This window comes from Prionailurus bengalensis, chromosome E2 (genome assembly GCF_016509475.1).
Source record: "Prionailurus bengalensis isolate Pbe53 chromosome E2, Fcat_Pben_1.1_paternal_pri, whole genome shotgun sequence".
In the NCBI taxonomy this organism is placed as follows: domain Eukaryota; kingdom Metazoa; phylum Chordata; class Mammalia; order Carnivora; family Felidae; genus Prionailurus; species Prionailurus bengalensis.
The window spans coordinates 46538085-46610173 of record NC_057352.1 but is presented as its reverse complement, the minus strand read 5'-3'; the positions used below and the strand labels follow the sequence as shown (position 1 = coordinate 46610173).

At 40.8% G+C, this 72089-nt stretch overlaps 2 long non-coding RNA genes across 3 annotated transcripts; both read left to right on the top strand.

Annotated features, from left to right (window-relative positions):
- The first annotated feature begins 19944 nt into the window (after nt 1–19944).
- Nucleotides 19945–32827, top strand: LOC122494407. Of its 2 annotated transcripts, XR_006300155.1 has the most exons (3): nt 19954–20201; nt 22520–22654; nt 32783–32827. It is a non-coding gene; the product is annotated as an uncharacterized LOC122494407 (long non-coding RNA). The 2 variants fall into 2 exon arrangements; XR_006300154.1 differs by lacking the exon at nt 32783–32827 and having other exon boundaries at nt 19945–20201; nt 22520–22868.
- Nucleotides 32828–32862: 35 nt separating this feature from the next.
- LOC122494406 lies at nt 32863–39837 on the top strand. The gene is made up of 2 exons (XR_006300153.1): nt 32863–33882; nt 34140–39837. It is a non-coding gene; the product is annotated as an uncharacterized LOC122494406 (long non-coding RNA).
- The last annotated feature ends 32252 nt before the right edge of the window (nt 39838–72089 follow it).

The following is a 72089-nucleotide window of genomic DNA, read 5'->3' as shown; positions in this document are numbered from 1 at the left end:
CAGAGACCACAGGAAACCCAGGGGTTCCCAGACCACACTTTGAGAACTGCTGCTCTAGAGCAATGACTCATGACCATTTCAGGGTCATGGTTCCTCCAGGAACCATGTGCATGTTCTCCCTTCTCCAAGAAAGGAGCATGCAGACGCACATACATACACACACACTCACACACACACAGCTTTGTAAATAGCTTTGTGAGTTACTAACACCCTGATGTCTATGGACATCCTGGATTAAGAATACTCAGCCTGGAAGGAAGGAAAGAATTGTTCTGGCTACATCTGCTTTTTGAAGTGCCCCAGGTCAAGACCATGCCTGGTTAAGCTGCTTGATAAATACTGGTGCATGAGAAGAAATAAAATTTCCTCAGCAAAATTAGAGAAATATCTAAAATCTCCAAAAGACTAAATGAAATTAAATGGTAAGTAGCTGTTGGATCTGGTTAGCTGTGCTCAAACACTGAATCAGCAAAATGCCTCTCTGTGCAAATGGGAAGGAATAAATGCTAACTCCATCTTTCATGTCTCTCCCAAACTTACCCTTTTCAAAGAACCCAACTGGCTGCAGTTTAAAGGCATGTTGAAAAATATATAAATATATATTTTGGGGGTAAAAAATCCATTAAATTTTTTGATTGCATCGAGTTGCTTATCAAGGGTGTGTGAATAATGCCAGGAAAAGATACTTTTCTAAAAATCAATAAGTTGCAAGTGCTGTTTTAGGGTTGCTGTAGTTGTTGGTTGTGTTTCAGAGTTATTCCTATTGACCTGAATTCAAAAACAAGGTATTGATTTATAAAGTACCTTCAGTAAATAAATGCACATTCTTTCAGCTAACCCTAATAACCTGTAGCATACAGAATAAGATTTCAACTCAGCTCAGTAGAGTTGAACTTATAGTGTCACAATTAATCCTTTCTAAGAGTCACAAGGCTACTCTTACTTACATTGAGGAACAACAGAAACGGCACACAATGAAAACCATGGAAAGAGGAAAGAGATAGGACCATTTGGGCTTCTCTTTGGGAAATATTTTATTTCAAATACTATTTTGATTTCCTAAACACTTGTGAGGCAAGGTTAACCAAACTATAGCTCTCCAATTATTGAATGATAACGGACCCAATTCTTACACATTATGGATCTATTCAACTTTCTTCTTGAGAATGAATAATAAACATAAGCAAAAGTTCTCTCTTTGGTTGACTGTTGGGCCTATTCTAGAGAAACACAAGATGAGGTCATCAGTCCCTGATTTTGATTCAAAGTCTACATCAGGGTAGTGTTGTGGCTCGCTTCTGTTCTGTCGCACCCTGTCATTATTTTCAGCCACAAATATTGGTTGTTGGGAACCATAGTGTATTAAAAAAACAACAGCCTAGTTTTCTTTAAAATAATTTTCCACCAAGTGCAACTGATTTGTCCCTTTAAGAGGCAGGTAAGCATCATGAAAGCAAGCTGTGAGAAAAGAGAGTCTATGCATTTAAATTTAAGTCCCAAAGAATCTTCTTCTTCTTTTTTAAAATTTTTATTTATTTTTGAGAGAGACTGACAGACAGAGTGCAAGAGGGGGAGGGGTAGAGAGAGAGGGAGACACAGAATTCAAAGCAGGCTCCAGGCTATGAGCTGTCAGCACAGAGCCTGATGCGGGGCTCGAACCCATGAACCGAGGGATCGTGACCTGAGCTGAAGTTGGACGCTCAACTGACTGAGCCACTCAGGTGCCCCAAATAATCCAGTTTTCTATTATTTCTATCAGTTATTATTTTGATGATTCATATAGACTTATTTCTTCAAAGCACACTTTTTCAGGCTACCATGATTTTCCTGGAGCGGTCGAGGGCAGCATTTGGTAGACAAGGCTTGACTGGAAATGGGGCAGTGGGGCAGGGGCGGGGGTAAGTGCATGGTGGGCTCTAGGCCTCACACCTGGCTTTGATCAGAGAAGCTCTATTTGGTTTGTCTTTTTATATATTGAGGCTAAGAGTAAGATTTTATTGGGCAAAAAATTCTGCCAAAACGACAATGGAAGGTTTAAAATCACTGATCTGGGAGAAACTATGTTTAGACTGAAATGGAACCTACACACTAGTAATTCTTCTGTAGGACTTAAACAGGTGGCTTCTCTTAAAAAAGAAAAAAAAACCAAAACTTTCCAGTTATTTGTGTTCATTATGGAAAAAGGATAAATAGATATATAGATACAGATATCTATACATACATATCTATATGTATGTATGTCCTTTCTTAAGACATTAAAATGAGGTCAAACTCTATATACTATTTTGTCACCTGATTTTCTTTTTACCATAATGTATTATGAACATCTCCCCAGGCCAGCAAATATACCTCTGTATCAAACTTTACCAAGTCTCCCTAGTACATGAGCACATGGACTTTGCCCATTTTCATCAGGCACCAAGTCTATAGATGGCCTTGTTGGGAGGCATTTGTCTGCTGCTTTAAATAAGACTGCTCTGAACATTCTAGCTAGCTCTGCAGAGCAGAACTTCCTAACTGGTGTGCTGTGGCATATGGGTATAGCGCAAGAGGGTTCCAGTGTGGGATGTGGAACCACTCAGCCCACTCTATATTTGGCCCAACTCTATGCCTGGGGCTGTGAGTGGTCTTCAGTATTTACCTCAATATACTCTATCAAAGGTCTTTTCTATGTGATCCATGACTCCAAAAGTCTTGGAAAGTGCTGATACAGTGTGGGAGTTACAAATATGCCCTCTCCAGCCAAAGTAGCTGGCTCAGTACCACTACTCACCAGCTAGGGGACCTTAGGGAAGTGACTTTCCTTTCGTGTCCTTCAATTTCTTCATTTCTTATGTGGAGGTGATGATAATATCTAGCTCATAGTTAATGTGCCATTTAAGTTAGTGAATGTAAGCACTTAGAACAATGCCAAATCCATGGGAAGCAATAAAAATGTTAATTATTGTTATCCTGGTATATACATCAGCACACTTTCTGACTTTTTCAGATCCGGGGTGGCTTCTGATCTGAAAGACAGAATGCTACACTTGGAAGCTCTAGTGTCTCTGTTTGGTGTAGGGCATAATTTTCCACACTGTGTTGAGAAAGTGATTCATTTTGCCCTCAGGATGGCATGGCAAAGGCCCGAGGGATCAGAGCTCCTGGGCTGATAGGAACCAGCCTTCAGTTAGTCTAGTCTGCTGAGTGGTGAGCAAGGACTTGAGAAAGGTTGGAAAGCGTGGTCATGAGCTTTGTGTTTCATTCAGAATTCTCTCTAGGATACCCCACTGCTGCAAAGTTTGCCTTCCCCGGCTTTCCCCTCTGCTCGAGGCACCAACTATTTGGCAAACAATCACGCTTACCCAGGCTCTTAGCCTGACCTGTGTGTGCAAGGAGAAAGAGATCGGTTTTCAAAGGAGTTTGCTGATATAACTTCACTAGCATATTGCAATATAATATGATAATTACCACACTTTAGGGAAAGAAAAACAAGTTAATAATCCTTTACCTACATATCATGTGACTCTTTTGCTTTCTAATATGTGGCTAGGCCCTGAAGTCTGGGGATATCCAAGGGGTAAATGTGTGACACTGAGAATCTTGTGTTGTTAAAACCTGAAGGTATATTTCAAACATTGGTGACATTTTTGTGAGCAAGAATTTCTCTGTCTTTAATTTTAGTTGCTATTTCTCCTAGTCTTTGGGTTTCAAAGTTGATAGTCTCCTCCTTAATGGGCCTGGGTCCCATTTTTGCTCTAGTTGAGCACAGATACATGTATCAAATTCTGGCTGAAAATCAGCTGTCTTCTCAGTTTTCAGAAGATGGCTCCCCTATTCCTTCCATAAGCTCCTTTAGTCTTTGTTCTTCAGTCCAATCTGCAAGCCATCTGCACCCTTTATTATTAAGAACATATTTACTGAGATTTCACAACTGTTTAATAGATATGTATCTTATTACATGTTTGATACACCTCATTAAACATACGATTCAATTGGTATTTATTTAACATTCAGTAAACACTGAGACCCCGCAGCCTAGATGGGAGCACGGGCAGGGGGAGGACCCCAGCTCAGCATCAATGCCTCCTTTGTCCTGTAGGAGCTGCTCCTGGTGCGTGTCTACTCCTTCATCTTTAACCCTTCAACACTGTAGCCCAAATGGGCTTGGGCAAAGGATCAAAGTCGGGATCGAAGCCTAAACTGTAGCTTATAGCTCAAGCTACTACGGGGGCTACCATTCTGGATATGGTCCATGCTCCCCAGTGCCATCTCAAGCAACCATGCAAAGTGTGAGCTATGGGGTTTCTGGTATTTCCAGATCCATAGTGTGACTGTGATTTTTTTTAAGTGACTTGTGATGTGGCCACCAACACAACTCAAACCTCCCAGGTACTCTCCCAAACCAGATCAGATGTCCTAGGAGCACTATTTAATGAACTCCTGAAGTAGATCAGGATGCTTTCTGAGTCTACCAGGCTGCTCTGTCCCTCACTCACCTAATCTCCGAGACCCTTGGTTCACAGCACAGATTTCTTCTCACAGACCCCAGCTCTTTGTCACTTCTCATAGGCTCAAGGTTCCTTCCTTGTTTCAGAAAAGTAATGATACACCCGAGTACCGCATAGGGCCCACCAAAGACAGACAATGAGACCCAACACAAGAGCTTTTCTTTCAATAGAACTTTTCTGGCATGAGTTTCTCAACCTTGCCAGCTTTACTTTCTCCTAAAGCAGAGCTTTAGCGAAACATTACTCCATTTAAACATTTGAGACTTTTTTTTTAAATTTCAGGGTTTCCAGGACTCAAATATGAAGAAATGCAAAGAAGCCACAGCAACTTCTCTGTGAGAAAAGTTTTCCTTTAAGGAGGCTGCATGTCTTAGCCAAACAACCGATACCAAACTGTGGGACTGAAATGGTTTCTGAGAGGGGGGCAGGAGGCAATTTAGTTCTTAGTTCTTTGCCATAAATAACGGATTAAAAAGCTTAGCTGATGCTATAAATTAAAAATGTGAAACTAATTATACCAGCCCCATAAAAGCAAAACAATCAATTCATAACCCAAGTATGTGATGTGACAGCATCTCCTGGGTATGACAGCTCAAGAGGAGCAGAGGGGACCCAGTAATCCTGCAAGAATCTGTCCTCCAGTCCAGAACCACAGGCCACTTCCATCCTGCAAAGCAAAACAGTAGTAGCTGTTCTGTTCTCTCTACCCATTTTTCATGACAACAGCTTCATCCTTCTCTTCCCTTTCTCCACCCCTTCCATGCAGGCCCATTCCTCAAAAGAAAGGCTCACCCTTACCAACAAGCACAGCTGCAGTTTTGCCAATTCAAACCAGATGGATCTGGAAGGCAGCTGCTGCCAAGACTATAATTCAACCGGGAATTCCTAAATGTTTCAACCAACCATTTAATAATGTTCTAGCTGGAGTTTTCTCCCTGTTCTAAATATATGGGTGAGGCCAACTTGGTTGGACTCTGTAGTTTCAGAAAAGTTCTCTGTGTCACTCAGTGAATTGTTTCCTTCTGTTTTACATGGACCATACTCAACATATCATAAGCTGCCTATGGTTCTCCACCCCTAGCTTGTCCTCTTCCTGGTATGGTGGAAGGAATCACTGTTTGCAAGTCTTCCTGACCTCTGTGTATGAGAACAGTACATCTACACCCTTTGCCTTGTGACTTTGCAGTTCCTCGCGCTAAAAGTGGAGTATGTTTCCTCACTGAATTGCTGTGAGGCTCAACGATGTGATTTGATTTGGCTACTGGAGTGTGTATGTGTATGTGCGTGGGAGCATGCTAGCTCTGGATTGAGACCTCAAGAGACACTGTGCCTGTCTTTCTGCTCCTGCTCTTAGCTCTGTTAATCTGCATGGGAATAAAGTGTCCTGGATAGGAAGTGGTTGGAGAAGAATAACAAAACACTTGGAGCTGACATGAACCCATCTCACACTCTGGAGCTAAACTCAGCTGACCCCAGACAAGCACAGCAGAGCCAAAGCCAGCCTACACAAGAGAAAAATATAAATTTGCTGTTTTAAGATGCCCTGTTTTGGGAAGGTTTGTTACACAGCAGTGTTGTGGCAATAGCTGACTCCTACAATTGCCACCTGAGCCTTTTGCTTCATGGCTCCTTGATGCTTATAGGGCAAGTCCAAATTCTTTACCATGTCCCTCAAGGCCTCTCCCAATCCAGCTCTACCCTGACAGTCAGTCTCTCTGCAAAACCTTCCTGAACTGATTGGCTCCCCTCCTTTGGGCTTCTAGAGCACGTCCATCGTCTGCTACAATAGCACTTGTTCTACTGGATGTCAGTCGTATTATATCTATTTCCCTGGGAAGACTGAACTCCAGAGTCAAGAGTCATCCCATTCATCTTTGTAGTGCCAGCAATAGCTTCTGGTAAACAAATTGAATTTACTTAGTAGTGATTACAACCTGCCTGGTTTTGATAGGAAACATCAATAGACCATTTGCTTACAATAGACTCAGCTGTTGTCTGAACATTTTTAAGAAAGTAACTTAGACTCCTAGTTCAGGAGTCTAGGTTTACACAATGATCTGGGTTTCAGTAGGAGACAGACAATGGTACAAATATCACTGAAGGTCATAAAGATATGTTCTGAAAGCAAGGCCATGGCCCACTTAAGTTCTCTCTTGGGATTTCAGCCTGATCCTTGCTCTAATGTTGACCCATAGCCATTGCCCAAATAGAGGGAGCTGAAAGCAGGCTGGGGTTTGATTTTCCCAGTTGATTTGGTCACAGTTTTGACCATAATAATGTCGCTGTTTTCCCTGGACTGACTGTTGCAGACGAGTCAGATGGAGCAGGGCTGTAGTCCTGGGATAGATCGATGCTATCGATCCTCAAGGCTCTGTGTCATTTCCAGGGGATTTGCTAAAGAAGCTACTTATGTTCCTTTTTCATTTTCACCAACTCATTACCAGCTGCTGCTGCTTTCATACGTCTCAGCAACACCTGGAGGAGTGGAACATGACCGTCCGGTTGGGGTTCAGACATCTTCCTTCAAAATTAAATACAAGACAACGTGCAACCCACCAAAATCTGAACCACATGAGGAAGTCAGGTCACACTGGCCCACAGGGGTTTGGTATTTTTTGTTTTGTTTTAAAAAGGGCAGCCTGGCCCTACACTAAGCAATTGATCCCCTGGCTTAACTTTTAAATTAAGACCATTGTAAATTTGGGAACTTGAGAGGACATAGAGAGGACACCCATAATACTTTGCAAATGTCAAGTGCCTCTCGATGTTGGTTACTTTTCAAAGGTAGCTAGGTTACAATGTACCGTGGTAATGAAAAAACCCCGTCAGGCCCACTCTACAGGGTTTTAGTCAATATACATAATATTATTGGGCTTTGCAAGGATTAAAGGTTGTTTCTCTCACAGCCTCACAATAGGGCTATTTTTTCTACTGAAGGCACAAAAGAAACCCCCCTGTTTACAGAGGAGCCCAGGACATTTTGGGGCCCCAAGGCAATCCTGACATCCCTTTGTATACTTCCCCCTGCTGGTGGCTTTGCAGTTAACCTTAAAAAATTCAATTTCTTTTAATCTATAGATGCCAAGATTAAAAAAAAGATTAATTGGTGATTTATATTTTTATTATGGGGTTTATATTGTCCATGAGCCTTTTCCAGCATACAGGAGTGATGGTTTCCTCCAGTTATATTCTGAGATGGAGAGCGTTTATGTCACTCCATCTTTCCCCCCACACCCCAACTCTAACCCTCCTGTTATGCCATATTTAGTGCAGTTTTGGAATCACTCACTTTGCACAATGGGGTATCCAGAATGGAGTATAATACAGTGTTGTCTGATCTAGATTTATACACATTAGCAGGGCACCTTGGTGCCTCAGTCACTTGAGCATCTAAATTGTGATTTGGCTTAGGTCATGATCCCAGGGTCATGGGATCAAGCCCTGTGTGGGGTTCCATGCTGGGCTTGGAGCCTGCTTGAGATTCTCTCTCTGTCTCTCTCTCTCTCCCCCTGTCCCTCTGCCCCTCTCCCCCATTCATGCTCTCTCTCTCCCTCCAAAAATCTTTATGCACATTAGGAGGCTAGAGATAGCACACTAGAAAATTCTGTAATGTGTCATAACCATGTCATAACCATAAATAAGAAAAAGGAAACTACTCTGTATGCTTTGGTCTTGCACGATTCAAAAGAATTCCAATCTTAAAATCTTACAATAGAGATGCAGTGATTAACCTATCCAATGAAACTTTAAGGGTGAGGATTATGGAGAATAGTCCTGAATTGGCTGCAGGGAATGACCCAACTAATTCCTTTAAGCATCTTCACAGTATTTTACTGTGGGTAAAACACATAACATAAAATCTATCATCTTAACCATTCTAAATCAGACAACAGAGCAGCATTAGGTCATGCACAAGGTTGTGCCACCATCTCCACCATCCAGTTTCAGAACTTTTTCATCATCCCCAAATGGAAGCCCTGAACCTATTAGCAGTCACTTCCCTTTTCCTCATCCCCCTAGCAACCACAAATCCACATTCTGTACGTATGGATTTCCCTTTTCTGGTTATTTAATAAAAAACAGAATCACACATTCTGTGTGACTTGTGTCTGGCTTCTTCTACTTAACATAATAATATCTTCACGTTTCATCCTTGTTGTAGCATATATCAGTATTTCATACCTTTTTATAGTTGAATACGATTCCATTGCATGGATATACCGATTTTGTTTTTGCATTCATCTGTTGATGGACATTTGGATTCTCGGATCTGATTTTAGTTTCTTTTCATGATGACAGAAATTCATATAAACAACACACAGCTCTAAAGTTATTGTTGCTGTAGTTTTTAACAAGTCATGTTATTAACATATTTTACTCTTAGTAGTCTGTCAACATGTACTGTACTCGTGGCACTAAATCAATATTGGTTGATAAGTTCATGTCCTTGCCTCCAAGGGTTCTGGTTGAGTACACCGGAAATGATGAAAGAGTTATGTGAAATAATTAGGGGATAATGTAGGCGGTCTCTGAATGGGTCATACTGTGGAACCAAGAACAAGTTAAGCCTGGGTGAAATCTGCTGACTGGGACAGAACAGGAACCCAAGACATATCCAGTTGACAGCTAAGGCCCTGTTGGATCTGTGAGATCATTTGTCTGAGAGATATTACAATTTTATATCACTGTTTTGACAAATGGTTAGTGATAAGGGAGCCTGAAATAAAGGGAGTGTCCCACAAGACAGAGTAGGAAGTACTGTGATGGCTGCCTCTGGACTGGTCCTATCCAGGAGTCCACGTTGGTGAGAGACTGAAGGCTGCTTTCTCTGGTCAGTAAAGTCTCAGGAAAACGAGTTAAGATTTTCTTTGGAAAATATATTTGGGGGAAAGCTAGGTGAACTGTAAACCATTTGAAAAAAGAGTGGACTTCACTGACAAGTCTGAGAAATGCAGCCAAAGTTTAGGTTAAAAGAAGTTAAATAGGTCTTGGTATACAGATCTTTGAAGAGCCTTTAAATATAACCATGTGCATCCTGAACCTCCAAGAGGCCAGACACACTATATAGTATTTTCTGAAATTTTTTGATTGTGGAATCCCTCAATGCTGCTGTTTATGGTGTAGTGTTTGTGCTACACAAAGGCACCTACCCAAGGGAGCGACTGGGAGCTGAAATGTATGTGCCCTGCACTTTGCTTGCCAAATAAAGGGACTGTGCACCTGTGTTTCCCCAGAGGGGTTTCATTCTTAGTTTTATTTGTCTGTCTTCTAAGAATTGTCTTCATCTTCTAATTTTTGAAAGGATGCTCTGTAGATAGCAAAGTCCCTGTACCCTTTTTGGTGGAACACTGTGAATGGATGTGCTTGTGTGTGTGAAGGAGGGTGTGTGTATGGAACAAGACTGTCCCAGGAAATTGATGAGCATATCCTATATGGAGCAAGGCTTTAGCCCTAGGAAGGAGCGCTGTTCCAACAGCAAGGTAATTGCTATAGACTAAATGTTTATGTCTTCCCCAGATTTATATGCTGAAACTTAATCCCCAGTGTGTTGGTTACTGAGCTTTGGGAAGGTGTTAGGTCATGAGGGTAGAACCCTCATGAGTGGCATTAGTGCCTTTATAAAAGAGATCTCAGAGTGAGGACACAGTGAGAAGAGGGCCATCTATGAACCAGGAAGTAGGCCCCAAGCAGACACTGAATCTGCTAGTACTTTGATCTTAGACTTCCCGGTCTCCAGAACTGTGAAAAACAAGCCACTCAGTCTATGGTATTTTTGTTCTAGCTACCCAAATGAACTAATACAGGAACTCAAGGGTTGATCCCCATGGCCACTGCACCTTGGAATTTGTTAGGGACAAGGAAGCATAGCAGAACACCACTGTTGTAACTGAGCCACTGTGTCAGAGGTCTTGGACTTGACTTAATTCTGACCTCCCTAGAAGAGTGAGCTTGAGGCTATGCTTTACTTCTTGGTCAGGATATGGGGCCTTGGGGAGTCAAGGATGAGGATTTCAGAGACCAGAAGCAGGCAAGGAGCTGACAGAATACCACAGGATGAGGTATACAATAAAAACCCAAGAACTCAGAGAGAGAGAGAGCCATCAGCGTGATGGACAAGCCAGAAAAGTCTTCAGGGAGATGCTGAGTGGGGCACTGAACTGGACACATCTATTAACTCTCACCTCTGTGCTTCCACCGCTCAGAGGTCATTGATGTTTCAAATGAAAAGAATATTGGAGCACTAAGGGATTATGAGATTCCTTCTGAATCAACTCAGAATGATTAAATTATTTTTTATATTGCCTAGTTTCGCCGTATTTATATTTGAATTCTCTGAAAACTGGTACTCCATGTGGGATACTTCTAAGAAGATTTGACTAATCACAACATCCCAACCCATGGCCATGATCATAATGGAAAACAGGGTTTACTAGATAAACATGCTTCTAGGATTACAAAATTTGTGGCATTAAGGCCAAATGCCTCATAAATAAAAGTAATTCTGTATATCAGGTTGCTATCTGGTCTTGCCTAGTAATATATATTTTTATTTATATATCTATATCTCTATCTATGATTTTTTCACATAAAAGATATGTGGCCATCATAGAAAATTTGGAAAATAAAAAAAATATATATAAAATACAAAAAATACAAAAAAATACAAAAAAAATATAATACTTTTTTTCACAGTTACAATCTTGAAGTCTATATTTTATACACCTTTATATATAAGTATTTATTTTCTTTTTATAGATTGCTCACATATGAATATACATTTTATACATTTTCATCTTAAGTTGCATCTTTTAATAGATTGATAAATAAAATTGGGATATCCTATCTACGCTATTTTTTAACTTAGAAATCACATATTAATGTCTTGTATATATGTTCTATGTCTTTAAATATTACTTCACAACACGGCTGTGCAGTGTATCATTGTATGGATAGACTATATTTTATTTAATATAACCCTTATCATTGGATTTTCAGGTTTTTAAAAAATTTTCTTTATTATACAAAACTCAGTGATAAACCTTTTTCTCCCCTACATGTCTCATTGTTTCCCAGAAGCCTCTCACATCTTTTTCTTATACTTCTCTAACCCTGAAGTCATCACTGATGGTTATAATTATTTTCTAAAGATGAACAGATATTTACCAGGTGTTAGAATAATCTCTTCTCATCTGAATGCCATACACTAAGATTGACAATGTAAAAAAGCATGTTGAAAATACATGGCTTTAAAGTATTGCTTTCCCTTACCATGCAAGAAAATGCAAAATAAAAAGTAGATTTAGCAGCACAACATGTATATGAAATACTCAGACATTTGTCTTGTTCAAATCAGCCACATATTGAGTTTCGAGGCCGCTTCTCTGTGGTTGTATCAATTTTCTTGACATGGAAATTTCCAAGGACAGACTTGTGGAGAGCAGGTCGACCTCACCTAAGCAAGACAAGTCAACTCAAACAAGCAGTAGTCCTCAAGTGTTGTTTCTAAGTGTGTTGCATTGTATCTCTAGGTGTGGCTTGTGAAGAAAGAAGAGCTTTTGTAGAACTGCAGCCAACAGTCTTATTTGTAAGGAAAAGGACTCCATGCTACAACAGCCACCGAGAATTTTCCACTGAAAAGAGGTCTCTCAGGCGTCTTTAAAATGCAAGCCTGTGCATGGAAGCCCAAATGTGAGGGGCTGAATTGTAGAATACTTGAACTTAGAGATCTTTCTTAAAGACTAAGATGGCTTTCCTAAACTTCAATTATTGGCCTTGTCACCTTCATGATTCTGTCCTATTCCTGTACCACCTTCATTGTGACTTCATATTTTTCTTTCAGTAGACTTACAATTTTACTTATGTGGATTTAGTCTTATCCTGAGACAATATCCATGAAAACATGAGATTATGTGGTTATATTTTTATATATGCATAAATGCTAAAATTGTTAGTGTACTTCCAAACACGGTCTTTCACATCACTGTGGATATGCATTCCACATTTGAAGGGAGCATTGATTTAAGGAAAGCTTCTTTTAGGACAAATAGAGAAATATGACTGTTTACAATAGAGAATAAATATATGAGACTTGTTTTTTTGGAATATTCTTACAGGCTATAAATGAAGCTATAAATTTAAGGAGATTTGAATACATGTCTGGAGGTCGGAGACACAGCAAACTATTCAATTATAAGTATTCAAAATCCTAACTTGACTCCCTGATGTCAGATGGACCCATTAACCCTGTGTTATACATCATATAATCCTAGCACAGATTGAATGCTGGCTCAACATGGGTCTTTGTTCTGACCCAGCATTGCATTCTTTGTCTCTGGGCTTACCTTTCTGTTTCAGGAGTAGAAACTCCTGAAGCAATATCCACTTCACTAACTAACTGAACTGACAGTCACTCTCCATTCCCTTTGGAAGCCCCACTGACAGATGCCCACAGCACTCCATGTGGTCCCAGATAATAATCTATTACCTGGAGCATCTGAGCAGTCCTAGCCCCACCAGCTGAATTGTATCCTTCTTAAGAGTCAATTGTGTTTGCCCCCAGCCTCTTTATGGAAGTCATTCTTGCTTATGAAATTCATAATTTAATTAAATAAAATATAAGCCAGAGGTATACGGGTGCAAAAGAGTTGTTTCTATGACAGCTAAACTAACTCTGTGAAAACACACAGGTGAGTTGCTAAAAATTGCCGTGTATGTAGGACAGGTATAACTGATGGATTCTGCACTCTGATGGCCTCTTGGGTGCCTTACATTCTCCCTTCACTTCAAAGACTAGAAAATGTAGAAAAGGAATATGGTGGTGGTTCATGCAAAAAGATGTAGGGCATTTTAAATTTAAAGTTCTTAAAGTATACTATATATATATACATATATATATATATGGCATATATATATATGGCATATATATATGGCATATATATATATGCCACATATATATATGCCATATCTATATATCTATATCTATATCTATATCTATATATGTATATATATCTGTTTTAGCCCACTTTTTCAGTTTACCAACAAACTGCTGGTCCATCAGAGCCTTCCTACATGATAATTGTTTTCACAGCTGGCCAGAAATGCTGTATGTTGTATGTGTCTTGGCCTTGGCCTAGCTCATAAGATGTGAGCTCCCCAAGGACAGGGCTTCTATCTTAACCATCTTTGCTGATTACATGGAGCTAAGGCCTTGCGGCTGCTGATCAATATTCTTAGAACTGAACCAAAATATCTTGTTCTCATTAATTTGACTTCCTTCAAGTTGACTGTACTTCCCACCCTGATCCTGAGTCATTTTTCCTGATAGCCAAATAACTCAGCATGTCTGGGATAAAGAAATGCCTGTCACTGAGCTGTCCATTCTCTCAGGATTGGCTAGTAAGAGGAAAAGGAGAGGAGGGGACTTCTGGCAGCCTTAACATGACTGAGGTATGGCTTGGCCAATTAAGTACTTCATACTAGAATATTCCACGAATGCTATAGGATGGAGAAGTAATTCATCACATATATTTAAAGTTGAATTTACCGATATTTTATGGTATTGGATATTATTTCTATTAACATTTTATGCTGAAATTACAGAATGATTCGTGAGTACTGAATTTTTGATTGCTTTTACACTTTCTGGGACACTATTAAACTTGATTTACGTTAATAGCACTGTAAGAAGATATTAACAATGAAATTTCCAAAAGCACTTAGCATCTCATAATTGGAGTTAAATGACAAAAAAAATGAGGGGATAATAAAGTAAAGAGAAAAAAGGAGAGAGAAAGTTTTGACAATATTCTTTTTAACCTGTGGTTCTTAATAAGATTTTTGCAGGAATTGTTTTAGGTTAGGAAAGAATCAAATCTCCGATCAAGAGAGATGACGCTGATTTATTGGAAGAGTTTTATAATACAGAATAAAGACCTGGCTCCAGGTAGACAGTACGGAATTTACTACTTCCAAGAGAGAAAATTTCCCAATTTCTGGAGTAGGAAGAAAACTTCATTTATCATCTTTTTCTTCTGTCCATGGGGACTAGAAGATAATACAATTTTTTTTTAAATAAAAGGAACTGATTTAGTCAGAGTTGCTGGATTACAGAGAGGCGGATAATTAAAGCACAGACATCAAAACCAAAACAATAATAACAGTTATCATAACAAATTTTATTGAGCCCTTATTACGTGCAGGCTCCATGCACAATCTCATTTAATTTTCACAGCATTCCTATGCACTAGGTGATACCGTTGTCTCCATTTCACAGCTAAGGAGAGACTCAAAGAAGTGCATGACTCTAGAGAAAGTGATACCACCAGGATTTGAACCCAGGCAGTCTGGCTCCTGAGCAGGTCCTTAATCACCACACTAGTTTGAGCACAACTGTTATAAGAAGTCTGGTAAATGTCAAAGCCACATCATGTGTAGCTTTCATTAGCTATGGTGCTTTTGCCTTCCTGGACTCCTTCCTCCCTAAAAAATTATTCAAACTTATGTTTTATGACTGCACTGACATTAATATAAATACATTAACATTAGATATTAAAGCATTTTCTTTGACTGGGGCACCTGGCTGGCTCAGTCAGGAAAGCATGCAACTCTTGATCTCAGGGTTGTGAGTTAAAGCCCCATGTTGGCTGTAGAGATTACTTAAAAATAAAAAAATATCTAACCCCCCGCCCCCACACTTTCCTTAACCAAAAATTTTACCATTTTAATGATTTTAAAGAAATTAAAACACTGTGGGCCCCTGAAAGTGTTGTAGCGTGTCTACTGAGACTAATGGAGAAGTCGGCCCTGGTTAGCATGACAAAAAAGCCACGACTCGAACATGATATCATGTAACCTCATTGCTGATTATGACAGGATCCAGAAAGCTATGGCAATGGAATAAATGGAAATAACATGAGAAGAAGAATGAAGGGGTTTTCATCCCCCTCGTTTTTTTGGAGGACACATGGCTTGGAGCCTTGCTTGCTCCTTGAGGAGTGCAACTCCAAAACTGTTGAGGTCTTTATTGGCTTTATCGACATTAATACAGTTCAATTTAGTTAAAAAAAAAAAAAGCAAAACTTGGATACTTAACTGATAATACTGGCAGCAAACTAACAGATTATTATAGATGGCTAGGGTCAGAGACATTGCCCTTAGGATTCTGACCTGGGCTGTTTTTTGGGAAGGGATTCCCTGGAAATACAGAGAAAAGCTCATCAAATGCCTCAGTCCTCACTCACAGCAACAAACTGTAGTTTCTGTCCCAAAGAGAAATGAGATTCATCCATTAATGTTTCTCCCCAACCCAATAATGCTTCACATGACCCATTATCTTGGATGCTAATAAATGAAGGGTCATTCTGAGATGATGTTGAATCTCAAGTTTTGGCCAAAACCTGAATGTATTCTGAATAAAAGTAATGAGGGAAAAACAATATCTATTTTTAGTTCCCAAATCGCTACTCGACCACCGACCTGGATATAACATAAATCCACACATGTATGACCACATTACCATGTTAGGGTTTAGTATCTGTTTTGCTTTATGATAAAAATAATCTCAAGTTAGCTCTGGTTGAATTAGATCCTTTGCAAGGAGTTCTCTCAGTGTTAGACACAACATCCTGAATGAGATTTATGTGTAACACATTATCTGAAATTTCCCTCTTTTAAAGCCATGGTTTAAAAGGGAGGAGAAATGCATACTTGTATTAAGCAAAGAAAATGCCCCAGGAATCCAGGAAAATATATTTTCTTTGCAGTTTTTAACTCATTTAAAATCATGCCATTTTTATGAACTTCTTTAGTTTATAGGACTTTTAAACCAGAGAACAGATAGCCAAGTGTATGGCATTTATAGACTTCATTAGGAAATTGGGCATTATTTACCTGAAAAATGATTGAGAATGTGAGTCTGGGATTCTGTTAAGATCATAGGCAACAAAAGGCACAAAGTAAAAGGCAACTGATAAGCAAATGATAGATGATTGAATGGATAGATACACGAATAGATTAATGAATAGATGGAAAAACAGATGGATAATACAGATGAATGAATTAATAGGGACACAAAGGATAGGCAAGTAGATGACAGATAATAGAAAGATATTCATAGATCAATACCTGGTTAGAAAATGGATAGCTAGATGCACATGGATGAACAGAATCCTGGGAAGCAGAATAAAGAGTTGATATATAAATGAATATAGTTAGGTGAATGGAGAGGTAGATGCTTGAGATTGATGAACGTAAAGATAAATTTGGAATGGAGTCGTAGATAGATAGAAGGGTACAACAATATCACAATTGCACCCAACTGGAATGGAATACCAATGAAGATAATGACATTTCTCTTCATGGAGCTATTTTAAATAATTTAACTGTGTTGGGGGAAGTATAGGCTAGAAGGAGGAAGTGAGTCAGTCTCTAGGAGTCCCAAAGTTTCACAATAAATGTCTTAGTTATAAGGAGAAAACACATGGGTGTGCCATGATGTAGCCACTCCTGCGTAATGCTTGAATCTGGCCCACTCAGCCTCTTTGACACACACTAGAACAGTGAGGGATGCACAGAGTGGCGGGTGCACAGGACAGCCTTCATGCATCCTTGGTGATGCACAAAAAGTCCTGCCTTTTTGCCTCTTTTTCACTTCTGATATTCACATATACCTTCACTGGTCGACCTACTCAGGAAGGTCTGATGTTGTAATTAATCCATGTCATAGGAGGATGTAGTATCCGCAGAATTTATGAGTGGGCTTGAGCTGCCGTGATGAGTAGGGGCACCTCAGCCCGAGTGATATAAATTCCTCTGCTAATTGGATTGCTGGAGCTAATCAGAAGCCAGAAAGGGGATAAAAAAAAAATCCGTATTCCTTCTCCTGCTGCTGCTGCTGGCTGATAAAGCACACAGCTCTTTTCTGGACAGGGGGTGCTGGAATTGAATCCTCTTCGGAGGTCTCACTGTAGATGGCTATCTCAAAGGTGACGCATCCCTTCTGTCACCAGGCCAGCAGAAGACAGAGCAATGGGAGAAAAGAGGAGAACGATCCCAAAGAGATTTTACTACTGAATCAAAAACAAACAAACAAACAAACAAAAAACCAAAAAAACCACCACCAGAGTGAGTGGGGGGACAGATGAAAGAGGACATCAAAGGGGGACATCCAATGGCCTGAGAGAGCTAGAAGCTTTTTCAGCAATGAGGTGTCACTCCCTGGGACACGTGAGCGTGCCTGGCTTCCACGTGGGGGCATAACTTCAGGAGGCCTCATCTCAACAGCCAGGACTGGGCGCATGCAGGAGAAAGTCACCCAAAGCATATTGTCTAGAGTAAGATGCTCCTGGGCTCACTTTCCTGAAGATGAGAAAGCCAAGGGGAGGGTGCAAATTCCATTCCGTACTAGGGCAAGTGCAATTCAGGAAGCTCAGGTGAACGACGGAAGGATGGAGTCGTAGGGGAAGGGGCGGATAAAAGCCCACGGTCCAGAACTGCTCGCCTGCTGAAAACCCAATGGCGCAGAGCGGAGGGAGGGAGGGGACGCTTCCTCTGCCCCCACTCTTTCTAGGTTTTGCATGAGGGCAGGAAAAGGCAAGTTTGTGTTCAATGTCCTTCTTACCATTCCCACCGAGATTAAATAGCTGGTTGCAGCTGACAGAGGGAAACCTCCCGACTCCAGGGCACCGGTTAGACCTTGGTCATCTTTCTCTCTTCTTTGCTTGTCTAAGGCTCTAGCCCTTCTCCACAGAGGAAAACGTATCCCTAATATTTGGTTCCACCAAGCTGAGTGGCCTGCAGTTCTCTCTTTAAAGTCCTCTTTTTGTCTCTCCTGCCTTCTTTTCTGTGATTTCCACTTCTTTGGCCGCATTTCTTCTGGAGCCCTCTACATACACTAAATCCTTAGCCATGATGAGTAGGCAGCAAGCCCCTCTTGCACACAACAAAGACTTCTATTTTTTTCCCTATCTTTTGGGCGACACGATAAAAAATAACCCTGTATTTATGCAAATTGCAAAGTAGCGTGTGATAATGAAAACAAAACAGTGCTGGCCCGCAGCCAAGACATGGCACTGACGGGGGCTCCCGACCATTTGGCTCTTGATTCTTTGGGGAAAGCAGCTGTAGAGAAAGGAGAATGCACAACACCCTCGTCACACGCGCACTCACACGCGCACACCCTCGACCGCACGCATTCCGGTACCGTCACCTCGGAGCCGGCAAGACTTGGGATCCAAATGAAGTTCTGCTGCCTACCGCCACGAGCCCTCCAGCGTCGTCCCCCACGAGCCTCCCTGCCCCCTGCTCCTGATTCCCTTTCAGGAATTTACAAACATTTTCCGCAGATCAATATCTGTATTGATTATTCATTGTGAGTGAGTCGTGTGTCTTTGGTGATCCGGCTCGCAGAGGTAGCAGCCAAAGCCTGCTGCAGGGGAAAAAAAAAAAAATAACAGAAGGCGAGAGGGACCCAGCTCTTGCTGGGTCTGCGGCTGTCGGCGACACAGAAAGGAAGAGGAAACGAGGAAGGCACTGGGAAATGAAGGAGTGGACAAGGGTGGAAGAGAAAGAGGGAGCAACAGCAAGAAAAACCAAGTGATGATGGGCACCTGGTTCCAGGGATCTCGGTGGCTTGGAGGAAGCCCCCATCGTGGTCTGCTGCTCCGTGCACCGTGCAGCGGACTCCCTCGGCTCTGGGAGTGAGAAGTGACTCACAGTTTGGTATCTCCTACGTAAGAGCTTTGGGGGGATTCCTTGGCTTGCTGACAAGGACAGGAAGAAAGCAGCAGCAGCGAGGTAAAACACGATTACTTCCAACTGCCTTGTGGAGGATATGCAGTCGCTTGGTTCGACTGGAACAGCTTGCCGCTCTCTGATGGCACGCGGAGGGAGAATAATTAAAAAGGCCAGCATCACTTGCTAAGTGAGTAAACACAAAGCCGTTCCAAACGTGCTCTCCAGCTAATGAGAAGCTGTAATTTCTTATACTTGAAGGCGAAACAAGACAGTGATGGGGCTTAGTGGAGTGTGTGTTTGCCTGGATATGGAGGTGGGGGTGGTGGTGATGGTGGTGGTGGTGGTGGTGGTGGAGGAGATAAATCGACTAATTGTTGGCAATGTTTAAAAAAGGGATTACTGGAAAAGACAGTGAAATGATGACAGGAAAACATCTTGGACCAGAGCCAAAAAAAAAAAAAAAAAAAAAAAAATCGAGGCAAATCAAGTCTGCAGCTCAGAGGAAACACCCCTTGCTCCTGTCGGAGGCTCGGACAGGAATTGCCTGGTGTTCCTCAGCCAACATGAAATCCTGTGTGGGCACCAGGGGACAGGACCAGGGACCACCAGGGTGTCCAGAGGAAGGAACCACAGCATTCCAGGTTACAAAGCTATGTCATACTTTAAGAAAACAAAACAGTAAAAACCAACCTGTCCTTTCCTTTTAATTGGAGCTCCTGCATGCTCAAAATTGCTTCGGTTTATTAAAAGCAACCCCTAAATGTGCCTTCTGATAATAGGAGCTGCCGATTCTCTGTTTGTCTCCAGGAAGCTGCTGCAATGTTACAAAAATATCCTGGAAAAAGGAGGTTGAGGAGATTCGGTTTTCCGTAGACTGGGCTTCTGGCGATGGTGCCAGGTGACTGTCTTTTGCCATTTGAACCACCATGGGGGAGCTAGTCTGGGGTTCCACTTCTGTTGTCACCCAGCTGTGGCATGGTGAGTCCAAAACCAGTCATGAATAGGACTTTTTAAAATACAGGGTTCCAAACACAAATGACAAAGTGGAGACCCCGAGGAATAAAATGAGCTGGATCTTCTTTTATTTCTGGGTGTTCATTTAACTGAGCTATCTGGTTCTCTTTCACCTGAATGGAATTGGGGCTTTTTTTATGGAAAGGATTTCTGAGACTGGAAGGTCAATAGATAAGATGTCCTCCTTCTGACTGGGATTTTATTCTTCATGTTGCTTTTTAAATTCTGACTCCCCCATACATTGCAAGTTTCTTGAGCAGGAGAAATATATCCTGCAGAAGTATGCCTTGGAAACCCAGAGGAGGAGGAATTAAGCCAGTCGTGGATGACTTGGGCACCTTGCGTTGCATTTCTTCAGCATTCATAGAGACCTGTGTCTATACTGTGTGTGTGTGTGTGTGTGTGTGTGTGTGTGTGTGAGTGATGGCATTACATGTAGTGTGTGCTTGCATGTGTGTGGCTCTGTGTCTGTGTCTCTCTCGGAGAGGGAGGAAAAGAGAATAAAGTCGGAGCAGACAGTGTTTGGGCATTTATGCAATTCATGCCGAGAATGCTCAATGCTGCAAGGCAGACAGCCACCCATCCCCGGACTCTGCTGCTCTGGAGGGCCTGTACAGACCTGATCTGAATGTTAAATGCAGGAGACGAAATTAGCATACTAACCAAAGATGTCAACCCCTCCTTGCGATCAGTAAATGGCCGTCTACTCTCTTTAAAGCCGGCATCGCCATGCGTGCCAGCCACTTAACCATGTCCTCTGTCAGGTCCTTTTTTGTGTTTGTTTTTTTGTTTTTGTTTTTTGATGAAAGACTGGAAATTCATTAATGAGGAGGGAAGGAAGGGCTTCAAGGGGCTGTAATGAAAACAAATGATCCTCTTTAAACCTCATGACGGCCAAAGCTGGTGTGTGGGGGGGTTTGCTTTCTGCTCTGGGGCTGGAGAATAGGAAATTCCACAGACAACAGACCACTTGACGAGAGCCCAAGAACGCAATGCTTGGGAATTTCTTCTATGTGGCAAACACCAGCCACGGCCAGTACATCTGTATGAATAAAACTTAGGAATGAGCTTTCTCTTCCTAACTCTAAAGTGTGGTCTACCAGATGTCTTTCCACTTCATCACAGGTTATCAAATTTTCTTGACCTTTTGAGGGTAGGAAGAGCCTCTTGGGATCTTTTGGCGAATTGTCTCAGCTTCTGAAGTAATACGAATTTTTCTCTTGGGCTACACACTAGACTTATCCCAAAGGAAGTAGTTGCTTTTATTTTAATCTCTAGCATACAGAAAAACTCACAAGGAAGATTTGACTTGTACTTCTGCAGAGCCCCATGGTAAAGTAGATGGAATGTTGTTTAAAAACTAAGATTCAGGCACTCCCCACCAAGTATCTGGGATGGGAAAAGTTTGTTTCCTTTTTCCATCTTTTAGCCACTTTATCCTTGGACAAACATCTTCTCTTCCATTGTAGTGTACCAGTGGTCTGACTTATAACAGGGGTCATGCTGTCTTACATACTTCAGGCTGACCTGTGGGCCCCAGCCCGAGGAGGCAAGAGGGAGGAGTGGAACTTGGGATGAACTGGAGACAGAGCCGCTCACTTCTATTTAGGGCTATAAAAGCCACGCTTTGTGTTGCCTAATCTTCCAATGTTCTAAGAGGTGGTAGATATTGGGATGTTTAAATATAACTATATTGATTTTGAAACACTGGCTCCAGTTGTGTGTGTGTCTTAAACAATCCATGGGTCAAACAAAAAATATTTTTGAGGATGGTCTTGGTCCACAGCATGCCACTTTACAATATTTGCTTTAGTTTAAAGTACCTAGCACCTATGTATTTTTGTTTTACTTTATTTTACATTATATTTTCCTAATGCCCAGGCTTTCTGTGAAATACTATATTTTATTTCATTTATAATATATATACATATTAGCAACTATATGGCACACATCCGTAGGAGGGTATATTCTGTTGGAACAAGAGGGAACTGCTAATTTAAAACAATAAAGAGGGGAAGGAAATGGATGTGTGCCTGGCTTACTTGCCTTGTGGTCCCTGGCATCTTAGCAGTCATGGTATAATGCTATCTTTTTCTAAGGTAGTGATCTCCACAAAGATTTTTTTTCTTACAAAGGTCATGGCTGGGAAGACTAAATACCTAGAAAGAAATATGTTTGCATATTTTCATATTTATCTCCACCTGTTGTTACCATTAGTGATTAGTGAGTGCTATGTTAACGTTTAAAAACAATTAATTTCTTTTTCTCTTATTCATCCACAGAACTCTACATCTCAAGTGGGTAAGAAAAAAAAAAAGATAGAAATCCCCAGAAGAGAGATCCTGCATGTAGTTTGGAAGAAATTTTTCCTGTGGCACCTGATATAACTTCAGCAGGAAAAGGCATCTCAGCAGATGGTAACGGGCAGCAAGGAGGCCCCCCTCTCACACAAGTACAATAGGGCCTTCCGATTTCCAAGGTGTTCTTCATGCGTATTATCCTGTTTAATTCTCACTACAACCCAGCAAGGCAGATTGTATTTAGCTTGTTTTGCATGTGAGGATATGCAGGCTCTGGGAGATGACGAAACTGCATCAAGTTGGAAGCTGGTAAGAGGCATTCACGGATTCTAGTCTTAGCCTCATGCTGTTTCATTATTCTTCATAGATTCTTCTAGAAATATCCTCTTCAGAACCCCTTACCCAAGGCTTCCTCTATTCTTGATCCTCTCTCATCCTCCCCACCCTTACTCCCTCACTATGAGGTTCTCATTTTGTAATCTGTGTAATTTGTAGTCATGTGCAATTTGAAAATGCTCCTTATACCCTGCCAGCAGTTAAGAACCAGGGCTAAGTTCCAACTGGCAATAGCAGAAACCTTCTTTAACTTTTCACTTTCTCTTATCTGCCCCCCCCTCCCTTGTTCCCTTGAAAGTCAGGTTTATCCACAGCCAGTCTACATTTGCCCTGTTTTTAGCTCTTTGCTTTCTTTTGCATCTCTAACAAAGCACTCTGCTTCCATTTCTACTCCCCATTAAAACTACCTCAGGTCATTAGTGACCAATTCAATTGTACTTTCCTTCCCCATAGTTACAGTCTCTTGACCACTCCCTCCTCCATGACACTCTTGTTTTCTTTCCTATCTGATACGATGCTATGCTAGATTTCCTCCTTTATTTATGGCTGCTTCATCTCAGACTTATTCTCCCTTTTTAATCCCTTTCATATTAGTGTTCCCCCAAGTGGCTTCTGTGGTTCTCCTCTATTCTCAACTGCCTTGTGTAAATGTAAACCCTTGATTTCAATAGTCATCTCTAAACTAATCATCAACTTCTCATCTCCAGCCCAAACCACTCTCCTGAACTCAGCTCTGGATATCTGGCTGCCTGCTGACATCTCCTCAGGCACTCCTAACTCAATACCCTCTAAACTTACCATCATCCCCAAACCTTCTCCTTCTGGATCCCTTTTCCTTCACCCCTCTCACTGCCAACTGCTCTTTGAGTTCTTTCAATACTACTTTCTTAATTTCTCTCTAACCACTCATTTTCACTAAATTCTGACTGCTCCTCTCTTGGTTTATTTTCCCAGTGGCTTTCTAACAGCCCAGCTGTTCTCTTCATTCTCAGACAAGCCCAGCCCACAATGCATTCTCTGTACTACTTCTAACTCATCTATAGAACATGCAAATATGACCATTTTGCTTGCCTCTGTGAACCTTCAGTGGACTCTTTCTAACTTGGTCTTCAAGGCTCCTCATGATCAGGGCCTTGCAGGGCCTTCCCAGCCTTCTTTCTTAAAATTCTTCCATTTCTCACCCTATATTATAGGTCACAGAATACTCATAGCTCTTTTATGCCTCTAGGGTTTCATAAAATGTTCCTGCCTCATGGAATGTTCACCTCTACTTTTTTTCATTTGGCCAATTCCTTCACCTTCACGGTTCTGTTCCAGCAAGAAGCAATACACCCCCCCACCCCACCCAAGACTCCTACTACAGATTATATGCTGCCACAAGCCCTATACCCCTGCCTGCTGTCCCACAGCATTTACCCCACTGGCATAGTCAAATAGGTTCTCCTATCTGACTGTGAGACACTTAAAGGTAGAGACTGTGACTTTTATCCCTGTGGTCCCAGAACCCAGCACAGGTTCTGGTGTATACTGGATGCTTAATATATTAACATTACTGTTTTTATTCTGAGTATCATAAATGCTGTTTTTTTGAGCTGTCAAATTACAGGTCCCCCAAATAATCAAACTGAGGGAAATACAGCAACCATTTCTCATGGTGGAAAAAAGATTTCCTATGGTGCAGTTCTCACTTACATCAGTTTTTTGACTTCTGTCAGGTGAGAAATGAATGCTGGGGTGGTCTTGAGGTGTGTGCTGATGTGGTAGAAACTTTGGAGTTAATTAGCAGCTTTGGCTAAAGCTGAACTTCCTTTGTGGAGTTCCTGGAGGAAACACTAAATTAACAGTTCAAGGTTACTATTAGAAAAATAGCCTGTTCCCCTTAGGTTATGCCTCAGGGAGCTCGTTGTTCTCCCTGCCACTTCTAAGATGTGTCTACCTTCCTTTGGACCTGGCTACATCTGCCACTTTAAGCCTAGTCTTTCTAACAAAGGTGAAATCCCTTGAGGTCAAGACTGCTGAATGCTTCTTTTGCATATCTTCCAATAGCAGTATATTCTAGTACATTCAGTTAATACTGGTTGAATTGAATAGCAGGAAAAACTGTCTACCATAGAAGGAATAATCAGGATGGCTTTTTAAGTGTCCATCTTCCACGAAGCAGAAAATGGCATGAAATTGTTAGTACCATAGTACCTTGACAGTCCCATGAAAAAGCTCATGACATCATTAGGAATTCCTACATTTGCAAATACAGCCAATTCTCATTATTTATGGTAGTTATATTCTATAAAGTCAACAAAGACTTTGAATTAGCAAATGCTGAACTATTGCTCCTAGGAGAAATATAAGGTTAGGTTCCTTTCAGCCTCTGGTCATCATATTTTTGTCAAGTGATCAATACATAACCTTGTTTTAAGTGTGTTTTTGTTAAAAGACATCTTATTTAATATATATTGCTGATTCATTAGTATTGAATTCATGGCCAATATCATTATAACTCTTTGCCTGATTGAAACTTATCTAATACATGTGTTCTGTCTGTAAGTCACAGCATAGCCTGCTCATACTTAATAACACCAGACCACACTTTTGCATTATTGGGAGTCATTTTAAACAGTGAACCAAAAGTACAAAATGTGAAAGATGTAGCACTAAATAAACAGGGAATAAAACACCTGTCTACAGTATGAGAATTGAAACAAGAAGTTAGAGTATTGCTTCATTCAAACTCGGCTGGGAATGTGCCTATTGAAGTACTTATTCTATATTTTTGCCCCTCTGTACATGTCCACAAATGACCATCAAAACACTGTAAGTACTGCTACATTACAAATAACTTGGAGGAGGTGAATTTTTAAGTACAGAGTCTATGAATGAAGATTCATTGTATTACCAGAATATATGGATAAAACATTAGAGCTTTTGCTTATTTCCAAGTAGAGACGATGATGACCTTGTTCACAGTGCAATTCTGACTTTGGAGTTCATTCTTTAATTTGTGCAAAACTTCATTCTGGAAAAGGATCACCTTCACTTTCTTGGAACTCTTCACATAAATAATTGCCACTCACTAGAAGTTGATTGTTGGGGGTGGGATGGTGCATTTTACTCAAAGAAACAAAACTGGTTTGTTACAATGAGATGCAAAGGCTGGGCAATCATTTAGACTCCATCTCCAACTAGGTGAAGTCTCCCACTGTCACCTTTACCCGCTTAATGTTTATGATTTAAAGGTGGCCTCAGCAAAATTACAATTGACTCATGTTAGGCTTCTTTGCCTACATGAAGAGGATTTTATATGACTGTCTTAAAAAGCTATTCTTTGGAGCTAAATCGTGCCCTCTTTGGGTCTTATCTTCACTTACATTTCATTTTGCAAACAGCTGCTCAGAAGTTCATTTTTTGCTGTTTTCTTATTGATTTCCATCTGGTTGCAAAGAATGGATGAAGCATTCTAAACACTATGTTACCCTTTCACACAAGCCAGAGGCACAGACACACATACGTTTTAGAAGTCAGGAAAAGGGGTAAATCAGGAATTTACAGTGTAAAGCATAGCAGGATTTCAGATAACTGGAGTGATGACAAGAGCCTCTGGAACTTCTTACTATGTCTCGCTACAAGTGAGCTTGGAGTTGATTCCAGCAGGATTGGAATCTCTGCTCTGTTATATATGCTTGCTGCCATCCTAATGGAATTGGATAACTGCCTTGAGAGCTGTTCCCTCTTCTGGGAAATGGGGACCATGATACCAACCTCCAGGAATGACTGTGAGGATTAAATGAGATAAATGTATGTAAAGCGCTCAGCTTGAAGTCAGGCAGAAAGGTACTATGAAAATGGGAATTGGGAATTGTTGCTTTTGTTATAATTTTGGAGATTCCTAATTAGTCATCTGCCCTGACTTCTAGGTAATACACATTCATGGAAACATGGAAGACTGGAGTTGAAAAAGCTGCTCTAGGGCAACTTCCACAATGCACAGAGGAGAATATTGGCCGAACAGGATTAACTAGTGTAGCATTCCACAGCTAGTTAGGGCAGAATCAAAAGGAAAATGCAGCTCTCTGAAGTCTGGTTCACAACTATTCAGTAAAGTCCTCTATACCCACATTTCCCTTATAGAACCTACTACAACTATCTGTCTGCCACCCCTTCTTCCTTAACCACTAGCCTGATAACCATTGCTCTGTGGACCAGTATCCTCTTTGGCAGAAACACTTGGAGCTAATAGCAACATCCAAGTAGAGTTTTTAGAACAGGAATCATTGAGCATGATTTCTTCATATTTTTGACTATATCTATATCTATATACACATACACACACATATATATGTGTATGTATGTGTATGTATATATATATATGTATATATATATAAAGAAATCATATATATATGAAGAAATCATATGTATGTGAAGAAAACATATATATACACATATATCTATGAACAGATAATATTCACAGTATATTAATGTAATACAAAGCAAAAATGATTATAGAATCTACAGAGGGAATGCTCTTTTAAAAAAGCGATCAATTATTTTGTAGTTCTCTGCAGTAATTTGCAAGATGCTCCTTTGGAAGAGCCCCCAGGGAAATGCCACCTGATATTAAAACCCCAAAGCTTATAAATGATCATGCAATGAAGGGATGAGAGAACTTGGCTGGGCAAACTGGATGGGGCTGGTTAATTTCCACCAAGCCTGTCTTATTGAGTACAGGCATTAAGTGGGATATTCTAGGAGCCAGCAACTTTTTCATTGGTGTGGAGGTGTAGGGTGGGAGATGAGAAAAGGTAGTCCTAGAAACTGTCCATAGTCCACAGTCCAACTGTCCACAGTCCAGAAACTGGGCGGTGCCATGGAATGATGGATTATGTGGCATTCAAGTAAGAAGTTATATCCAGCAGGATGTGGTAATGGTAAAACAAGGCATGATGTGCCCATGAGTCCTGGAGGTGAAGATGAGGTCAGAGTCTGAAGTGTTTGACACAAGAGAGGGGTCTACTATTGTGGAGTTTCAGCTAAGGGAGCTAGGTGCCTCACATGGCTGCAGAAACACCAAGGTACAGCCAGCATCACAAGACAGGGTGGTCCCAACCTCTACTTAGATGAGTTGGGTTATACAAGTAGGTATCAAAATTTGGAAGTAGTTAGGCAGGCCTGGAAAGATTGGGGTATCCTCACCTATTTTATCACATGAGAGATTAATCTTTGCTATGAATTACTCATAATTATCCTTGAGCAAATAACAATATTTCTTAGTGGGTATTGGAAGGTTTGCAGGGCAAGATCCTCCTATTTCTCCATGGCTGTGTCCCATTCGTTCTTATTCCTTACTAATTTTGGTCCTCAATCTACTCATATGGAACAGTCTCAAAAGCTTGTATAAGATGTAACTTCATCAGAATATCCTTCTTGCAAAAGGTCTGGAACTGTATTTAATCTGCCAAGGTAATAGGTTTAAGTGAAACACAGCTGACTTAACCAGCCCACTAAGCTATTATATTTGCATTTTATATTGAACATGTCCCTAATATTCTCTTTGTTAGATGAAATTGACATTTCCGTATGACGGTAAATGCTAAACTGTGAATAGCTTTCATGAGGGTTTTGCTTCATCATTTCTGTCATTCTATAGGCATAGAAAAAGATTGCAATGAATACACGTAAGCATCCAACACAATGCTTTTTGCGGTATAATCTGTTCAGTGGCTTAATTTGGATTTATGCAACATCTCACTTATCCAGAATTCAACCATTCAGCAGCTACCTTACTTGTCTAGACTTAATTGAAAATAAAAGCCCTATGAAAGACAGGAGAGTTGTTGCTGAAGTGACATGTATGGAAGTCCCTTGAACATTCAGTCTCAGTTGGATGTGAGGTTCCCTCCAAGTACCAAATTTGAATGGTACACTGATGGCCAGGAGTTCTCTCAGGTAATGGCATCATGTAAGGCTGCCCTCCCTTGAAAGGAAGAGTTGTGCAAGCAGAAGTTCTGTGCAAGCAGAAGCTGAGCTCTTAGATCTTTTTTAGCATGGGATACTCTTGAAGGTATGTTGGCCCTTGTGAGGAACAGGAAATGGCATCAGTGGTCCAATAGAAGTTGGTGCTTCTAGTCTGAAATTCTTGGTTTCTAGGACATCTCTTTAATTCAGCTGCCACTTCTTTAGAGGGTACATGACAATATCTGAATTGAGAAGTGGAAAACAGAGAGCTCCAGGACTTTGCCAGGCAACAGTGCCTGTAATTTAGTAGCAGCATCCACAGAAATTTCCATACTCCTGGGTGTGGCTAGAGAACTATGGAAAGATCTATTGGGAGCATACTTAAGTGGCAGATGAAGAAATCTTCTAGAAAAGTATTTGTCTTGAGGAGAAGGTCAGGCATATAAACTTGATTCCAGAAGAATGACAGGGTAATCAAGAGTGGTTGGATTTGGGGCACAGGATATCCTCCACTGTGAAGATGATCCCTCACTCCTCCTTCTTCCAGGCCAAAGCCCAGGACACAGGGCTGAGTCTCAGTGACAAGTAAAAAGCTCATGAACTAATTTCACACAGAGCCTTTTTGAGTGGTGGGACATGGGAGCCAGGAGCACGTGGGGATCAAGGCAACTGAGTGCAGAACAAAAGTCAGAAATTTCAACCTGAAGTAGACATGGGTGCTCATGCCTTACCAGTCCCAGTTTCAGCAGATTCTCCTTAGTGACTGGCATAGTGATGTGGGATATCCCCAGCTTTTGCAGTAAGGAAAAGCTGGCAGAAAGCAATGCCACCAGCTGTGGGAATAACTGGAGGAAGTGCTTTTGCCTGGATAGCAGCCATATACCCTCATAGCAGCTGTGACAGTGGCAGGATGAGGCACACTCACAAAGCCTGAAATGCAGCAGAGGACTCAGATCAGGAGGGACAGAGAGGACTTAGGTAAGCACACATGACATCCCCCCCCCCACTGGATTACCTCCTAGAACACCTGAGGGAGATTTTGAGTGAAATTAGAGGTTCTACAGTTACAGGTGGATGTTAAAGCCACACACATCAACATGGCCCTAGTTCCACATTGGCATGACCTGAAATTGGCTATCTCAGCAACCTAAGCTTGGAAACTCTGTGAATAAAGGATGGATATCAGAAACATGACATCAGAGGTGGTCAGACTCTATTCTCTTGCACATGAGAACTGATTTAGAAGCTTCTGTCTCCATTTCCCCCAAAGCTAATAGCAGTTACTACATTGTTCTTTAAGTATTGAGTTACTCATCTCTCTCTTCTAGTGAGCTGTAAGCTCATTGAGGAAAGGGACTATATTTTATTCATCTATAGATTCCCACTACTTAACACTGTGTCAAGCAAATAGCAGACACTTAATCAACGTTTTTTGGATGAACAGGTAAATATGTGAATAAATCAAGAGATGTCACAAATGAGATGGCTATCTGTGATAAGATTATGTAAATAAATAAGGATCATATCCCACGACATTGTGTGGAAGGAAGTGGAAGACCCCATCCAGAGCCGTCCAAGGCTGAAGTGAGTTCAGGGGAATATGTATAGTCCAAAGCTGGCTACTATATGAGCTCTTTCAGAACCTCCTGGAACCTCAGTAGATTGTAGTCTCTAGTCGTGATCTAAGTGTTCCAAAACAGGTCAACACAACTCTGCAATGATCATACAGAGTGTCAGTTCCATACACAATAATTGAGGGTCTTGATAAAGAAGTAAAAGAGTAAGAAAAGTAAGGGTCCTACAAGATGAGAAGGAATGGCAGATGAATTTGTGTCACCTCTAGATCCATAAACTTCAAAAGGGCTGGGTCCTTGGCCTTGGACCATGATTGGATATGCTCCAGTGGGATATGCACCTCAGGCAACTGTGGGTTGTGGACAGAGCACAAGACCACTCCCCTGCGCACTTCCCTGAGAATGTAGTGAGAAGATCCACTCCTCTGTGAACAATCCTAGGCTTCTTAGCTAAGGTTTTGTGGTAATGGTTCTGGTGAAGGTGGCACCTTGGCCAGGTGACCTTCAATGGCTGACAGGTGGTCATTTGTCTCTTGATTCCAAGCCCTGGAGTCGTGACATTCTAGGAGGGAGCTGATCCACACTGGTCCATGGAGGTCCCAGAAGTTAAGTGTCCTGAATACCAGGGCCTGATGGTGATCACTGGGCTCTGGCTTCTTCCTCACAGCCAGGGGCTTGGAGGAAGGAAGCTTAACCAAAGAAGGACTCTTAAGTCATAGATTTATGAGTCTGTATTTCCAAGCAGGATTTCTCTACAGCTACATTTGGAGCTGCGAGCACAGGGCTCAGGAGTCTGGAGGCAAATGGATTAGGAATACAGAAACCAGGCTGATTGGCTCCTTAAGTAGCCAGCTGGGTCACTACCACCCATTGAGCCCTGAGATGCTGTGGGTGGTGGAAGGCTTTAGCAGCTTGATTATGCTTCCAACAGCAGGGTGGGGAGGGTGTTTCCTTGCTATACAGATCTCTTGATTAATCTATACTTACTGTTAATTCTACCTTATTTATTTAAGAGAGAGAGCCAGAGAGCAAGAGAGCCATAACAACACATTTTCCTTTTAAATGCTTGTATTTTTTATAAGTGCATTTATTTATGTATTTGTGTATTTATTTATTTGTAATCTCTATGCTCATCATGGGGCTGGAACTCATGACCTCTAAGTCGACCAGGGGTCCCTAAATGCTTGTATTTTAAAACAAATCTATATACTCTTTAGGTATGACATTCTTAAAATAAGTGTCATGAGGTATACTTTTCCACTCTTAGAACTTGCAATGCCTTCAGTTCCTGGAAATTAGGATTTACACAAACCAGTAATTTTAAAATGGTTCCTTTGTTCTTGACTGGTTAAGAAACTGATGGTTATAGACATTTTCATAATATAATATTTAACATTTTCAGAACGGAAAAATCCCTCTATACTAAATTGACATATATGCATATTTGCTTCAAGTTTTCCATTCACAAAGTGTGAGTGTGTGTGTGCATGTATATATTTGTATTTAATAGTCTGTGTATATATTTACATGTGTGTTTGTGTGTGTGCACACATATGTATGTATACTGTGTATATGATGTGTCTGTGTGTATATTTATATGTGGAGTATGTGTGTGTGTGTGTGTTGTAGGTCAAGGGAGGCTATAATAGGCATCTTCTCCATGTGGAGTATACACTAGAATGAAGTGTCTGCTTTTTTGGATCATTTAAGGGCAGAAATCTTGCATTTCATCCTTACATTGAAACGAAGGTTTTTTTTTAAAAAAAACTGAAAACTACATTTTTATTCCAAAAGATTGAGTAGAATAGTACTTTAAAAATAATTTTAGTGATTTAAATTGAAGGCCTTGAAAAAATTCCCATCCATGGTTCGAATCTATTTTCTGGCCCAGAGCCCAAAGCGTTTCATTAGATTGAGAATTGGATACAATTTCATTTACTTTAAGCTTTTGCTGCTCAGGATTTTGTTCTTCAGAGACGAGCTAACAAGTGTCGATGGCCATGTTGGCCTCAATAATAGATCTCCTTTTCTTGAATGATCTATTTCAGTTGCATTATTATCATTTCAAGATGGCCTTGTGCTTACAGACACATTCTCAGTGAACATAACAAGAATGCTGATATTTCCTCTATGTGGTTTGCCTCTTCAGTTAGTAACTTTGTTTGGAGAAAACATCCTCAACTTATTTTCCACAAAGCCATTTGCAAAAGAGAGGTTATCTAAAGAATTCTCTTCCATATTGTATTCTTGTTAATACCAAAGAAGATTTTGTCCTATAAACCATACTGAGATTTTTAAAACCATTTTAAGCAGTAATTAATGAAAATTTTGTTGTCTTTTCTTTTTTTTAATTTTTTTTTTCAACGTTTATTTATTTTTGGGACAGAGAGAGACAGAGCACGAATGGGGGAGGGGCAGAGAGAGAGGGAGACACAGAATCAGAAACAGGCTCCAGGCTCTGAGCCATCAGCCCAGAGCCTGACGCGGGGCTCGAGCTCAGGGACCACGAGATCGTGACCTGGCTGAAGTCGGAGGCTTAACCGACTGCGCCACCCAGGCACCCCTGTTGTCTTTTCAATAAACAGAACTGACATATCAGTAAGAAATAGATAACCCACAGAAAAATGGGCAGATGACTGGAATAGTGACTTCACACACAAAAGGAAATCCAAATGGCCAATCAGTGCTCAGATTCACTGGAATTAAGGAAACGCAAAATAAACTACAATGAGAGACACCTCCTACACCCCCCTGGCTTGGCAAACATTGAAGTCCGACAATAACAAGTGTTGGCATGGGTGCAAAGAACAACGGATACTCATGCATTGCTGGTGGGATTGTAAAGACACTAGTTTGGAAAATAGTTTTGCGTTAATTAGTAAAGCTGAAGAGATGCACTCCCCCTGACATCCCCCTAAAATCTCTTCCAATAACTTTAAAAAGTGGCTCCCAAAGTATGGTCCCTATTCTCAGCTGGTAGCATCAGCATCACCTGGGAAATTCTTAGAAATATAAACTCTCAAATGTAACCCCAGTTCCACTGAATCAGACACCTGAGGGTGGAGCCTTGTCATTTGTGAACCATCTGGGTGATGGTCATGAGCTTTCAAGTAGAAGAAGCACCACCTGAGAGAAATTTGTGAGCATGGGTACAGGATACATGATAAAAATGTTCACAGTAGCAACCACGTATCCATCAACAGGAACACGGTCCCTTCTATTTATACAATGGAATATTACACTAAAATACATGCATTAAAAATGAGTGCATTCCATGGACAAAACTTATGGTCAGTCATCATGTTGAAGAAAAGAAGCAAAACACAAATGAAAAAAAAAAACTCTGAAGAGAAGAAAGGAATTGATTACCATAAAATCCAGGAAAATGCTTATCAGTATTGGAGAAGGAAGGAAGTATGATCAAGAAGGAGCTTGCAGTGGAGCTGGAGTTTATGAGCGGCTGACAATATTCCCTGTTTTGACCTGGTAGGTGATTACATCTTCCTTGACTTTATGAGTATACTATAAACTGTATATATGTGCTTTTCCAAATATATATTGCCTTTTACAGTGAAAATAAATTTTTGTGTCTATCAAAGCTTTCACTATTGCTACCAAAATCAAATTTAACCAAATTATAACCTGCCTACCTTTGTAAGTCTGCTTGATTCTCCTTCCCGTTATAAGAAGCTCCTCCATAACATTACTACTTCTGTTCTTTTTTTTTTTATGTCTTCCTGCAGGGGAAAGAGAGTTGGGGACAGACTCGAAGATGACTATCAGCCAGAGTCATTATCCCTTCTTCTCCCTAAATGTGTAGAGGAGTTGAAAAGCAACCAGGCTTCTCAGTAAGCGAGGTTGATATCACCCATGTGATCCAAGGTTCTGCTCCCACTTTTGACTTGGTTGTTTATTTGCAAACTTCTTTAGTGATTGCTGTTAGACTGGATTCATGCACAGTTAGAAGGGAAGAAATAACACATTAGTTCTTCCAAATATAACAGTGATGGTACAGATGCTGGTTGGATCATACTTGAATTGTCTGAGTTTAAAGCAGAAGGTACTTCTCAAACAATTTTGAAGTCAGGTCCTTATTTTTCTTTTGTTTCAATTAAGACAGGTGTACCTTGGCCACAGGTCTACGGTGATTGAATTGATAGCTATTTATCCTACATGGATAATATCATTCTTTTGTCAATAGTAATGATCATGTGAGCATGAACACATGAAAAATATAGCTACATATTATGATACAACATACCAAGCACAGTGTTTGTACAGAGTAGGTGCTCAGTGAACACTCAACTGATATAAGCAGATCTGTCATATAAAAATATGTCTAAAATACAAGTATTATTATAAATTGTTATATAATTTAGCTGTCTAATTTTTCTGGTGTGTGTATTTACTTTATTATTATGTGAATATTTGTATATGGCATAAAATTAGCCATTTTTGGTGTGCATTTCAGTGGCATTAATTATATTCACAATGCAACCATCTAGCCACCCGGTTTTCACCCTCATTTTAATGACTTTGTTAGAATCGACTTTGGTATTTCAAATTGCTTTCTTAAAACTTCCTCTAACACAGCCGCTCCCTCTTCCTACACTTTATCTTTTGCCATCTTTGCCAGGTCCTTGGTCTCTTTTACAGCCTGAATCATGTGTGTTATCTCATATGTGGGGGACCAGATTTCTGTGTCAACAGGACTTTCTTTCCTTCTTCAGCTCAGCTTACAGTTGTCCAATAGTGGAAGCTGTTACATTAAACTATGGAGAATTAAAACAAAAAAAATCCATTCTTACTAGGAAAAATGTAGACTCTTGGTTTCAGAATCCTTTGGGACCCATCATGGGTTATCTAAAGTACCAAAAATTATTAGCCTGATGTCTTAGTGGAAGTACTCAGGATATTAATTCACCAGTTGTATATAATTCCCAAGTTAGTCTCTCGTGCCAAACAGTGACTAATTAAGCTGTGGATAATGTCATGCTGCAAGAGTGATAAAACAATAATGATGGTGATAATAACAATAGCTAACACTGAGTGCTGTTAGGTGCCAAGCATGGTTCTAAGGCTGTTATGTGCATTACTTTAGGTAGTCATCATAATAATCCTATGGCATATATACAGTCGTTAGCCTATTTTATAGATGAAGAAACCAAGACTCAGAGAGGTAAATTATATGTACACAGGTTATAGGATCTGAACCCAAGCAGATGGATCTCAGAGCCTTGCTCTTAGTCACCGTACTGTGACCCCTATTTAAGAGCAGAACCCAAGAGAATGCTTAATTCTCATGTCCCTTGTAGGAGGCTAGTTACTGCAGGTGAAAACATACAAAAATAGATTAGGAACAAGAATAACACACACACACACACACACACACACACACACACACACACACTCCTTTATTTCTTTGGGGGGTCAGTGAGAGGTGGAGCACAGAGCTGGGAGAATTAGCCTGTTAGTAATCAGTTAATAATAAGTGCTAAAAGAAAGGCATTTGGAGAAAAATATCATGGCAGTTTAGTTGGGAGGAGATTATTTTTAGCTACTATGCAGGAAGGAGTTGAGTATACAATGTAGAGCCATCAAAGATTTTTCGGCACAAAAGGAATATAATGAAAGCTATGCTTTTAGGAAAATAAAACTGCCATCAGTGACTATTATGGCCTGGAAGGAGAAAAGACTCAAGGTGGAAAGGCCAATTTAGAGGTGTCTATAGGAACCCACAGGACAGGTAGGGAGGGCTGGAATGAGGGCAGTGACCATAGGCATGGAGAGGTGGGGAGAGGCTCTACAGAGGAAGGCCAGAGCAATGGATATGAAGGGTCAAGTTGACTACAAGATTCCAATCAGGATGAGTGACAGAATGGGGTCTCACTAAGAGAAACAGAAAAGATGGGAGGAGAAGAGCACCTGGGAGGAAAGTGCAGGTACAGAATTTGAAGCTCTGGTAAGATGCATAGGGACACTGTTGAGGAATTTAACTTTGAGAGGGAAGTTAGAGTGGGGACCTAGAGTTATTGCAGAGCCTGGAGAGTGAAAATCATGGAAATGGAGGAGAATGTCAAGGGAAAATATAGAGTCAAATCAAGAGTGTTAAAGACAGAATCTTGGGGAACATTTACATTTAGAGGCAATAAGTAGTCAGAAAAGATAAAGTTAGACAGATAGGAAGAGTTGAGAGCAGCAAAGCCAAGGGAGGAGAACATGTGGAGAGCAAGGGGGTAAGAGACAAGATGAAAGGTCATGGAAGGCACAACAAAAGATGAGGCATTGGGTTTGGCAGTAGAGACTTGCAAGGAAGCAGCTTCACTTGAGTGGTGGGGGAGAGGGGGGTTTAGGGGATGAGTGTCTGGTGAGAAAGGGGAGGATGCAGCAAGTGTAGACACACCTCCCAAAGAGGTTTGTTGATGAGGCATACATGAGTATAGTTCAAAGTAGTAGAAGGATCAGGGGAAAGTTTGGTTTAGGAAAAAAGAGCCAAGGTTCAGGGACTAAGTGGAAGAATCCCAGTGGAGCAGAGAGAAAGAAAATGCGTGAGAGGGGGCAGGGAGAGAGTGAGAGAGAGAGATAACTGACACAACCAGAGTAGGCAGGCAGAAAGCAAGTGAGAACCCAAAGAGAGGGAGGCATTGGGCAGGAGAAGGGCCTTTCTTCGTCCAACACTTAAAGAGAGGAGGGGAAGATGAAGAAAGCTGTTGATGTGAGATATGAGAGGGAGAACACTTTGGGAGCTCATGGAGGAAGGCCAACCAGAAAAAATGAGAGCTTGGGCAGCATAGAAGTACTTGATCAAAGTGCAACAGGGTTGCAACAAACACAGAGAGAAGTATGGCATGTAGTCAACAGAGGAAGGACAGTGAAAGATACTGGGGAATGAGGGCCACCTGATGTTGGATAACACATATGGTGGAGCAACTACATCAGTTCTACGACTTTTTAAAAACTGGATTGTTTAGGCAGGGAGCAGATATGTAGGAGCAGCAGACAGTGGAATTCACTCTGGTTTGGGAGTTAGAATAGGAGTCCAACCGAGGCACAAAGGGTCAAAGTCACTAAGGAGTAGATAGAAAGGCCAGAGGACTGAGAGAAAAACATTGCCTAGTATGGTGGCGCTGGAGGATCAGCTCCCCTTTGAAGATAACCTGCTCTGGAAGCACAGCTGACTGACAGCCTCCAGTAGTCTCAGCACTTATGGATTCACTCAGTATTCGTCCCAGGCCAGGCTGCTTCCAGGCTGCACCAGTAAGGACTAAAGCCAGCGAAGGGACTAAATTTGGCCATCTTTCCCCATGTGGGACTCCTCTCATAATTAAGTGTGCTCAGGGACTCGGTTGGCTTGGTTGAGATTTTTCTCTGACTTTTTTTCTGGAGTCTGAAGCTCTTCCTACCCAAACCCTCCTGCCCTCTCTCCTTCTTAGTTATTAGAACTGCCTGCCAATTTGAAGACTCTCCCAACCTGAATCCCTCTCACTTTTTGCCTCCCAGGAATTTCCCCCCAAAAATCTCTCACATGTATAATTCTATTTTTGCTTCTGCTGTTTTGGAAGTCCTGAAGGGACACACTTGGGCTTGCTATTATTAGTGGAGGACCTAGTGATTGGAAGACGTAGGCAATGAGGTGACTGCAAAGATGTGAAGATTTTGTTTATGCAATTCCTTTTTGAATTATAGACTCACAGGAAGATGCAAAAATAGTACAGAGATTTCCCCTATACCCTTCACTCTGCTTTCTCCAGTGGTAACATCTTATATAATTAAAACCAAGAAATTGATATTGATATAATATTGTTAACAAGTTCATATGATTTGGGGTAATCTGTTTCTCATTATGTTCCTGTCTACATCATAGATATATTGATCTCATCTTCTTTGCAAAAGGCCACTTAAATAACAGTTCCTTCCAAGTCAACCAGCTCTATAACCGCAAGGTTTGTAAGATGCATAAATAAAGCCATTAGGTGGAGGGAAAAATAGAAAAATGACATATGTCTATTGAGGAGAGGGCTCCCCATCCACCCAAACATCCATCCATCCATCCATCCATCCATCCATCCATCCATCCATGTTTTTGCTAAGCTTTTCCTAAGTGTCAGGACCTATATTGTGCATCTACTGCATTAGAATACTGATATCAAAATGGTAGAAGCAGCTACCACACCTGTGCTTGAATTAAGATGCAGTGAGGAACCCAAATATATAGTTGTTTTGTGGGCAAAGGATATCCAGATTGGCCCTGTGATCATTTTTACCTAGGCAGTAATTCAACTGGTAGCAACCGTATGCTCAACAGCCAGGATCATGCCTTTTTATGAGTCACTGTAAAGCACCAAGTGCATTGACATATACTTCATAAATGCTAAATAATAACAAGTCAGTGAACCTAGAAGTATTGGATTCAGTATTCGAGACATTAAATCCAAGTTATTCTGTTCTAGAAGCAAGGCAAACAAATAAATCAGCCCCAAATCAAATAAAGCCCACATCCATCCCCGGCCAGCAGTGGGTGTTGTCTGGAACGCACTTTAGGTGCGAGTGGCTCTCTCATGAAGGGGCACTTGTTAGTACTTTACCTGACATATCATATACAGTACCTTGCCTGTGATTTGGGAGGAGAGTTTAATATCTGACCCACAGAAGACAACAGCAACACTATGTTCTTAAAGCTCCACTTCCCTTTATTTGATACCAGAAAATACTATCTGCTGAAGCTCTTGAGAAGAGCAACAGTCACCCACTGAGCAATTAGACTGATCCTGGTGGGAAGTCTCTGTAGGCAGTACTGGGAGACACTGTATGTATTTCAAAGCCAGGATTTAGTTTTCCTTTAAGATAGAAGTCTCTTCATGGCTGCCTGTGACTCCTTGAGGGTTTAGGCACACAATATAGAAAGCATGAAATGCTATGGATGCTATACTGGCAACAGAACTAGCCTACAGCACAGTTGAATGCTTTTCTGATTCACAGGCCAGAGCCTTGAGCAGCGTCTGGTTCTGTCTGATTTGGGATCTCTGGACACAGGCCCTTCTGTCTAGAAGTCTGCCATCTTGGTTCCACATGCAAACATGATTTACCTCCATCCACATCCCTTTAGTCATTTCATAGTGATGACATCCTTGGGAGCAAAGCCCAACCTTCCACAGCAAAAGATTGACGGCAAAGCCATTGTAAAATGAAGAGGTAATAACTATGACATCTCCAGGAGTGATACACACCAATGAGATCACATTTTGAATGGAGTCTAGAGGAGATTCTATCCTTTAACAGTCATTTCCAAAAGGATTTTACTCTCATTCAATTGCAGCCAAGGGGAAGGGAGCCAAAGACACCTAGATTTAGCCAACAAAGTGTTGAGGGGAGGAATGAGCCAAAGGGGAAGGTACAGAGCCAAGAAACAAAAGGTAAAAAAAAAAACATCAGAAGCCGACTTTGTTAATTCTTATATGAATACAAGTGATTTCAGCCAGTTGCTGCTTGGCCCAGACCTAACTCATCATATCTCACAGAACTAAATGTACACGTAGATAAAATGATGCTTACAGTGGTTAGGACAGTGGTTCTCAAATGTTACTGTGCATCCAGTTTACCTGGGGAATTTGTTAAAAAGGCAGATTTCTGTTCTTCAGCCTCAGAGATTCTGACTTGGTAGGTCTGGGATGGGACTTGAAAAATGTACATTTTTAGCAAGTACTCCAGTGATAGAAGCAGATGTATTGCCCATAATATATTAGAAGTCATTGCTTTAAATCACTGCCTTTCAATCTTTCTGAAAATGTGATATTAAGAAGTTTATAGAAATATTTTCCAAGTAATCCAGCCCAAACCTTTCATTTTGCAGATGAAGAAATTGAAGGCTTTGGTAACCTTCTCAAGGTCGCTAACCCAGTTAAAGGTGGAAAGTCAGGACTAGAAGCAAAGTCTAGTCACTGTGCCTTTTGCATTTACTATACTGTTTGGTTTGCATTTACTATACCTTCTCTCCTTCAAGTCCTGTTGGATATACATGCACATAAATAGAAATGAGAATGTGTGGATTAGTTTTTAAATTGTTATATTCTTTGAAGCAATTGGTGAGAACTTCAGTGTTGCCAAAGCAAACATTCAGAAGGAAATGGTACTTACCCTCTCCTAAGTCAATGGTGAAAAAGATGATAGAAGGGACTCAAAGTTGTCCTCTGAACAATCACAGTGTCTGGGTCCCCCCAGCTCAGTGCCTGGGATAAAACAAAAAAGTAAACAGTTGCAAGAAATTGTATTTGTTTCTGATGCTGCATTAAAATAACAAGTACTTTGCATAAGCTTTATTAGAATCAAATCAGATTTAAGTGTCATAATTATGCTCTTCATCTTTAGGTTAATTTCTCACTTTACTTTGTGAGGCCATGGTCAATTTAAGCTGAAGGGTTTTGTGTCTCAGCAAATTCCAGAGCTGTCTTGACAAGGATCACTGGAAGACTAGTCCATAGTAGTTAGAGGACCCTCTGATATGGGCTACAGGGCTCTGAGAACTTCACACTCACTTGTTTTCTGGTTCTTCTCTTTATATATGAAAATGAAAACTGAGTACATCCTCATTTCAAATGAATGGGGAATCAGAGAAGTTATTCCAAGAACAGTGACTAGATCTTCACAATTTAAGAGGGTGCCCTCATTCATGGGCTCATTCATTCATTCATTCATTCATTCAATATTTATGAAGACCTTTTATATCCCAGGCAGTTGTTCTGCTCAGTAGCTTATTGACTAGAAGGAGGGCAATGTGAAGCCTATAGACTAGAAGGTGGGTAAATATTGATTACCTACCAGTTACTCAAGTCATTTTTAAAAAAATGTTTATTTGTTTATTTTGAGAGAGAGAAAGCACAAGCATGAGCGGGGGGAGGAGCAGAAATGGAGAGAGAGAATCCCAAGCAGGATCCACACTGTCAGCACAGAGCCCAACTCAGGAACTGTGAGATCATGACCCGAGCCAAAATTGAGAGTTGAACGCTTAATGGATTGAGCCACCCAGGTGCCCTCATCATTTAATAGAAAGGTCATGTGTTGTGGAAGCAAGAGCACTCAACTGGGAGTCAAAAGATCCAGTTCAAATTTGGGGCCATTTTGACAACAGCAGAGTTTCTAAACTTCAACACTGCTGATACTGGGAGCCAAATAATTCCTTGCTGTGGGGAGAGCTATCCTGAACATGATAGGATGTACCTTGTAGGATGTCATTAAGTGATTCCTACTTGTGGCAATCAGACATGTCTCTAGACATTGACATTGCCAAATGTCCCCTTTGGGGGAGGCAAAATTGTCCCCAGTTGAGAATCACTGGTTATAGTAATAGCGACTAGTTTTGAGCACCTATTAGGGCATTGTGGTAGGGCTTTATATACACCACATTCAGTCTTGAAACTAGCATTTCAAAGTAAGCAATACTATCCCCACTTTACACGTGGTGAAATTGAAGTCCACAGATGTTAAGGAAACTGCACAATATTATACAACATGTAAGTGTTAGAGATGTGAACCCAGAACTTTGAACCTTAAGGCTCATGTTCATTGTTCCCTACTTTTTTCTTTTAAACCATTTTACCCATTCAAAAAAGTAAAGAGAATAATCTAATAAATACCTATGTACTTAGTACTCTGAATTTAACAAATGCTATTATTTTTTGTCATAGTTGCTTTATATCTTTTTTTGGCAATAAAGTGTTACAAAGATGAATCTCCCTTTTAGACTTTTTCACTCCTGTTCTTCTCACTTCCTTTCCCAAAATAACAATTCTATTGAACCATAACCTCCCTGGGAAAGACTATACTCCTTTTCCATGGATGTGTGTTCACAAGCCACATACAACACTCCAAAAAATGCACAGAAAGGGTACACCTTCTTCTGCAATTTGCTTTCTTTACTCAACATTATGTTTTATGGTTCTAATACTTTTATTTAATAACAGTATTAGAGGGAATAGGCCACTATGTTTTCAACCATTTGCCCCTTGGTGGGCATTTAGATTGTCTCCCACTGTTTGCTATTCCGAGTTGCACGGCCTGGAGCCCAAGTGTGTGTGTGTGTGTGTGTGTGTGTGTGTGTGTGTGTGTGTGTGAGTTTCTCCAGGATGCACATCTCAAAATGGGATTGCTGGGTCGCAGGCTGTGCACATCTTCAACTTTATTAAATATTGCCAAATCGTTTTACAAAATGATTGCACTAAATTACACCCCCTCCAACAGACTGTAAGAGTTTTCATTTCTTTACATCCCTGCCAATGCTCAGTATTTTCAAACTTTATGTTTGCCAGCCTGATTAGGGCGAAATAGCATATAATTATTATTTCAAAACCTTGTGTTCTTAACCACTCCTCTTACTGTCTACGCTGCTGGAAGCTTCAGTTATGTAAAATGGAGAAAATACCTTTGCCTATTTGTACGAGTAGTAATAAGTTCTTCTGGTGCAGTGTGCAAATGTGGTTTTTTTTTTAAGTATCAAGTGCCATTTTTGTACATTGCTGGTGGTAGGAGAGAATATTTGTAGTTTCTCTAGCAGACAGTTTGACATAATGTATCAAAATTTCAAACGCACATATATTTTCTTTTAACTTAAAAAAAAACTAAAAATTTCACAAAAATAGTGAGAATATCATAGAATTCCTGTGACCCAGATTGTCAAAATGTTAATGTTTTATAATATTTGCATTATAGTTCTCAATCTCTTTCTCCCTCTCATCTCTCCTCCTTCTTTCTTTCTGTATATATCTATATCTATACACATCTATTTGTAAATGCACACACACATATATTTTATTGCCAAGAGTTTACTTCTGAAAATTTTCTACAAAGACATTCCATTATTTAACCATTGAAAAGTTGTCAAAATCAGAAAATGAACAGCAACATAATACTATTATATAACCCACATATCTTATTCAAATTTTATCTACACTCCAACAAACGTCCTTCATACTAAAATATTTTCTTCCTCTTCCAGGATCCAATGTAAAGTCATTTGTTGTATTTAGTTGTCATGTCTCTTTAGGCTCACTGGAGATGGACTAATTCTTTGGTCTTTTTTGTTTTCAGGGTATTTTTGAAAAGTATTGATCAGTTGTTTTGTAGAATATCCCTCATTTTTGGTTTATCTAATGTTTTCTCATAATTAGATAGAGGGTATGCATTTTTGGGAAAAATACCACAGAAGTGATGTTGTATCCTTCCTCAGTGCATCAGAGAAGTACTCAATTGCAGTCAGTTTGCCCAATTACTGGTGATGTCATTTTGATCACTTGGTTATGGTGGTACCTGCCAAGTTACTGTTTTTTCCTTTAAATTTTGTTTAATGTTTATTTATTTTTACTCCCATGTGAGTTGGGGAGGGGCAAAGAGAGGGGGAGACACAGAATCCAAGGCAGGCCTCAGCCTCCAAGCTGTTAGCAAAGAGCCCAATGTGGGGCTCCAACCCATGAACTGTGAGATCACAACCTGAGCTAAAGTCAGACGCTCAACTTACTGAGCCACCCAGGTACCCCGCTGTTTTTCCCTTTGTAATGATCTTTTGGGGAGATATTTTGTGACTGTGAATATATTCAATTTCTATCAGGATGGACTCCTAGATTTAATAAGTTGATTTGGGTTACTAACCTTATTGTGATGACCAAAGTATTTCATGCTTGGTCAGTGAACACTCATTCAAGCCTACTTCTGTGTTCTTTTGATACATCCCCATTATTCTTTGGCACTTCGCCACTTTCTGTCACTGTAAGATGCCCCACGTTCATCTCATGCCCACCCAGATCTTGTCCTGGAACTGACCATTTTCTAAGGAGTCCTGGTTCCTTTGCGTGGAGAATGGTATTTAGAAACCAAGATATGGGTGCTAGGTGTGTTCTTTGTTATGGGTGCACTTAACTTTGAACCTAGTGATTTCTCCTTCAGAAATTCTTGCAACAGGTATAAAATCATTAATTGCAGCATTATATAGAATAGCAAAAGGCTAGATATGACCTAGGGGTTCATCAATAGGGTTAAATAAACTATTTAAGTGCATATAATTGAATACTATGCATCCATAAAAGATTGAGAAATTATTTCCAACATAGATTAAATTAAAAAATCAATTTATAGAACTATGTATCCAGTATGTTACTATTTATGTACCAAAAGGGGAATATATATACATGTACACACATATATTATATATGTATATGTGCTTGCTGATAAATATATAAAATAGCTCTGGAAAAGCTTACAAAATCCAGAAACATTGACTGTGGATAAAAGAACTGAGCATTCGGGTAATAGAGGGAAAAAGACTTTCATTATAAACTTTCTCATACCATTCAAATTTGGGACCATATGAAGCATTAAAAATACTATAAAATATAAAACAATGCATCACTTTAATGCAAAGTATTTATTACTGTCTCAAATATCAAAAGAGGAAATCTGTTTTCTGGGACAATAGTCTAGCTAAAAACACAAGTGCAACTGGATAATTATCTCTCAGTATCAATAAAAACAGTCGTATACTTTTATGATTTAACTTCTCCATCTGTGATATGGGTGTAATATTTTTATCCTAGAAGCCAGAGCAAAGGCAGGTGAAGCAAGAGTGAAAACAAAGTGCCAAGCTACTAGGACGGCTAGTCATCACATATTCTCACATTTATGGGATTTTAAGAGACATTTGTTGAATAAAAGAATGGATGGATAAAGTTATAAGAGAAGGAAGGCGGGAGGAGAATTATATTTCACCACTTGAGTTTCAGGAAAAGAACTTTTAAAAGCACAGGAATACATTAAGGAGCAGTCCTAGATAATCTAATGCATTGTTGTTACTCACTACTTTAGTGATGCCCCAGGCAGGCCACACAGCCCACCAGTCAGGGAGTCAGGGAGCTGTGTCCATAGTCTGGCTCTGCCACATTAGCCCTGTGACCTGGGGCAACTTATTTAACCAATTTGTGCCCTGTTTCCTATCCTGTAAAATGGGACTTCTAGGGTAGCTGTGAGGATTACATGAGTTATTACATGTAAAGCATTTAAAACTGTGCTGACTCATGGTAATCACTCAAAAAAATGTAAGCTATAATTTGTTTTTATCTTTATTTTATTATGGTAATACCACTTAATATGAGATCTACTCTCTTGGCAAAATTTTACATGTACAATACAGTACTGTTAGCTAGAGTCACAAAATGGTATGGCAGATCTCTAAAACTTATTCATCTTTTTTAAAAATTTTTATTTGTTTTTGAGAGAGACAGAGACAGAGACAGAGAGAGAAAGAGCACAAGTGGGGGAAGGGCAGAGAGAGAGGGAGACAAAGAACTTGAAGCAGGCTCCGGGCTCTGAAGTGTCAGCATAGAGCCTGACGCAGAAGCCCAAACTCACAAGCTGTGAGATAATGACCTGAGTTGAAGTTGGATGCTTAACCGACTGAGCCCCTAGAATTTATCCATCTTGTATGAGTGAAACTTTACATCCGCTGACATGCAAGTCCTTGTGGCAACTCCCTTTGTATTTTCTGCTCTTATGAGTGTGATTCTGTGACTGGCTTATTTCACTTAGCATAATGTCTTCTAGATTCATCCATGCTGCTGCATGTTGCAGAATTTCATTTTTAAGGCTAAATGATGTTCCATTGTGTGTATGAACCACATTTTTTTCACTCATCCATAAAAGGACATTTAGTTTGTTTCCATATCTTGCCAATTGTGAATAGTGCTGCAATGAACACAGGGGTGCTCATTTTCAGGATATATTTTCAGGATCCTGATTTCAATTCTTTGGAGTAAATATCCAGAAGGACTGCTAGGTCAAATGGCACCTATTTTTAATTTTTTGGAGAAACCAGTCTGCTGTTTTTCCCTAAGGGCTGCAACATTTTACATTCCCACCAACAGCACACAGCTTTTCCAGTTTCTCTACAACTTCCCCGGCACTTATGGCTCAAGTTATAATTCTTACCATCATGAAACTTTAGAAAGAGAAGAGTCCTCAGAGTATCTAATTCATGTCTCTTATTTTATAGGTTATGAAATACATAAAAATGGGGCTCAAGGGGAAAAAGTGGTGGTCCAATGTAGCATAATTAACCAGAGCAGAGTCAACCCTAGAACATCAGTGGTGGGATTGTCAGCTGTGTTAGACTGTAAATAACCACAGATTCCTCGTAGCCCCTCCCATCAAGGGGACAGGCCTATTTCCCCACTCCTTGAATGTAGTGTGAGATCTGAGCCTCAGCCTCAAGCGGTCCTGCAGTTTCTGATCTGACTCTCTTGGACACTGCTACTCGGTGACAAGGCTTGGGCTAGCCTGTGGGAAGATGAGAGACCACATGGAGTGCAGACAAGAAGTCCCGGTGGAGGCTGTCCTAGACCACCAACCAGCTGGCCAACTGCCAGGCACATGAGTGAGATGCCCCCTCCCCAGATCATCCAACTCCAGCCAAGCCACCAGCAGACCACAAAAATCAATTGAGTTGGTCTAGACCAACAGAGCTGCCCTAGCTGTCCAGCCATCCTAACCATCCCATGGAACTGTGAGCTAAATAATAAATATTTGATGTTTTAAGCCACTAACTTTTGGAGTGGTGTTTTATACAGCAAAAACTGATAATGAACCCAGGCCTCTCTTCAATAACACCACATTTATAATTCATCTCTAGGATGTCTGGATGACCAACTATGCACCAAGATTAACTATCTCTCCCACCCATGTGTTGCCTGGTCCATGTCCCTTTATTCTCAGGAACACCTCTGGCCTCTGGGTGGGATCCTACCAAGGGCCCGGGGGTGGGGGGAAGGTCCATGCCTCCCAGGGTCATAGACCATAATTCTCCAGCAACAGCAAGAGAGATTGGCACAGGACCCAGGGAAGTGTTGTCTGTAGAGCCTCCTTATGCTACTTCTTCCTTTGCAGTCTCTAGACTGCTATGCAAATATGTTGGTAAGTTATTCCTGTATGAATAAAAGGGAGGGGGCTTAGCTAGTACTGGCTGGGAGGTGCTTGGCAAACAGAGGAGAACATCCTATAAAAATGAAAGCCAGAGAGTGATTTTCTGGAGTCATAGGATTCCAAACTTTCATTTTTCACTCTCCTTTTCTCCCTTTTACTTGGCTTTCACTAACAGTACACCCTCCCCGACCTCCCCAGCCCCTCAAGGTGTCTATTTCCATTTCCAGAAATCAACTAAGGGTTTCCTGGTTCCCATTAAATTTCATGCCTATATCCTTCACCCATTCCCTGTCCCTCCAACTTTAGGCATTTTTTTCATTTTTCTCCTTTAAGACTTTCATCCTAACTGCTCTCATAGTTGAAAAAACACTAGACTTCTGATTAAAGTCCCAAGATTCTTCTAATCACAATCTTACAAAGTTCCAACTCCTCGATTACTAGGAGGCCAAGTGGCAAAGAAGAACCTGGCTTAGGAGTCAAGAGTGAAATCAGTTGGGGGCCTGGAAATCATGAGGGGCAGAGAGACTGATGAGAGAGAGTGAGCTAGGGTCAGATTGGCTGCTATTCCCTTCTCACCAGGGCTCATTCCCTCGCTCCTTGTTTGGTCCTAGACACAGCGTTCATAATTCTACCATCTTTGAACTGCACGATGGTTTTCTGTGAATGGCAAGATTCTCACTTGCCATTCTTGGACTGTTGGAATACACTGAGGTAGTTTTGATCACTCTTATCAGCCTGTGGGGTATTTGGTACTTTTGAGAGGTGATTAGAGGAGGGATGAGGAAATCTCTGTGTTGTCACCCTGGAAACTCTGGTTCGTGACCTTATCAGCCCTTCTGGAATTTCCCTGGTTGGTTTTCTGTGCCAAATGGAGAACTCCCACTTTAATTAAAATTTCTGGGCATGTGTAATAGAAATGGTTGCAGTGATATGACAGGAGGCATCAGAAGGTAGTTCAGGTTTTAGTCTTCAAGGGAGTTGAGGTCTGCCGGCCAAAGCGCAAATGCCCCTGAAGGGGAAAACAAGATATCCCAAGGACAGTGATATAAATGTAAACCGCCTCTGGGCGTGGGCGTCACATGAGCTCCTTCGTCTTTCAGCAGGAATTTCCCAAACCTGACCACATTCCCAAGTGCTAACAGAGAATGGAGGAAACATGGCAATCAGAGCAGTCAGTATGGAAAACAAACTGCTTACTCTTTACAGCAAGGGGACTGAAGTTTTTCAAGAGAAAGATCTAGCTGCTCTTCAATTTATCAAAACATGACAGGGCAGTGATTACAAATGCAAATATAACCTTTCGGGGCTACAAGTAAAACAATACTCACAGCTAAGCTTGTTTCCCTGTTGCCAACCTGCACGCAGTAGGCAGTTCAGTCTGGATTCCTTTCTGAATGCCAGCGTTTTTGTAACCCTATCATCACAAATCCTGCTTCTGTTTGTTTGTTTGGAGAGGGATGTAACTACTACCCACTTTAAAGGATGACTATATACTTCCCTTTCTGTAGCAAACTTAAATATGAGATAATATCTTCACTTTCCCCTTTGAGATCCAACAAATATAAGAAAAACTATGAGGTGCTAGCTACCGCGAGAGGCATTATTGCCTAGAATTTTCACAAGGCTTTTGTGAAGGAGGGATATCTGTTAACGTGTCCCCATTTTACAGATGCCAAGACAGACTCCAAGTGCTTAAGGGGCTTGGCTAGGATTAATTACTTGGTTATTATTGAGAAACAGAAAAGAGATCTGAACCCAGGTATCCTGAGTCCAATACCAGTATACTTCCAGAATACCCCTGCAGTTGAGTGCTTGGTGATGAAAAAGCAAAAACATATTTGCAGCCTGACTGTATTTTTGTGGGAGCATGGTGAAGTTGAAGAGGGAAAAAATATCTATAGCACAGGAACTTGATTGGCAATAGAAGAGAGGCAAGAAGAAAGGGGTTCTGATCTATTTTCAATTGCATCAAGCAAAAACTTTAATTAACCATCTCTCCCTTAGGTTTCTTTACAGTATACCCATTTCTTGTGTGACACTATTCACTTGTGCCTATCGGTGGGGAATGTCCTCCTTGGTCCAGGGTTTTTTTGGGGGGTCATCTTGTTTCATCAGGACACACATGATTTCAATGTGATCACCCCAAACTGTGGTGGGCAGCTAGGTTTTAGTGCCAAGGTTTGGGAGAAGTAGAGTTTGGGCATACAAAGTAGTCCTTGCCGATTACTAATCAGGCTCAGATCTGTATTTATCTTGTTAAATAATGAAAATTCAAACAAGTACACTTTAGAGATCTAATTGACGTTATTAAACGATTCAAGAATGGGCAGCATCCCACCTAGCAACCCCTATCTAGAGGGTGCTCTGAGGAGGAGCCTAGGAGAGTCCTAAATGGAAGGTTTGTGTAGAAGGAAGGTGGGGCAAGAAAGTTTTTGGCAAAAGGGAAGGACTGTTGTGGGCAAGGTGGCTTTCCCTTAAGGGGAAAAGCAAAGGGTCTTATCATGCAGACTATCTCATTTTTTGCTGGGGTCGAGGGATGGGGGTATGGATTGAAAAAGCCCAAGTCACAAACTCATTGGTGCTGACTGAAAAATTCCCGACTGACTGGTTAAGACTAGATTTCTAGGGGAGGTAGAAACTGCAGTTAGATTATGTTTTAACCCTGCTTTGGGAATTAGATCTAAGTTGGCCTTTGGTTCTTTTGTTCTGTTTTGTTTTTTAATTTTTTAAATGTTTATTTATTTTTGAGAGAGAGAGAGACAGAGTATGAGAGGGGCAGGTGCTGCAGAGAGAGAGGGAGACACAGAATCCAAAGCAGGCTCCAGGCTCTGAGCTGTCAACACAGAGCCCGACGCAGGGCTCGAACTCACGAACCGTGAGATCATGACCTGAGCTGAAGTCGGACGCTTAACCAACTGAGCCACCCAGGCGCCCCTGGGCCTATGGCTTTTGTTTTAATAACGTAGACTCCCCTCCCTGAAAATGGGACATTCACTAAAATATGGAGCTTCCTCATAGAAAGGATCATACAGACACATTTCCTTCTTTGAGCCATGACTCCCTGTCACAACACCTTTGGTTCGGCATCCTTTCTGCCTGACAAAGGTCTCCATCAGCAGACTTGGTCCAGCCTGTGGTAGCCTTAAGGGGCAGCTGGACTAGACTCTTAGGAGCAGACCCAGTTGACTACAGTAGAATCTGAAAGACTCAGCACTGCTCCTTCCATTCACCTTTAAGATGACAAGCTAAGCTTCATTAAGTGAATTTTTCCCTCATTTTATTTTTTCCAGAGTTTTATTTTTAACTTTTCTGGGAAAAGTGTTTAAGAACCACAAGGAAGGGTATTTATTTTTTCAATTCATGAAGTTTCCTTATCACCACCTTCTGGGTATATCTGTTGATAAAAATGGACAGTGATATTAGCTCTATTATTGGCCTCCCTTACTACACTTGGGAGATTTCAGAAGATTTGGTTTACTAGATATTTCTATCTCCATATGTCAATGGTGATTTGGGGGAAGACAACAAAAAAACATGAAGAAATGGGATGTGTACAAATTTTTTTCCACAATAAATGACACCAAAATCTGTCATTTTTCCTACACTTGAGTTTTTGAAGAAGTTTGGTAGATGAGTTAAACTTGGCTCTCAGCTGGCTTTGCTTGAGAATGATCAGTCCCTTCTGGAGGAAATTCCATATACTGGTGAATTTGGGGGGAAGATGCGTTAGAATGTGCACATTATTTCCCTAACTCTATATGAGTACAAAGAACACAACTGCTGACTGTATCAGAGGGGAGAATGGAGGGTGTGTGGTTGCCCAGTTACCCAACCAGAATCATGTTGGATTCCAGCCTCGCTTCCCCACACCCTCCCACAGGAGACTGACATTTAGACAAACGTGTTCTCAGTCACCGGCGCTGCGCCCGATGCAGGGTATGGCTCTGAATGGCTCTGGCATCTGTTTTGTCTTGCCTCATGCCCACATACTGGGGCTGCTTGTTTTCATCCAATAGCAATTAGCACCGTGGTAAATGCCTTGTGCCCTGTGCTAATTCAGAAGAATAAGCATGTCACACTCTGCCAAGAATTACAGCTAATCACAGAGGGCTCCGGGCACACCTGCCCTTTCATTAGGCTTTTGTTTTAAAATGAGGGGTTGGTGCAACCTGAAACATTACATTCTCCTCTTGGTTAGGGATAACCATGGAGACCCAGGGGAGGCCAGGAGTGCGGGCAGGAGTGCCAGTCCTGAAGACATGTTTCCTATGAATGAGAACAGACAGCAGCAGGGAACTCAGGCTACTATTTCTAGTGGGGCGACTGCTAACAGGGTGGGCCCGGGGAATGTTCCATGAATAGGCAGGAGCATTGCTTTGCAGTGCCTGATGCTAGAGACTGTTCAGCAACCATGGTAGATGTAATATACAGGAATAAAGACCGGAACCGAAGCCACTTACGGGGTAAAAGGCTCTTTAGTTATTGTTTCCTTTTAGTCTCATCATCTAACCTGGCAACTGTCCTTTTTCTAAGAATGCACTGTTTATCCCAATCGATATTTATCACTCATTTTAGTTTTTGAAAAGTCAGGGTAATTAAGGGATAATTTACCTTCAGGGAAATTCACCCTTTTAAAGTGCACAGTTCTAGGAGTTTTGACGAATGTGAACAGTCATGTAACCATTACCACAATCAAGATCTAGAAAATTCCGCTGCTCCTAAAAATTCCTTCTTGCTCCTTTTTCTGTCACTCCTCCTTTCCAGCCCCCAGACCATGTCATCACTGAGCTTATGTCCCTATTATTGTTTTTTTATTCCAGAAAGTCATATAAATGAAATAATTAAGCAGTTTCTTGTTAGTGGCTTCTCTTACTTAGCATAATGCTTTTGAGATTCTCCCATGTTGTCGTGTGTGTCAGTAACTTGTTTCTTTTTATTGTTGAGTGGTATTGGGTGAATCACAGTTCATTCTCCAGCATTTGCATATTTTGGTTGTTTCCGCTTTTTTGGCTCTGTGAACAACGTTGCCATGAACATTTGTGTATAAGTCTTTGTGTGGGTATACATTTTATTTACTCTTGGGTACATAGGAATGGAATTCCTTGGTTCTTGCTTATACATTTAACTTTACAAGAAATTGCCCAAATATTTTGCAGAGTGGATATATACCATTTTGCATTCCCATCAGTAATGTATGCCAGTTCTCCACATCTTGGTTAGCACTTTATATTAGTCATTCTAATAGGTATCTACAAGTATCTTAGTGTGATTTTAAACTACATTTTACTAATAACTAATGATTCTAAGATTCCTTTCATGCTATAATTTATTTTAAAAAATCACCTCAAATCCACTGTGTCCAAAATTCTTGTTGAAGCAAGTTCCCATGTACCTCATTTTAGTAGAGATTTGTCAAATCCCTCCCAAGTGCCTAAAAAAAGTGCATCCCAGGAAAGGCCAAACATAGCAATGACCCAGCAATGTGGTCACTGACAACACCACTCTAAGTTAACTTTCCCTACATGTTGAGCTCACCTCAGGGCAGGGACTGGGTCTTTTCATCCCCCTCCCACCCCACAGCATCCAGCTCAGGGTCAAGCACGTGGCGGGTACAATAAATATCTGATGATTGACGGAGGCAAGATGGTGGCTCACATTCCCAGGGGACATGACTAGGATGTGTGCATATGTTCTGGGAGATGTTAAAGCCACAGAGGGTGGATTGGCCACTTAGTAAGAGGTTTTTCTGTCCTGTGGAGGGCATTAATGCTATACAGAGAGTAGAGGTCCTTTATCAGGCTGCTCTATAGAATCAGGGAGGGAATTTTTTAAAGAGATGCTTAGGACCAGGCACAGATTTTGCGTGAAGCTAGTGCAGGCCTCTCATTTGCAGTACCCTGTGAGTGCTGGAACTTACTGAGAATTATAGAGTGTTCCGGAAAGGAAGGGAAGAATCCAGGTGGCAATCGGGACACTCAAAGACATCTTGGAAGCAAGGGACCTGAATCTCAGTAATCTGCATGATTTCTGCACTCATTTTAAAGAAATACTAAGCACTGGATATTGCTGTTGATGGTGGTGATGATTTTGTGTTCTTTTTTCAAGAAGTTTCCTGAAACCTGATCTTTCCCACTGGGCTTCAGTCCAGAGGCTGAGATTTAATTTTTCTGGGTGTGGCCAAGGCACGGGCATTTTTTTTAGAGCTTGGAATACGGTGGAATGTGCCTCAGGGTTGAGCCGTGAAGTTACACATTGTCCACTAATGACCAAGTCTAGGCTCTAAGCCACGAGGGAAGATTCTGGGCACATAAGTGCTCATTCTAGGCACCAGCCACTTCAACAAAATGGGTCCTCTTTGTTTCCCTCTAAAGCAGTCTTTTTGCGTTTAGTCCTCTGTTTTATTTTATCTGACATGCTGTCTTCCCAGGCCACCCCCATGAGTAGGTCATAGCCCTGCTCACTTTCTCCTCTGAGGCCTTTCCTGGACTCCCGGCTAAAGTCTACACTGCTCCGTAGGGGCAGCATGGCAATGTCAAGAGCACAGAGCAGATGCCTGAGTCCACACTGCAGCCCAGCTTTCAAGTGAGAAAAAACTGGATCAGAATCCCACCTCTCATACTGACCACCTTTGTGACTTTGCTCCTCAGTTTCCTCATCTGGAAAAAAATGACAATAGGAACAGCCACATAGCTTTTGAATGAGGATGAAATGAGATGATTGAAAAGCACCTGATACAGACCTGGGGCATGGTGAGTGCCAGATAAAGGTTAGCATTCCATCGTGGCTGACTCAGACCTGGTGTCTTGTGGTCCATGCACCCCACACCTTCCCCTATTCCACTGCACTGCCTCCCTCCTCTGACAACACCTGGATGCCTCTCATCATCCATATCGCCTATTGGGCACTTTCTTACCACCTGCTTCTTTTCCCAGTTAGATGCTGAGTTCTTGGCAGACACAAGGTCTTCTATTTCCTCTTAGTCTCTGTTCCAAGACAATGTCATCAACCACAGTGACACTAATTGCTGACATCTACTGAATGCTTACTGTATGCCTGGCTCTGGTAGGTGGTGTATGTGCATTACCTCATTTAATCCCCATAATAACCCTAGAGCCAGGGGCTCTTATTGCCCTGTTTTACAGACAAGCAACTTGAACCTCAGGAAGGCCAGGTAATCAACCAAGGTCACACAGGGCATGGGATAACATTCAACCCTGACAGAGTTTTCACCAATTAGAGGTGGAAATGAGATGAAAGGAGCACTAACTATAGTTAAAGAACTGGGTTTATTCTGAGATTACAGGCTCCAATGCTTTCTTCCTTCCTTCTCTCCTCCCTTCCCCCCTCCTTCTCCCTCCCTTTCTAAGTTAAATGCCTTTTCATTAATGGCACGGTTGTGATAGTAGATTGTAGTAGGTGTTTTTAAATGACTTTACATTGCAAAATGAAATACCGGTATCCTATATTTGTCTCTCACAATTGTTTGTGTAAAATGTTACTGGTCTGTGAAGTGAAGAAGTCTGAGATCTGTAACTCTAAACAATAGCTATGTTTAAAAAGATGCACAGTATATATTTGTTATATCGATGAATATGACATTTATCTTCCAGTGAAAACATGTTGCCAATAGAAGAAAGGAAGAGAAAGTCTTTCAGTTTCTCATTTAATTTCTTCCATCAATAGTTACTGAGCATCTGATTTGTGCTAAGCACTGTGCTGAAGTCTGAGGAAGGACATAAAAGAAAAATGGAATAGTCACTGCCCTCAGTAAGCTCAATGCCATTTCCAACAGTCAGTTTGGGGAAAATAAGAAGAAATGTGTCTGTTAGAAATATCAACAGTATCAGTATTATTGGTAAATTGCCAAAATATTCAGGAAATATTTGTTACTCTTTTTACCCCCAGGGGAAAAAAATCCCCTTCGACAGAACACAATCCTGTTCCTGTTCTGTATCAGTCCAACAGCCCAGGGTGTCCTAACTCTCCTTTGGTCATATTCTTAAAGTTCATGCGCTACAAGGAGGTAGTGCAGAGAGCAATGAATATAAGGGTTATGGATGAATTAAAAAACACTGAAAATAGGAAGAATATAAATGGTCTATAAAACTACTATCTGAATAAGTCCTGTTGGATATGAAAATTGAAAGTATTTTATCCACATGGTTAAAAAATTCAACTTAAAACTAGGAAGACATAAACAAAATAAGTCCTCAGTCTCCCAACAGGCCATTTCCATGTATCCGTTCAGAAACATTTTCCATGTGTATATAGTCAAAATTTATTCATAAGGTATCCATAATATATATAATCCATCGATTTTGGGTTTTTTTACTCAAAGGACTCCTACTAACCCACATTCCTCTGCACTGTGTAGTTTTCACTTGATGTTATATCTTAGGAATATCTCTGTATTAGTCCATTCAGATCTGCCCCCTCTTTTTCAAGGCCATATAGTATTCCATCAAAGGTTATACCTACCACACAGCTTTTAACAAGTCCCCCCATTTGCCAGATATTTCATATTTCCCCCCCTATTTGAAAATAATGCTTCAATGAGTGTCTCTGTGTAGATATTTTGGTGTACTTCAGAGGCATATCACAAATATGTGGAGTGTTGTACAAAGTAATATATATTTAATTTTTTATAGTTATTACCAAATTGCCTTCCAGATAGTTGCACAGATTTATATTCCTAGAAAGAATGGGTGGTATATTCCCCTGCCAGGAAATGGTATTCCCAAATTTCTTCGTTTTTGCCATGTGATAGTTGACTTTTAACATCATATTGACATTTCTACCTTGCTTATTTTTGCATTGGGTTGTTCAGCTTTCCTTTTTGGTTTCTGTAGCCAAATGTATCACTCTTTTCCTTGATGGTTTCTAGTTTTTATCTTCTTAGAAAGTGTTCCCATTTCAGGATACTAAGAGCACCTAGACTGTATTCTATAACTTTGAGGCTTATTTGTTTCTTTAAAGGCTTTGGTCAATTTGGAATTTACTGGGTTTATTGATGTCACTTCATTTCTCCGTGAATGATTACCCATATATTCCACACTATTTATTAATAATCTTTCTGTTCTTTACTGACTTGATATACTATCTTTATTTCATACTTAGGTATATTTCTGGATTCCATCCATTTCTTCAGCAACATCAAACTGCCTCAATTATTGTTGCTTCTTAATCTGTTATGATAATCTGATAGTGATAAATCACTCCATCACTCTTTCCTACCTACTCCCTGAAATATCCTGGCCAGGGTATGCATATGTATATATGTACATATATGTGTGTGTGTGTGTGTGTGTGTGTGTATACTCATAATAATTACCAGCCAGTATATGTGTGTAGTATATATGTATATTTTTCAAAATAATTACCATCATTTTTAAAATGTTCTCTACATTCCCCAAACATAGTGATGTGAATGTAAACAAAATTAAGTATGATGTTTGCTGCATATTTTTGATAGATAGCCTTTACTGAGTTAAAAAAACTTTCTTATGGCCAGGTTTCTAAGATTTTTTATATTGAACATAAATTTATTTAATTGGATTTTTCTCTATCAGTTGAAATGATCATATGACGTTACTCCTTTCATTTATTCATATGGTAGCTTGCATAATTTGATTTTCTGAGTGTGAAACATTTTGTACTCCTGAAATTAACTCTTCTCCATTAAAATGAATTTTTATATTTTTATATACTGCTAAATTCAATTTGCTAGTTTTTTGTTTATTTGCTTGCTTATTTAGGAGACTTGCATCTAGGCTCACAAGTGAGTGTGGTTTCTAATTTTCTTTTCTTGTTTTCATTTTACCAGATTTGGGGATTATACTAGCCTTGTAATATAAATTGGGCAACATTCTTCTTTTTAAAAAAGTTTTCTGAAATAGATTGTTACGGATTTTTCAGTTTCTTAAAGTTTGGTAAAAATTTGTAAATCTTTATGAATTTAGTGTCTTCCTTGGTGGGAAATTTCATTTTATATTCAATTTTTAAATTGTTTATTTCTGTTCCCCCTGGAGATGATGCACTTGACATTTTCTCTTGAAAGGTTTAAGTTTTGTTTTATTTTTAGTTTCAAATTCATTGACATAAAATTAAAATTATCAAAAATTTTAATCTGTATGTACTTTTCCATTTTCCATTCCTAATAGTTGGGGTTTTTTGAGTTTTATTTATTTCCTTTATAAAATCAGTAAGCAAAAGAGAGAGAGAGAGAGAGAGAGAGAGAGAGAGAGAGAGAGAGAGAGAGAGAACAAAGAGGAGAAAATAAGTAAAACATGTTAATAAATTAAACTTCCCATTAGCTCAGCAATATAGTGAGAATTTTGGAGAACTCAACCTACAGGTAGCATCTTTTATTCCACCCTAAAGTCAGTAGCAATAGAGAGTAGATAGGGAGGGACAGAGAAGGACAGTATTGGGGACTTATGAGAGGATGATACTTTATGCCCCATATTTTATGCTCTTTTTTTCCCCCTAACATGGCAGATTGTAGAATACAGACTCTCTCTCTGTTGGTTGGTTGTGTAGTCTAATGTGGGAAGCTGATTAGGCACTGGAGTGGTCATTGTTTTTTAATGGCTGTATTTCTTACAGTATTATTACTTGCATGGTATATAGGTTTGCATAATACTGAAATTCATAAAATATAAGGAAATTATATCCCTTCCTTATTTCTTTGGTTCTTAAATATGAAACCATCTTGTCATGTTTCTGTTGTGGTTATTTATTTTTTTTCAAAAGTAGAAAACACTAGTCTCACAGGAACCACTTAAGCCGAATTTTCCAGGAATGAGGGACATTTTTGTTTCCATGGGGAGAAAGCACGTTTTGCGGCTAGCACAAACATTCCATCGTATGAGCTAAATCCAAGGCTAGTCAGAAAATGAGAAGTCAGTCCTTTCCATCTTCCAACGTTTGGGAGGAACTTCTGATGATTAGAATAGGTCAAATATGTACAAAATACCGAGTTTCCTACGGGAAAGATTTTGTAGAAACTGAGAAACTGGTGACATTACATATATGCATTTTTGGGTGTCCTGAATTGTTTTCTTTAAACATAAGCTTGATCCTTAAGTGACCATGTCTCATGCTTTTTTTTTTTCTCTCCTTCTGAAGAACTTGCTAAGGGCTTGACACACACTTGTAAAGGTGACTTAGAAGCACTGTGAGTACAAATGCAGCATTTTAATCATGCTAAATCTCAGGGCTAACAAACTGCATGTTGATGTCCTTGTTTTCCATCTAATGAAAATATTTAATTTTCAGAATGAACTGAAAGTCATCCCAGATTTACTTAATACCAACCCTGCCTAAAATGATGAATCATTCTCAAGGGCAGCGCTGTGGCTCCAGAGTTCAAGAGCAAGGCCATTCTCTGCGGCTTTGAGCTCTAGGTGGCATCCTATTTGTCATTCTTACTGGGTACATGAAATCTTTATCAAAATCCAAAAGTTCGGTAGCATTTTCTTTAGGGCCCACCATTCATAGAGGAGAATAATTCCCAAAATTGTTAGAAGGAATTAAATTTTCATGACTTTATTCACCCTGTGGTTGTCACCCAATGAAAGCATTTCTGTTTGTAGGATACCAATGTGCCTGATAAAAGCTGGGAGAGTAATCACTGAAGATTTTCTGATTCATTCTACTTTATAAGTTCATCTTCTGAGCATATGGTGGAAAGAGAGATGTGTCTTTTCAATTTTTATGTCCAAGGGGAAATACTCTTGGGTGTTTTTTTATTCTTTCCCATTCCTTTGATAAATGATCACTTAAACCCATGGAACAATTTTCTCACACTGAATCCAGGTAAAAATACACATCTTAAAATAAGGTGTGTGTTGCTGTCACTGGAAATCTCCTGTTACATAACTTCATAGTTATGCTGTAATTACAGTCCCAGGCAATGAAAATACTAAGTCTTGCATTGGGCATGGTCTTCATACTGCTGGAGGAAGAAAGTGGTGACTGCTTACTCAGAGGGCAGCCTCAAAGAATTTTCATCTCTCTGCTGTTTTCTCCTACCACTAAGTGGGGACAACCACACTTCTCAGTTGATTCTAATACAACTTCTCTTGTAGTCTTAACCTTCCTGTCTGTACATACCATTCATAATCTTTGCAAATTAAGATGCTAGTCATTTTATCTTACATATTTTTTTTTTGCCTGCCTTAGAGTCAATTCATTCTGCACAAATTATAGGCAGGAAGCTGTAACCCCAATGAACCAGTCAAAGGTATTAATTAGTTTTTCCCTTCAAGAAGTTTTCAGAGAACTGAGTACCAGAAAGTAATCACGTTCTTGTTATCCATCAAAAAGATGCATATATCTGTCATAACAAACCTACTGGGTATTCTCTTCTACTTGGAGTCAGCAGTATACAATGTATTTATAGTTTATCACATATTAGTGATCTGAAAGTGATATATACTATGTTATAGTTATGAGGAAGAAAAGAAAGAGCTCATATTCAATGTTACATTGTGTCTTACACTGGGAAAAAAATTTTAAGACAAAGGTAATGAGGAGACCAATGGAGATTGCTACTGAACTCTCTAAGGTATCAATACTGAGTAATTCTTTTGTTGCTACATCACTCAAGTTCTTATAAAACATAGTAAAGGCAGCCAGATCTTTTCATTCATGTGGTTTTTGGATCTTCTCAACAATGGCATTATTCCTTGTAGTTAGAAACTTGGCAGGCAGTGGAAGTCATTTCTCAATAGAGCAGGCTCAAGGCATGAGGACATATAGCTGAAGCTTAAAGGAGATTGCATGAAATATTAACCCTGCTCCTCTCAGAGTCCATCAGCTAATCCAAAGGAACAATCACCAACTCCACAAATAAGATACTGCAAGTAATTAAAAAAGTGTCTAAAATGCTCCTATCATCTGCTGATAATAATTATGCATGTTAGAAAGGCTTGTGGAACACACTAATCAGACAATATTAATAGCAGGACATCGGGGAGTTGGAAAGGCAGCCTACCTGATTAAATGGCCTGATTTAGGGCTAGACTTGGAGAAGCCAACTTCAGAGACAACCAAATGAGAATCCACTAGACTTCCAATGCAATGATGCCTCAAAGAAATTCAGCAGATATGCCAAAGTGAAACACAACATGAAAAAAACCTAATTGCAATTCTAAAGAAAATTTTTGACGGTGTATGTGTGTGTCCTTTTATTTTTCTGGACATGTTTGTAAACCAGATAAATTTTTTCTCTGTATTTTTCCCATCCTGGAATCATACTGGTTTTCCCCAGTATTGAGTAGACATTATCCCATGTCTCTTTTAATGGGTGTTATTTGGCAAGGTCAAAAGGCTGTCAGATTCCACTCCATCCCCTTCGGTGGTGACTTGTATTACAGATGTGAGAAAAAGTTAAATCAATTTTCTTTGTTTTCAAGGTTAAAAATTTTAACCAGAATATAGCTTAGGGTTAGTATTTTTCTACCAGTCTGGAATGAATTTATTTTTTATTTGCAATATCCCTACTGCCTCATTTTAGAGAATGCTTCTGGTTACTCTACCTTTGAAAAAAAATTCCATTTCTGGGTTCTCTACTTAAGGAACATCTTTACATTGAACCACTTTCAGACTGTCCATGCACTAATTACATTCTCCTATTTGTCTTTTATTCTTCTACACTCACCATGATTAACTGAAACATATTCTTTATATCAGAATTTTATTTCAGCTAGTAATATTTTAGGCTTTGCTATTTTAACTTATCTGTGAGTTCTATAATAGTGTTTTTGTCCTCAGTTTCTTTAACTTTGCAGCCTCTTCTTATCATCTCCTTCAAAAATATGTTTGTATTACATTCTTTAATAGTGTGATACAATTGCATAGGATTATCCCCTTTTCCTTGGCGTCTGTTTTCCTTCAGATTAAGTCATTCATTTGTCATTTTTATGCTAAGTTCCATTCATTCAATATTGATTTATAGATTATCTACTATGTATAAGGCTCTGTTCTTGATGCTAGAGTGAGAACCATTGGAGAAACCAAGTTCCGTGCCCTCACGGATACTACATCTCAGACAAAGTGAGACAAAAACCTCCAAATATATAATGAAATATTAAGTACAACTTTCTCTGTAAAGGGACTGGTAGAAAGTAATTTTGGCTTTGTAGGCCATAGGTCATCTATTCAACTCTGCTTTGTAGCTCAAAAGCAGCCATAGACAGTATGTAAACCAATGAGTATTACTGTGTTCTAATAAAACTTTTCAGACACCTGGTTTAGGACAACTCTTTACCAACATTATTCTCATGCTTTCTTTGGTATTGCTTCCCTGAGGGCATTCTGTCTACCTTGTGGCAATGAAGTACAGGTCCTGGGTTGGAGTGAGTGAAGATACCAAAGGCTGATGACCAGCAGCAAGGAGGGAAAGAAAAAGAGTGATAATTGATTCTACATGTGCTGAGGCCCATGACCTTCACTCGTAAGTATTTCAATTCTAAGGGCAAAGGGTCATTTGGGTCACCTCTGGCCTGAGCCCATTTCCACTTGCCAATGTGGAAAGACTTAAAGTCTGGAACCTGATGCTAGCTTCTCCCTGTAGCTCTCTAGCCCTGGGGTGACTCCCAATTAATGGGGGGCCCAGAAGAAAGCGAAGAAGGGAACCAGCAGTGCAAATTGCTCCCTAAAGAAGTACTGTGATGACACCCGCTAACTCAGTCTTTCTTCTACTGGTGATTTTCTATTTACACGTGGTAGACTTTACACATTTAACCCTTGGCTTATTTTGCTGGGCCACTGAAATGCTTTTTAAACACACTTTTTATTCCTATTAAAAACAGTTTTTATTCACTGCAGAAACAAATGCAGATAAGCAAAGAGAAGAAAATACAAATGATATCAAATGCCCCCTCTGTAGATAACCAAAGTTAGCATTTTCAGGTATATCCTTCCAAATATTTTTCTACAAATATGAATCTATATTGGATATTAATATATATTAAATGTATAATTTTCTATTATTATGTATATGGAGACATTAAAAGTGGGCTCTCATATTTAATATCTAGCACTCTGTCTGCAGCCTTCAATAAGTAATACGTGATGGCAATAACATATGTAGTAGAATACGACATTCTCTTAAGTTGGTCTGGTTTGTACCCTGCCTTTTGCATTTCCTAATAAGTCACGGAACTTTTCCAAGACTCTAAGTGTTCTTTTTGTAATGGTAGCACAGTATTTCCCTGCACGTATGTACCAACATTTATTTAAAGAACCTCTCATTATTGGAAATTTACTTTGCTTCTGTTTTTGTGGCATTATAAACAACCCAGGAATAAATGTCATTTTGTCTAAATATATGCAAACATTCTTTTTTTTTTTTTTTTTTCAGCACACACTTTCCCATAGAAGTTTTCTCGGAGAGTATACCTCACCTGCTCTGGGCACTTGTCTCATTTTTGTTTCAGAGACTCGGCTGTAACACTTAAGAAATTCTTGTCCCCTTCTGCTCTTTTTGTTTGGCTGGGTTTGTGGAGATGGAGGCAGCGTGGAAAAGCCTGTGAGGTTCACTATTTACCCACCACGCCTGGATTGGGATTGGGATACTGGTGCCCTGAGAGGCAGTTCCCACAGGGAGAGGAGCCCCACCTCGCTACTTGAAGAGATGAAGGAGAGCCAGTAGAGAGTAATTGTGAGAGCCAGAAATCCCATTGTGACCATCTCATACTGAACACCAGGAAAGCTCCATTAAACCATTAAATACTAAACGCGGGCCTGAAAAAAATCCAAAGGGTGTCTCTAGCTGACAAAGGGCACAAAATTCATAGTCTGGGTTGACATTTAGCCCTTAACACACCATGACAGCATAAGGCTCCATGGGGTAGGTCAGAACGGGGGATCCGACAGAACTCCTTCCTCTTACTGGCTGTGCCTCTGCGTCACGCAATAGTGTTACAGAAACCTTTGCATCAAGATTATAACATGCTTGTTTTCTGACATATGAAGCCTGGGCTGGGCAAGTCCATCGGGAAAATATATACTGAGATGGGTGGAGCTTTCCCATTTTATTCATATTTATACTCTTTATTTAAGCCCCTCGCTTATTTTCCAGAGAGCCTAGGATACAGCAGCCTCCTGGGAAATAAGAATTGTAAAGTTGGCAGGTAGAAGGGGGCTTTTGGCCGTTGTTTTTCAAGCATATTACACATATTTTTACATTATTAAAAACACACGCACACGCACAACACCATTTCCCCAGAAGCCTCTTCGGCTGACTAGTGTCAAGTGTAGTGATTTATAAGATTGTTTGCATATATTATATTTTAAAACACATATTGCTTTTGTAAAGTGTGTATTTATTATACATCTTGGAATTCATAATATGTGCTGGAAAAGCTGCCTCCGCCTCGCCAGGTCTGGGAGAGTCTGTCATGCACAAACATTTCTGGAAGGGACTACCATACAAATGCTTTAGACGGAGCCAACCGATTCTTCCCTTTGCGGCTCCCGTGGTGGTGTGTGTGTCTGTCTGTCTCTCTCTCACATGTGCATGTGCGCACACACACACACACACACACACACACGCAGGCGCGTGCATGCCTTCTCCCCCTCTCCTGAAGTAATCTCATGAAAAGCAGCAATTCAGAACTCTAAGTCAAGCTGCCACAGATTTGGGAAATGGCTCCAGAAACCCCTGTGAGGTATGTTCTTCAGATTTACCAACTCTGACTCTGAGCACAAAACCTGAATTTGGAATCCAATTGTACACCTGATGTATAGCAGGAATGGTCCAAAGCTTGATCACCTTGGTGTGTGCGTGTGAGAGACAGAAAGAGAGAGAACGAGAGAGCGAGCGAGCATGCAAGCATGAGAGTGCCCCAGCATTAGGCTTGTGCAAACCCTGGGAAAACCAACAACCACATGCACCAAGAGCCTCACTCTGACGAGTCCTACAGTCCCTCCGGGTGCTGTCCCCTCACGCAGAGGACTAAGAACACTGCACTAAGCATCTGGGCCAGGCAGAGACGGACTGCCTGTGTCCCCATTAATGCTCTAACCCTGCATGTTTGCTCTTAGATGTTCAGTCTCAGCAGGAAGCCCAGGAGGAGGATGGGGGTCTGGCTCTTCATCAGCCTGGCTGCCCGCAACTCCCGCCTGCCATCCCCGCAGAGGGAGAGAGGGAAAGAAGGGCGGCCACCACAGTGCTGGGGGTAGAGGATGGAAGGAGACAGAAAAGGAGGTTTTGAAAGCACCCAAATGTGAAACCACCCAGGGGAATCAGGGCTCCCAGCACTCATACAGAAGCTGGGCTCCGCATCCCTCCATGTGATTCTGTTTCCGGATGCTGTCCTATTAGCATGGAAAGGAAAAATGAGCCCGGGAGCTGCACCCTCCTTGCGGATGCACGCTGCCAGCTCTTTAATGACAAAACAGAAGGGACGGAATCCCATGGATCTGCTCCTCCACTGATAGCTGAGGAAACTTTCCTTTACCTTTTGAAAATGGGAACCAGCTTGAAAAAACACAAAGGCGCTTGGGTCCGGGAGGCTCTGTGACTCAGTCCTATTTAAAGCTGCCGGCCAGATGTGCCTACTTAGCTACTCCGCCTGCTGTCCACAGCAGAGATGGATTTCTTTAGCCTTCGTGTTATCAAACCCCCCGTACTTTGTCACCCACTAACTCAGTTTCCCCACAGATGTCTAGGTTCCCTTCATCTGAGGCTTGTAGCAGCTGCTACTGCTGCAGCCACACACAAAAGGCAGCTCCAAGAGCCAAGATTATGTCTTCAGTGCATTACGGGTCCATGCAGTGCGTATATCTTCGGTAAATAACCGTCCGTTTTCACATGGATTATTCAGAATTTCTGATGAAGCTGCAGAAATGTCAATGCGGGGTGCAAGGCACCAATCAGAGAACGGCTCCATGACCCCTCTCTACTTCAGTCTGACTGCTCCTATCTTCAAGGGGGGAGAAAACCTCCTTGTCTCTTGTTATACCTTTTTTATGATCTAGGATGCTGTTAATAATGACTTTGTGTTACATAAAACAGATCCATTAATGTCACCAAGTCCCCAAAGTACTGAATCAAGCCTGTTCCTTCAAAGGGGAAGCATGCAGCGGATGAGCTGAAGGCGAGGCCTGAACAGAGGCTCCGCCGCCCAAGCACTGGCCTGATCTGGGGTGAAACAGTATTTAAAGGGCCATGTGGCCGAGGAGGAGGAAGATGCCTGTGTCTGGCCAAATATCCCTCCGATGGGAACAAATCAAGCTTGTGGTTTTGGTTGGTGATTTAAAATCCCTCCAGCACTCCTATACATGTGTTTCTATCCCAGCTATGCCTAGCGAGGCGGGTAAGGAGGCATGGGGTTCCCTGATCAGCAATTACACTACCCTTTCAGTGGGAATGTAAGTGAGTGATTCAAAACCACATCTTCAGGGGAACCCAGCTGTTTGTCTTCAGTGTGGAGGAAAGCATCACCCAGTTTTGCACCCCATGTGATGTGTCCCAGATACTCACCTATAACAAGAAAGGGATGGGGCAAATGAGGCATTTCTTGCAGGTCTGAGACAGGGCTCTGATCCCTGCTGAGATCCTGGGCTGCCCCCCCCCCCCCCCCGGACCCTGTCACCACAAGCGCCATCCCCAGGCTGCTGACCAAATATGCAGCAGCCTTGTCTTCCCCTTCCTGTATGCTCTAGAGTCTCAGTCCGATGGGTCTATGGGGGCTAAAGAGACAGCCGGCAACCTTCCTGCCATTTTGGAGGGAAATAACTTAGCAGGTGAACCAAGATGTGGACATAAGCCAGGAATAAGGGAGGGAGTGTGACATAGAGGTGCTCTACAGACAGCATTGCCAGTCTGGACGTCCATACCAGGCCCCCTTGTGCAAAATTACTAGGATGCTTTGGGATGGCTCCTTCTTTGGCTCAGCACTGCTGAGCAAAGTCAGTTTCTGAGCATCATTGTAGTATGAAGATTATAAAGTAGAAGCTATAGTTATTAGTGCATAAATCAATAGGCACATAGACACATTTAGATGAACTAAGAATGTAAGCTCATACCTGTAAATCACAAGTTTCAACAAGTATTTATTGAGCACCTACTGTAAACCAGGCACTGCACTAGCACTCAGGGACTCAACGAGGAGCCCAAATAGACTCTGTGCCTTTGTTCATGGAGATTAGCTGAGAAAAGGAGACAGCCTCTAAACAAAATGATGAAATGAGTATAAAATTGCGGAGTGTTTAGTACCACGAAAACCTGATAAGGAGACTGGACTTCATCTGAGCACTGGGAGATTTCTCTAAGAAATGTGGTGAAGCTGAGATATGAAAGACAAGTCAGCATGAAGCAGGTGAAAAGGCATTCCAGCCAGAGAGAAAAGCCTATGCAAAGGCCCTATGGTAGGCAGGAACATGAAGAATATAAGGGAACAAAGATACCATGGAGTTCAGCATCAGCTAAAAATGTTCCAGACCTCAAACAGAAGTTGAGAGTCATTGCCTAGAGGAAAGTCATCTGCAGTGCTAAGAAAAAGCCAACTGTCAGGGAGAGTTTCCAGAAAGAATAAAAGTTGTCAGGGAAGAAGGACAAAAAGGAGCCCCAGCTGAGCCTAGACTCAGAAAATAAGCCTAACAGTGAGGCTGAGTGTCTTCTATCATGTTACATATCACACAGTGGTGCTCTAGTTTTCACTGGGGACCTGATCCATTGCTTTAGTGCAGTGACTCCCCCCCGCCCCCCACCATCCCCTGTGCTCCTCAGGTATTGAGTCAGTGGTAGAGGAAGGAGCAACAAAAGGGCCTCACAGAGCCACCAGCCTCTTGGCTTCTGCTTTCCCAAGCTCCTGGATAGTCTTAGGGCTTAGCTGTGTGCTTGGGAAGAGAGTTGAGGAATGCTGGTTAGTAGAGTAAAATCCTACTCAAAGCAAACCCAGAAGAGCATCATGAATGAGCAAATGGGAAACTCAGAACTTGAAGAGCAAGAAGAAGAAACATGGCATTTGGGAATGGCCCCAGAAGAACTTTGCGACCAGGGCTGAGTGATCTCCATGGTTGACCAGGAGAGGTTAGAAGATGGAAACCTGCTAGAAAGGGGCTCCAGCAGATGAGCTGATCTCTCTAGCCACAATGTACCAAACCCAACTGAACCCCACAGCCCTAGCATGCAGTTCATTAAGCCAAAGCCCAACTGCTTTCCAGACCATTGTAGGGCTATCCCATCCTTCTGACAGTGCCCAAGGTTTGCACTTCCCACATTTGGATCCCATGCCTGCTAGGCATATGTTCATCTAAACCTGGGCTCTACTCCATCTTTCTTCCCACTGATTTCACAGGTTGCTTCATGCAACCTTTGCTCATGACCACCATCAAAGGGCAGGCAGGAGACTGAAGGCTGCTGAGAGAGACACACACCTCGAAATGAGAATGGGCTCCCCAACACAGGGCAGAGGAGATTGGCCTGCTGCCAGTGAAAGCAAGGTCTCTGAATTTTTTGCGAGTTAAATTTTCTCCTGAATGAGGTTTATTGGCCCCTTGCTGGTTAGGAGATTATACCCCAGTCCTCCAGGGATATGTGTGAGGGATCATGTAAATCCTGCATTCTGGCAGAAAGAGAAAAACACTAATTTTTACATTAGTGACATCTCAACATGGAGTTGTTCGGGAGAGCATCTGCTCACCCCTGATTAGAAAGCCTGAAATGTGGACAACATCTGTTCACCTCACCTCTCCCTTTCTCTCCAATGGATAGCCACCCTAAGAGCCCTGAGCACCTGGTGAGCAGGTGTGTTGACACTGAAGGACTAGGTAGGTGCTTTTGACTATTAACATTCTGGAACCAGAATCCATCAAGACCATCATGGCCATTTAAAGAAAGCTTGACATGCTTTTGTGAAAATACTTTTCATCATTCCACATGAGAGCTCTACATAACCCTGCCAAGGTTAACTGGGCTGGCTTTAGAGCTGGCTTTGAGCATTCCATATTTTGGGAAGAACTTTGAGGAGCTAGTCATTTGTCAAGCTTCTTGCTTTTAGCTTTGTTTGATGTTTTATCTACATTTGCCAAAAAACAAAAGTCTTGATAGCATCCTCTGAATGTCCCCTCTGATAAGGACACGGCATGCTCAGAATTGTAGTTGCTAAATATTGACATAAGGGAAGTTCTGAAATGCTGTTTAAGACCTGTGTTTAAGTTCAACATGTTACTCATCCTAAAGATAGTTGTACAGACTGGGATGAAAACTATAAGCAAAAATAAAACAAATGTAAACATTGCCCACTGCCATCTGTAAATCTAGAATCGAGAATAAAATTTATAATTTACAGCAGAAAAAAGTGGAACCAGGGCAGGGTAATAACTTAGCTGGTGATTAGTATACCTTATTGAGTACAGAGTTGGGTGTGGCCTTTCGTATGGAGTTTTTTGAGGGAGATGACCACAATATCTCAGATTTGTAGTAATGGGACTCAGAGATTGCAAAGAAGTTCCAGGTTTCCATACTTCACGTGATGCAGCATTGCAGTGTCTGCAGTTTTAATTTCCAGCCGAAATCTACAACATTCTGACATTTGTGAGTTACAGATTTTCCAGGCTTCATTTTAATAGAACACTTCTAAGATTCCAAAATAAAAACTCAAAATATTTAAAATTTTGCCCTGTTTGAGGGAACAGGGCAATGATAGAAAAAAAGGATTGTTTTTTATGGCCATCATTTCCTTCCAAGTCTTCCTGCAGCATCTAAGAGGAATTGCTTAACTCTTGATGCCTTCTATTGTGTGCTTGTGTGTGTTTGTGTGGGATACAAATAAGAAAAACATGGCACCAGATGGTCACCAAGGAGAGCCTGAAGCTATGAGTGGAGGTGGCCACCTGAACCCAGAGAACTTTGATCCCAAGACATCAGTCATCTTAGTCTGTGCAATCGAAACTAGAAAGTATTGAAACTAGAAAGTATTCCTCAAACTGGAAGTAGGGGATTTTTGGTATTTTTAGTAGGGGATCTGAATTTTTAAAAAGGAAGACATGATAATCACTGAGAGTTTTAGGAGCCAAGACAACACAGCTGGAATCCAAGGATGATGTCTATCATTGAAGCATGTGGCCTTCAGAGAGAAGTAATTTTCAGTACTCTAGAACAAAAGCAGACAGACGCCACACTGTGTGATTCTACAGGTAGAATAAGCCTTAAAAACCAGCTGATGTGTGTCACAGGCAAGCTTTCAGAGAAGAAGAACACAGGTTTGGGCTGTGGATTTGGGGCAGAGCAGAATGAAAGGTAGGTATGATAAACCGTTATAAGGTGAGGATCTGTGATGGAGAATTCTTGTGCAATACCAAGAGTCACAGTTGGTGAGGAGTTTAGGAAACAAGGTTATGAAAGAGACTCCGAATCCTAGTAGATCTGGAACCAACCCATAGCAACCTTAAGTGAGTATCGAAAACCAATAGGGTAAAGGTAGACTGATTTTCAGAAGATCACTGGTATTTCTGGGAAGGGGATTGAATTTAGGCAGGAACAACTGTAAATAGTACATTTAAGATTTTGGTGCCAGGGCACCTGGGTGGCTCAGTTGGTTGAGTGCCCAACTTTTGATTCCAGCTCAGGTCATGATCCCAAGGTCGTGGTATCGAGCCCCAAGTGGGGTTCCACACTGAGCATGGAGCCTGCTTACATTTCTCTTTCTCTCTCTCTAAAAAATAATAAAAAAAAGACTTCAGTGCCTGAAATGTCCCTAAAGTTTAGCTCTATTCTATTCTACTCTATTTTCTGCTGTTGGTATATAAAAGCAATACTGAGAAGATCCCATAGGATTTGGGAATGAAAAAATGAATTAAAGGAATGTGGATCTTAAAGTTTCACTCTTTGTGAGCAGCCATCTCAAAGAGACAGATTGACACACATGCCAGCATGATTGTGTCTATTAGATGTGTCAACATATGAAATGGAAGAGAATGTTCATTAGAAGCAGAGTTGGTCAGACCATAGAATCATAGAGCAAGGAGATTCATGGACATGAACACTGACAATGCCTAATAAAAAACCATTCACTGGGGCCGGAGCAGTATGGTAGTTTTATTGGTACAGCCAATGTGGATAGAGATTCACTGAGTGTTGGCCAATAGCCTTTGAATATTTAGGCTCATTGACAAGATCATTATACATTGACTTAACTTGTCTTACTATGATCAGATTCAATGCTTGCTAGAAAACCTTTGGATTGTTCCTTGATTGCCTAAGTAGATATTCCCGTAAGAACACGCTCAACATTAAAACTCTGCAAATTCTGGTCTCTGGGACAGTTGCTTCTCACTGCAAAGTAATACATTTATATTTTGATAATGACTTGGGTTCCCAGGTACTCTTATTTTTAGTGACAAAAACAACTGGATGTGTTGCAATGTTCATTACAATGGGTTATAGTTTTTATTGTAAATTTGTAAACTGCCCTTGTTTTGTTTCACAAATTCATTTAAGGATGTTTGGCTCCGAGAGGAGGAGGCCTCATTCCTGGAATGTGGGTAGCATCAATTTCCTAGCCTGTAAGGTTGCAAACCACATCCTGGAAAGGGATAAAATTGCCCAGGTGATGGATGCCATGCCGTGAGCCTCAAAGTCTCTCCCTAGATAAGCAATCCCTCCCCCTACAATGGTAATATGTTGATCATCCTTATGTTTCCTACAAACATCAGCCAGAATTCTTAAAACTAGAAAGTAGGGGGCTGGGTCCTATGTTTATTTTGGAGACAACAGAATACAGGAAGAAGTTATTAAGTAGGATGTTGATTTGTAATAGGCCTGGGAGCAAGGAACCCATACAGAAGACTTATGTTAGCCATGGAAGAGGCAAAAGTGTGGACCCTCTAGTGTTCCTTGGTGGATGGATGTTAGTCTTAATAGCCACAGTCATGCTCTTCTACAATGACTAATCCTTGACTGTCTAGGGATTGAGCCAATCTTAGCCTTGTCTGAAGGCTTAATTTGTGCATGTATTAAACCTTTCTCATTGGCTCTAAGAATTAAGCTCCAACTATACAACTGGGTTTCAGCACATTTTCTGAAATTCTACAGCCTTTTTGTACAGTGTTTGCAATTCTCTCACAGTAATGTGCCACATCCTTAGGGCTGCTCATTTTCTAGTTCCATGACTAGGTAACAACATTGAGGATGTCAGCAAATCCATTTGTCTTTCAGTTAGTGGCATAGACAGAAGGCTGCTGTGAAGTGGCTGCTGAGGGGTGAGAGCAAGGGAGGAGGCTGGGCCTGGGTTGGACAGGGATAGGATGACAAGGCAGTGGTTACCCTTTCACACCTGCTCAAGGGACTGGGAGAGAAAGGGATTGTGGTGATAGAGGAAAAACATAGGCAAGAAGTGTTGTGACAGAGGGAGCCAAGAGCACTGGCTGGACTTCACCCGTTAGGGACCTTCTTGCAGGAAGCTGGCATAATGTGGGGCAATTGCCTGCAACTCCTTTCCCCTTTTCTATTGCAGTGGCTGCAGGAATGGTGTCCCAACTGCTGTTGTGACTCCCTGAATGGGGTCTTCTGGTTCAGCCACAGTTCATGCATTATCTTCAGAGAGGATCACAGTCCTAGCCCTTTCATTGCAATCCCCTCTGTGTATGTGTTTCAAACCATAGTATCCTGACCTTTGTACACTCTGTTTGGAAATAACTCAGGCAATTGGTTCATATTACCAGCTAAATGCTTATGAAATTTCATTTTAAGAGACATAACTAGAAAAGCATAAAAATGTCTA